Source organism: Zingiber officinale, chromosome 4B (assembly GCF_018446385.1).
Source record: "Zingiber officinale cultivar Zhangliang chromosome 4B, Zo_v1.1, whole genome shotgun sequence".
Classification (NCBI taxonomy): Eukaryota; Viridiplantae; Streptophyta; class Magnoliopsida; order Zingiberales; family Zingiberaceae; genus Zingiber; species Zingiber officinale.
Genome location: NC_055993.1, coordinates 96,882,954 through 96,955,042, shown reverse-complemented (window position 1 = coordinate 96,955,042; position 72,089 = coordinate 96,882,954). Strand labels below are relative to the sequence as shown.

General features: G+C 39.0%; 3 protein-coding genes across 5 annotated transcripts; 2 read left to right on the top strand and 1 right to left on the bottom strand.

The window, feature by feature from the left end:
* Nucleotides 1-19,588: 19,588 nt before the first annotated feature.
* LOC121975631 (histidinol dehydrogenase, chloroplastic) lies at nucleotides 19,589-27,112 on the top strand. Of its 3 annotated transcripts, XM_042527389.1 has the most exons (17): nucleotides 19,589-20,086; nucleotides 20,175-20,364; nucleotides 21,280-21,414; nucleotides 21,698-21,819; nucleotides 21,903-21,955; nucleotides 22,059-22,131; nucleotides 22,715-22,816; nucleotides 22,898-22,999; nucleotides 23,107-23,178; nucleotides 23,267-23,329; nucleotides 23,413-23,454; nucleotides 24,731-24,790; nucleotides 25,740-25,850; nucleotides 26,072-26,242; nucleotides 26,403-26,493; nucleotides 26,662-26,743; nucleotides 26,805-26,948. In XM_042527389.1, the coding sequence occupies exons 3-17, from the start codon at nucleotides 21,294-21,296 to the stop codon at nucleotides 26,809-26,811; spliced, it is 1,272 nt and encodes a 423-aa protein (XP_042383323.1). In that variant the 5' UTR covers nucleotides 19,589-20,086; nucleotides 20,175-20,364; nucleotides 21,280-21,293; the 3' UTR covers nucleotides 26,812-26,948. The 3 variants fall into 3 exon arrangements, with proteins under 3 accessions (XP_042383323.1, XP_042383322.1, XP_042383324.1); XM_042527388.1 differs by having other exon boundaries at nucleotides 26,662-27,112; XM_042527390.1 differs by lacking the exon at nucleotides 19,589-20,086 and having other exon boundaries at nucleotides 20,215-20,364; nucleotides 21,323-21,414; nucleotides 26,662-27,112.
* A 148-nt stretch (nucleotides 27,113-27,260) lies between these two features.
* LOC121975629 (protein HOTHEAD-like) lies at nucleotides 27,261-30,346 on the bottom strand. The gene is made up of 6 exons (XM_042527387.1): nucleotides 30,202-30,346; nucleotides 29,752-30,118; nucleotides 28,897-29,207; nucleotides 28,428-28,819; nucleotides 27,776-28,347; nucleotides 27,261-27,494 (listed from the first exon to the last, which is right to left on the bottom strand). Exons 1-6 carry the CDS (start codon nucleotides 30,257-30,259, stop codon nucleotides 27,440-27,442), a joined length of 1,755 nt encoding a protein of 584 aa, XP_042383321.1. The 5' UTR covers nucleotides 30,260-30,346; the 3' UTR covers nucleotides 27,261-27,439.
* Nucleotides 30,347-33,032: 2,686 nt separating this feature from the next.
* On the top strand, nucleotides 33,033-47,496 carry LOC121975632 (WD-40 repeat-containing protein MSI4-like). The gene is made up of 15 exons (XM_042527393.1): nucleotides 33,033-33,238; nucleotides 34,019-34,082; nucleotides 35,377-35,463; nucleotides 35,856-35,918; nucleotides 36,545-36,610; nucleotides 36,687-36,761; nucleotides 36,856-36,931; nucleotides 43,428-43,638; nucleotides 43,924-44,005; nucleotides 45,645-45,718; nucleotides 45,846-45,957; nucleotides 46,080-46,154; nucleotides 46,479-46,558; nucleotides 46,944-47,043; nucleotides 47,151-47,496. Exons 1-15 carry the CDS (start codon nucleotides 33,117-33,119, stop codon nucleotides 47,250-47,252), a joined length of 1,389 nt encoding a protein of 462 aa, XP_042383327.1. The 5' UTR covers nucleotides 33,033-33,116; the 3' UTR covers nucleotides 47,253-47,496.
* The last annotated feature ends 24,593 nt before the right edge of the window (nucleotides 47,497-72,089 follow it).

Below are 72,089 nucleotides of genomic sequence, written 5' to 3'. Positions count from 1 at the left end.
AGGCATTTTAAAAAAAACTTGAAGAAGAAATTTTCAATTTCATTATAACCTTTAACTAAAGACATCTTCTGAGAATTTTTCTAAGTGTTAAAGAGAATTTTCAAAAAATTTCTAAGTAAAAAAAATTGAAAAAAATGTTTGAAAACTTTGAAAGCATTAATTAATTCTAATTCTAATACTTTGACAGAAAGTTAATTAAACATTTATTTCAATATTTTGGCTTCCAGGTCATGGCTGTTAGGATCGATGATCGCGGCTAGAGAGGGAGGTGTGAATAGCCGACCCCAAATCTTCGCGTTTCTTTCTACAAACTAGGGTTAGCGCAGCGGAAATAAAAACAAGAAATGAAGACAAGAAATCAAACCTCAATACGCGTCGATGTAACGAGGTTCGGAGATGAAACTCCTACTCCTCGGCGTGTCCGTAAGGTGGACGAAGCCTATCAATCCGTCGGTGGATGAGTCCATGGAGAACCGGCTAATATATACTCCTTGTGGGTGGAGAAACCTCGCCACAATAACTCTTGCAACAGCAAGATAGAAGTACACAAAATACAAAGAAGCACAAGACAATATGAATGTAAAACAAACACGCTTGCCTTCTCGTCGACTGGTTGAAGCAGCAACTTCACGAGACGCCTACAACAGCAGGAACTCAGTCGAAGAAGCTCACACGAAGCTTCGGAACTCAACAAAGCTCAAAAGCACAGCAGCAGCTCAGTAGGAAGAAGAGCAAGAAGAAGAGATAGATGTCGCACTGTAGAAGCCCTCAGCTCTCTTATACCTGCATCCACCTGCGAAGAAGAAGCCAGAAGCCAGAAGACCGTTGGCTCACAACGGATAGTTCTGGACCGATCAGGCTTCAGCCTGATCGGTCCAGGCTACCTCTGATCGGTCCTGGGGACCGATCAGAGCTTCCTCTGATCGGTCCAGGGACCGATCAGCATGCATTCCCTTCCTTTTCTCCCGAACTTTTGCCTTCTGATCGTTGTTTCCTGATCGGTCTGCAGACCGATCAGATAACACTCAGTAGGCTACTGTTTGGTTACTGATCGGTCACCAGACCGATCCAGATACCCAGTGTATCACTGGATCGATCCACTGATCGATCCAGAGCTTGGTTTTTGCCCAAACCAAGTCCCAAACCTTCCAAACCAACATCCGGTCAACCTTGATCTGTTGGTACATCATGCTTAGCATCCGGTCACTCCCTTGACCTGCTAAGACTCCCCACCAAGTGTCCGGTCAATCCCTTTGACCCACTTGGACTTTTCTCTTCGTGCCAAGTATCCGGTCACTCCCTTGACATACTTGACCTTCTCAACACCAGATGTCCGATCACCCTTGATCCATCTGGATTTTCCCTTGCCCGGCTTCACTCACCAGGACTTTCACCTAGCTTCACTCACTAGGGTTTTCCACATCCGGTCCAGAGAACGAGCTCCCGAGCCCTCTCTGACCTCAGTCCGGAGAACGAGCTACCGAGCCCTCTCCGATTTCCATCCGGTCCAGAGAACGAACTCCCGAGCCCTCTCTCACCACAGTCCGGAGAACGAGATACCGAGCCCTCTCCGACTTCCATCCGGTCCAGAGACCGAGCTCTCGAGCCCTCTCTGACCACAGTCCGGAGAACGAGCTACCGAGCCCTCTCCGACTTCCCATGTGCCAAGCTTCCATATTTGGACTTCTCCGTGCCAAGTCTCCATACTTGGACTTTTCCCGTGCCAAGCTCCCTGCTTGGACTTTTCCGAGTCAGGTCACCTCACCTCGGGTCAACCAGGTCAACCTTGACCAAGGGTTGCACCCACAACCTCCCAAGTTTCTGTTCTTGTCAAACATCAAGATACAATTTGAGTCAGGTCAACTCGAGTCAGGTCAACCAGGTCAACCTTGACCTAAGGTTGCACCAATAATCTCCCATAAAAATACAACTCTTCTGTTATTGTCAAACATCAAAATACAACTCGAGTCAGGTCAACTCGAGTCGGGTCAACCAGGTCAACCTTGACCTAAAGTTGCACCAACAATGGCGAGGCACTAGACCTTCTTGGTTATTGGAGCAACAACCACTTCCTTAGACAAAGCCTCATAAAGAAATTCATTGTTTAATTTTTCTTACTGAAAGCGCTAACTTTTATTTAGATTAAGCAAGATTTAAGAACCTAATAAAGGTTCCAGCCTACTGAGTTGATTAAAAATTTCTTAGGGACATATTTTCTAGAGATATTCCTAATTTGTCCCTGGTGATATCTATAATACCAATTTAAATTATTAAATCTTCTAACATTGGTTTTAGATGAACATGCATAGTTTTTCAAGTTATCTACTTGAATTTTCAAATCATCATTTTCAAGTTTCAATTTTTCATTTGCTAATTTTAATTTATCTAATTCTTCTAAGGGATAAGACTTAGCTAGAATTACTTTTAAATTTTTATTTTCACTTTCTAATTTGCATCAATCTTTTGTTAAAAGTTTAACGAACTTAAACATTTTATCGGGAGGAAGAGATCGTACCTGACTTACTTTGTCGATCTCGTTATCTGTTTCTCCCCCTGAGTGCTGCTTTCTTCCGACGAAGCTCCCCCTTCATCGATGCTTTTGATGCTCATCTCGGAGGAACTTGAATCGCAATCGTCATCTTGATGACTCGCCATCAGCGCGAGTCCAGAGAATGCTTCGACTTCCTATTCGGACGATGTATCGTCCCACGTCGCTTTTAGGGCTTTGCGCTTTTGAACAGACTTTTTTCCTTTATCTTTATCCTTGTTCTTTAGCTTGGGGCAGTTGTCCTTGACGTGCCCTTTTTCGTCACAATGGTAGCAGCGGATCGTTCTTTTCTTTCTACCCTGTGGATGGTTAGTTTTTCTAGAATTGTATAACTTCTTAAATCGTCTTACCATCATTACCATTTCCTCATCGTCGAGAGAAGATTCTGACTCAGGCTCGTCTCTCGATGCTTTGAGGGCGATGTTGTTCTTGGGCTCCTTCGAACCTGTACATCTTGATTCGTGCACTTCAAATGTCGAAAAAAATTCTTCTAAAGAAACTTTTTCTAGGTCTTTTGAAATATAAAAGGCATCTACTAGTGATGCCCATTTTGAATTTCTCGGAAAGGAATTTAAAGCGTACCTGAGCGAATCTCGGTTACTTACCTCTTCTCCGAGATTCGAAAGTCCGGTGATGAGCTCTTGTATCCTTGAGTGTAGATGTGCAATTGTTTCACCTTCTTCAAGACGGAGGTTGGTGAGCTGGTTGCGAATTAAGTCCCGTCTCGCAAGCTTGTCTTCGGATGTTCCTTCGTGTAGTTCAAGGAACTTCTCTCAAAGCTCCTTTGCCGAGTTGTAAGTGCCGACGCGGTTGACTTCTTATGGCGGAAGTACGCTTAGCAGATGGAATTCTGCTTTCTTGTTTGCCACGTACTCGGCCTGCTCTTTCTTTGTCCATGAATTTTTCGCTTTGTCCTCGGGAGCTTCAAAACCGAGTTCCATTGTAAGTAATAAATCGAAATCAGTACCCAAAAATACCTCCATGTGTTTCTTCCAGCTTGCAAAGTCCCCCTAGAATTTTGGCGGGTGGATGTTAGATCCGGCCATCTTGTTGCTTCGTTCGGCGGTTAGTCCTCCTGAAGCGTCTCGGCTCTGATACCACTTGTAGGACCGTTGAGGCCGGCTAGAAGGGGGGTTGGATATCCTGTAAAATCAAAAACAAAACAACCCTTCTCGAACTCTTAAACTAACACTTGCATAAAATTAACTTAAACAAGAAAAAGCAAGAAAAGGAAGAGGCACTGGATTTGACTTGGTTACAACCGGGGTGGTTGTTAATCCAAGAAAGATGATCGCACTATCAATCTCCTTCAGGCAGAGAAGCCTCTTACACCAGTGAAAGCACAAAAGACAGAAGCTAAACTAGAACAGAAGTGCACAAGTGTTTGGAATGTAAATTTCTGAGTTAATTCAAAGCTTCTGGATCAAGGCTATATTTATAGCCTTGGTCGGGGCGCTTGGAAGGGTTCCAGGCGCCCTGGGGGGATAAATTTTATCCCCCAACGTTCAGATCGAGTCAAAGCTCGATCTGGTCAAAAACTGACTTTCGGGCGCCCGGAAGGGTTCCGGGCGCCCCGGGCTGGTCCGAGCGCCCCGGATGCTGAGTCAACTCTGGTTGACTTTCGTCTGGATTCTCTGCTCTGGATCCGCTTGATTTGGTGATCTCTGCTATCCGGAATAGGGCTCACCCGAACCCAAGTTCCGGTCTTCTCGAGCCGGCTTCCCTCCGGCTTCTCGTCCCTCGAAATCACTGCGTGTTCCCTTCTCGTCCGTCGGCGTACTCATCCGCAGTCTTCGTCCCTTGGACGCACCACGTGTCATCCTTCTCACTAGCTGCGTCTCTTGCTCCCCGAGCAATCTTCCACTCCGGCTTTCGTCCCTCGGAACCACCGCACGCCTCCTTCTCGTCCGCCGGTGTACTCTTCCGCAGCACCTCATCCCTCGGACTGTCGTCCTTCTCGCTAGTTACGTCTTCCGCTCGACTACCTGTGCTCCTAAGCTCCTGCACACTTAGACACAAGATTAGAAACACACAGGACCTAACTTAACTTGTTGATCACACCAAAACAACCTTGGGGTTCCAACATATATATCTAGTCCTAAAGTTTTTGCATTTGTTAGTTGCTAGTTGCTAAGATTATGTTAAGATTATATTCTGTTAGTTGCATGTGTTATTTGCTAGTTGCTAAGATTATATTCTGTTAGTTGCATGTGCTAGTTGCTAGTTGCTAGTTTAGGGTTTTCCTATATTTGGTCCTAAATATATATTCTGTTAAGATTATGAAACGTACACGACCTTCCATTTCATGTGTTAGTTGCTAGTGTGATTATATTATCTATATTCATTGATGCCCCAGAGTTTCAAGTAATTATCATGGAGGGTGAATCTACGAGTTGTTGTCATTTGAATTTTAACGAAAATGAAGCTAGTCGGGAAGGAGACTTTGATGTTATTGATGAAGGTAATAAGATTCATATTGGGAATGTATGGAGTTTCAATATATCAAATTTTACTGGATAAATTCATTTTTCTTTGTTTGTTTGATTTTATAGGCTTAAACATTGAAACAGATTTGGATATACCACAAATGGGGTTGGAATTTGATATAGAAGAAGATGAATATCAATTTTATTTGTCATATGCTAAAAAAGTGGGATTTGGAATAAGGAGAGGTAAAATCCACAATGATAAATCGGGTAAATTACTTGATAGAGTTTTTTATTGTTGTGCCCAAGGCAAAAGAGGAAAAGACAAACGAGATATTTATGTCAAAGCAAGTCGTGATGAAACTAGATTTGGTTGTGAGGCTAAAATGAAGATTAGTAATAGGAGAAAAAGCAAGTTTACTGTGGTGCAATTTGTTAAAGAGCATAATCATTATCTCTCAAGTCCAAACAAAACTCATCTCTATAGAAGTCATAGAAATATATCTTTTTCTACAGCAAAACAGATTGAATTTACAAGTGATGTGGGAATCCCCCCAAAAGCATCTCATGATCTTATGGTGAGACAAGTAGGTGGGAGGGAGAATTTAGGATTTATTCCTGAGGATTACAAAATCTACTTGCGATCCAAAAGAACAATAAATATGAGAGTTGGGGATACAGGAGGTGTATTGGAGTATTTACAGAAAATGCAATTTGATGATCCTAATTTTTTTTATGCTATTCAAGTTGATGATGATGATTTGATTACTAATATTTTTTGGTCTGATGCTAAGATGAGAGCTGATTATGCTAATTTTGGAGATGTTGTTTGCTTTGATACAACCTACAGAAAAAACAATGAAGGTCGACCAATTGCGTTGTTTGTGGGTGTTAATCATCATAAACAATCAATACTTTTTGGTGTTGCTTTATTATACGATAAAACTAGTTTGACTTTTGAGTGGTTGTTTAATACATTAACTAAAACTATGGATGAGAAAAAACCAACTACTATTCTTACATATCAAGATGCAACAATGGTAAAGACATTAGCTTCTAGATGGCCTGAAACACATCATCGTTTGTGCATTTGGCACATTTATCAAAATACCGCCATACATTTGAGTGGAGTTTTTTCTCAGTTTAGAGACTTTGCTAAAGATTTTGTCTCATGTGTATATGATTTTGATGAAGAGGAAGATTTTATTTCAGCATGGAACATGATGTTGGCCAAGTATGCACTTGAAGACAATAATTGGTTGAGGCGCATGTACAACATAAAAGAAAAGTGGGCTTTAGTATATGGACGACAAATGTTTTGTGCAGATATGACTACAACTCAAAGAAGTGAGAGCATGAATAGTATTGTGAAAAAATATGTCACTTATAAACACAAGTTTTTAGACTTCTTCAATCACTTCCAAAGACTCCTTGATGATCATCGATATGAGGAATTAAAAGTTGATTTCAGATCAAGTACAATTGTTCCATATTTAATATTTCCAATTGAGATTTTAAAGCATGCTAGTGAAATTTATACTCCTGAGGTATACAAGTGTTTTCAATAAGAATGATGTTTATCTCATGATTCTAGTCTTGAAATTTGTAAGGATGCTGATACATTTACAAAATATAAAGTTACTCCTCACAAAAAGAGACACCATCATATAGTTACACTTGATAAGAAGTCTGAAAAAATTGAGTGTAGTTGCAAAAAATATGAATTTGTTGGAATTTTATGTTCTCATATTCTGAAAATATTTACGTGGAATAATATCATGAAGATCCCAAGTCAGTATGTACTGAAAGGTGGACAAGAAAAGCAAAAATTGGATTTTTTTTGGAGTTAATGATTCAATGACCAACAATGCTAGTTTGGATCCAAAAGTACTTCAAAACATGCGATACAAAGATTTGTGTGGGTTGAATGTTCAGTTGGTTACCAAGGCAGCAGAAAGAGATGACACTTACAAGGTTGTTAAAGATGTTATGTTGAGCTTGTGTAAGATGGTGGATGATAAGTTACAAGTTAATGAATCTAATATCCAACAATCAAAAGTGAGCCAAGAATCTTGGGAATTTGATTATGGTGAAGGAAACTCTACTGGAGTGAAAGGAATTAAAACCAAGAAGAAAACAGTCTCAGGTAAAAGGTTGAAAGGTGGGTTAGAGAGGACTTCAAGGAAAAAAAAAGCATCGAGCAAAACAAATCAAGCTTCAACGATTGTAATGGTTTTTACTCCATAACTTCCAAATTTTTATTTATTTGGTATTATTTGTTGTTAAATTTGAACAACTTAAATTAATTTTTCTTTTCTATACGCAGGGTGTAGATCAAATTATTTCCAGCATGGCCATCGTACAATGTGACCGGAACAATCAACAAGTTAGTATTTGTTTGACTTATGTTAATCTAAGAAAATTTATGTTATAACTTTCTAAAACTGTATTTTATTTTTTTGTTGTAGTCTATTAATTTCTCATCAATTGATAGCTCCGTTGATAATGTTAGTATGACCGAGACTCAATTCCCACCATTATTAGCATCACAACTTTCTCAGGTATTCATTCCTCCTACTTGCAACTTGAATTGCTTTCACTGATGTTGTAGTTAGTAGCATTTGCCATTGCTGCACTGATTGCAAGTTGTAAGCTTCAAGTGATTGATCTTGATCATGTGAATCTTTTCCTGTCAGTCAGCTCTGTTTAATTTAATGTCATCAATAACACCAACAGAAGCATTTAATAATTAACATGTACAAGCCTAAAAAAATATTAAGCTACCAATGGAGAGAGACCTGGAAGATCAATAATTTACTTCTTTATCAAACTTTCTTCTATGCTTGTTATTTAAATCTGGATAAGTTCTCAGATTAATCCTTTCATAAATTAATCTTTGGTTATTGGTATTTCATAAACAATTCCACATAGATCATGCAAATGCCTTTTGACAATATGGATCATGCAATCACCTAAAATTTAACATTGTTAAAATGACAAGACAAACAAAATGCCAGAAGCAATTATGGTTCTTAATTCCAATTAGTGGGATCAGACACAATTTTCTAAAGATTCAGGCTTGCGGGAGAATAACAGAAAATATGTCAAGGAAAATACCTAAATTAACTTCTTTTCCTAATGTTCAAAGCGTACAAAAATCAGGCTTGCTCCTAATCTTAGCAACTAGCAACTAGCACATGCAACTAACAGAATATAATCTTAACATAATCTTAGCAACTAGCAACTAGCACATGCAAAAACTTTAGGGCCAGATATATATTTATCCTTGCAACGTAATGTAAACGTTTCATAATCTTAACAGACAAATACTTGAAACTTAGAAAACGATTCTTCCATGATAAAAAAGGGATCTTTGAAGAAGGTTTTCTGAGATGAACAGAGACTTCATGAACAATAGGAAAAGCTGAACTCTTTGAACGCCAAAATGCAAAAGGCAACAACGCCAACTGATCATTTTGCTAAAGGCAGACGAGACATTACAAATTCTAAAAGACAAGGATTTCAGTCGAGGGAAAAACAATCGGCGAATTTTCAGAAGCAAACAGAGAAATTCAGGCTTGATGGAGAATACCTAAACAAAACAGGAGGTCGCGCTAGAGGTCGGCAGGAGGTGGAGGACGAGAGTTCGTAGGCGATGAGGGCGGCGCTGGAGGTCACTGACGCTGGGAGGAGGCGGCGGTGGAGGTCGGAGGGAGGGAGGCGGCGTTGGTCGTCGAGAGGGTAGGGCCTTTGTGCGGAGATGACGTTGGAGGGAGGTCGCGGGAGGGATGCCGCTTCGGAGGGAGGTCGTAGGCGACGAAGGCTTTGGCTGCGGAGGAGGTGACGCTGGGAGGAGGCGACGCTGGGAGGAGGCGATGCTGGAGAAGAAATCGCGAGAAGGAAATCGCGAGGCTAGGGCAGGGCGTCTGGCTTTTGGGCGCTGGAGCTTGGCTTGTGTTTGGCACGTGGGAGAGTTTTATAGCACTTGTGCGGACCAGGGAGGGACCAGGGATTTTGGGGCCAGAAGATCCGTGGCCCTTTTCTCTCGTGCCCGTGACTTCCCCTCTTCCTCTTCCCACCTTTTCTCACCCTCAGACTAGTCTTCGCCGACCATGCTACTGCCGCGACCGTTGCTGCCCTTGTTGTCTCTACGTACTGTTGTTGTCGCACTTCGTCGACGCGGCTAATATGCCATCGCTGCTCTACTGCTATTGCTCGGCGCCACTCGTCTGTGAGTGCTAGTGTCGCTGTTGTTGCGTCGTCGGTGCTCCACAGCGAAGACCCTTCAGTTTGAGGTGGAGTTTTATTCCTACACTTATCTTGTGCATGATTTAAAGTATATGACATGGAACATAGAATTAATTCAAATCTTATTTCTACTCCTGTTTGATTATTCCTTAGGATGTTGCTTGTCCTTTTATTCTTAGTTAATTTCTATCTTATTTGTTTTTATTTGAGATAAATTGGATTACATAATTAATTATGTTAATTAATAAAGAAACTAGTTATATCAATAGTTTAGCTTCTAAAGTTACTCTAGTATTAATTAATAAAATAGTAGATACAATAATTATATTTAGGGGGCGTTTGGTTTAAACGTAGGAATGGGAATGAGAATGAGTTTGATAGTAAACTGGAATGGGTATGAGTTTAGCCATTCCAATACTGTTGTTTGATTTATAAATTTTGATTAGGTATGATTACCAATACTGCTGTTTGGTTTGTCAAAGGTTTGGGAATGCAAATATAATAAATATAATATTTACCCTTAAAATAAATATAGTATTCCTAATAAAATTAAAAAAATATTAATTATAGGGTCATTAGTTGTCATCATGCCATGGAAAATATTATTAAAATAGAATTAGAAAAAAAAAATAAATAGGAACTATATATAAACGAGATGATTTGGAAGCAAATACTGCCGTTGTGCGTGTTTTGGTATTCATGGTGGAAATTTCCTAGTTTTTTTTTGTTGATCATTTACAGATTCAACGAACCTTTTTTTTTTTTTAAATTTTACTTTGAATTCGATTTCGCTTTGATCGGTAGTGATTTGGCTTGATCCCTACTTTCTTGTGTGCGCACTGGCGGATATAGCGTTTGTGCACAAATGTTTATTGAGCACGCAGAGTATGAAGGACTTCAATTTGTTTTTAGACATGCTTTATCTTTTACAACTGTATTCCCAGAAGCATGCGTTGTTGGGAATTTTGATCAAACAGATTGGGCCAATTGTGGAATTTTTTATTTTTCAATGGTTGTAAAATTTGTTATGATTGTCTTGAGGTGAAGTCATTGACTGTGGCAGCGATAGATCTATTCTATTTTTTGTCACAACCAACAACAATCTCAATCAGCTATACAAGGCATACAAAAAGATAATTGTGATGTGAAGTGAGCCCATCGAGCAGGGAACAACGCAGGACGATCAGGATCATAACCAGTCGATATCTTCATTTACTACTTGCTATCCATTCCAAGTTGTCTTTCTATTCCATGTCGCACTGGCAAGTAAACGAAGGAAAAAAATAATGTGAGAAATAAGTAATGAAATGAAATTATATTAACAACTAAATAAAAGAATGAGGAGCAATTATGTTTACAAATGTTATTATAGAATTTATGGAAGAATTCTACTATAACTCACATATAAACTTTCCAATCTTGCTACTACAACTCACCCATGTCAAGAAATAGAATAACTTTAACTGAACAATCAAGAAAAATAATTGTGTTACAGTAGCATCCACTTTTTAATCCCACACAATTTCATATTCATATATTTAGCAGGGAACAAAAATGATCAATTGTCTCCAAAACACCCAAAAAAAACTTGTTTCCACAAAATCCAGCAATGTTATCACAAAACTCAACATATCAGTCATGAAACCCAAGTAGTTTCCACAAAATTCAGCAATGTTATCACAAAACTCAGCATAACAGTCATGAAACTCAAGTAGTTGCCACAAAATTCAGCATCACTATCTACATACTTGGGGAGGGAATGAGCAGGCTAACTACATAGTTCCTTCGCAACTCTGAAGGAAGATTGAATAACACATCAATCTTGTCCTTATCTGCAGTGAATATATTAGCTGCTTTGAATACATCACCACTAGGAAGACCAAGGTTCATTAGCTCAGCAATCACATCTTTCATTCTTTCTGAAGCCATTTTTTCTCGCAAATTTTCTTCTACCATGACATTTGCAATGGTCGCAAAATTTGCATTAAAACCATCCACAAAAGTGCGAAATCCATTGTTCATGTCTTGTAGTTGTGTCACAATATCCAAGTGTGCTGTTGGTTTTTTTTTTCTTGCAACTTTATCTCGAGCTGTTAATGGTTGTTTTCATTTTGTCGCTAACTTTGTCACATCAATGTTTTGTGAACCAGTGGGGGTTGATTCTGATTCAAAATACACATTATTGTCTTCTTCATACTCATTTGAAAAAGGATAGAATGCACCCAGATTTTCACCTCCACTTTCATCATTTTGATCAACTTCCAAATTGTAAATAGCATCTACATATCCTTGAACAATAGCACCAATAGCTCTATCTCTTCCATAAACTAATTCAAGTTGATTCAAATATGGAAATTTGAAATCCCACATTCCTTTTGCCTCTTTGTGAGTCTACAAAATATAAAATACATATGATTAAAAAAAGTTTAAGGAAATATGAAATGAAAGATTTGAGAGAGCAAAAAATTTCGGTGATAGATTTATAAAATTACCTGACAGTAGCTATCAAACCATTGCTTTTCACATGCTATTTTTTTCTCCACATCATTCCATTGACATCCACTTTGCCTACACATGTCATTAATAATATGAAATCTTGTCTTTAACCACTTGATTTTGGATTCAAGATGAGGTGTAACTTGTTTTGTAAAAGTAGGGATCTTGCTTAGCATTCTCTTATGTACTTCAGTCATGTAATTGCTTTTAAAACCACCATCTGTCTTCCATGAAGGATCACAAGCCATATCTTGAAGAGTTGCAACTAATACTTGAACCTCATTTTCTGTCCAGAAACATTTATTTCTCCCACGTCCTCGAACTATTTGATCTTGCTCCATCCTAACATATAATAATGTTATACCAAATTTGCAAGTAAAATCATTAAAAGTAATGAGTAAAAAAAACAATGGTTATAAGAAACTAAAACATGTTATACAAAATTTATCAGGAAACCAAATGTATTCGATGATAAATAATATATAAACCAAAATAAAATAATTACTGGATTAAATAAATAACAGTTACGTCTACAGAACAGACACCTTCTTAAACATGACAATCAAGTTGAAACATTCATGAAAATACAATAACAAAATCTTTAACATATCCCCTTGCCCATAAAAGGTCAAGGATGCAATCTTTCACTCCAATGATTAAACATTTCAAGTGCCAATGAATTTCTAAAGTTGGTCCATTCTTCTGTTGGGGTGATACTTGTCACATATTCATCATCTTCGAAGTGTTCATCTTCCATGTCATCTTCTTCAAATGGTTCCAACTCTTGTGGATCAAAACTCATGTACTTTCGAATCAGATTGTGTAAAAGGCAACACGCTAAAATAATGCGCACTTGAGTTTCAATTGGAAAAAATGACGGGGAAGCTAATATTTTCCATCGCCCTTTAAGCAACCCAAAGCATCTCTCAATCACATTTCTGGCCTTTGAATGTTTCATATTAAAATACTCTTCGGCTGTATGTGGTCGGTGACCATGAAACTCATTTAGGTGGTACCGTTGCCCTCGAAAAGGAGCTAAAAATCCATCTGCATTACAATATCTATAATCCACCAAATAATAACAACCTTCAAGGACACAAAAAAATATTTCACATTAATTATGAGTTTGAATGAAGTTTTATATTGAAAAGCTAACTAGCTAGTGCAATACCAATTGTACCTTGAGGAACTTTAAGACCGTTAGACCTAATCATAGCATCTCTAAGCACACGACCATCATGTGCAGAACCCTCCCATCCAGGTAAAACATATATAAATTGCATGTTTGGACAGCAAACACCCAATACATTTGAAGCTATATTTGCTTTTCTAGTGCGATATCGAGGTTTTTGATCAGAAGGAGGTGTGACTTTGATTAATGTACCATCCAAAGCACCTAAACAACCCTGTCATTTAAATATTTAGAAAAAGTAATAAATAAGATGGTTTTTTATTTCCAATAAGTTATAATTTTAATAAATACAAATACAAAGTACCTTGAAACACCGCCAACGATCATCTTGACAATCTTTAGTAATAGGAACTGTTTTTTAAGCAAAATGGAATGCAATTTCAAGATTGCTAGAAGGCAACTATTAAAATGACGACTGATAGTTTCTCCACTTCGTAAAAATAATAGACTCATTGTCCTATTTTTTTTGTGGTGAGCCAAAACATACACAAAAATAGCAACTACTTCTTGTAGAGACATATTTTTGGTGTCTTTTAAATCTCCAATATCTCTTACCATGTCACATAATATTCCAAAAGTGCGTCTATCCATTCGAAGCTCGCTAATACAAGCAGTATCAGAGTCTTGAGTGAGTCTAAACACCCAATTCATTCTCTCAAGTGTTTTCTCTTTTTTGGTTTTAAGTGGAGGCCTCATAATATGCAAATGTAGCAACAACAATCGGTACCACATAACATACACAACACTGAACACGTTCATCATTGATGCTATAATCCGAATATTTCGAATGATTTTGCGTCTTCTACTAGCAGTAGGAATACGAGTCATTATCTTCTACATAGCAATAAAGAGAAATTAATAGTTACATACAAAATAAGAAAACTCACTTAATTCTAATCTTACTCATCTTGAGTAACGAATCATAGGTAATGAATCAAGAATTCAAAAAAAATCCAAGGACACTTTCTGGGAAGATTTAGCCCTAAGAAAAACCAATGCTTAAATCCAAGGACATGATCTAATCCACTTATGCAAGGACAGATCAAGGTTGGTTAACAAGGTTGGTTAAAACCAATGCTTAAATCCATGATCAAGGTTGGTTAAACCCAATGCTTAAATCCAAGGACATGATCTAATCCAAGGACAGAAAAATCCATTGATTCCCATCCTCTAGAAAGAAACTTATGGATATTTTTCCAAAAAAAAAAAGAAGGTTAAGTGGATAACAGAACTCCTTCATGGCCTTGCCTATGATGACACTTATGATCACAATGCAATTACAATTGATAGAACCCAAGGTGTTGGGTCATTCAAAATGTGCATCTGTCACAAATCAAGTCAATGGCAAATAGACTTCTTCAGACCACATGAAGATATGTTTTTGCAAAATTAGTGATATCAATCAAATGCAATATCATTCCTAGGGCCATAATTAACCAAATCCAATCCAATCCAATTTCTTTGTTACTTCTCTATTTTTGTTCAAATAGAAGGATCCAACAAAATTCTTGATAAACAATACAAATGTTGTCATAATGGGACCAAGAGATGCATGAGAAATAATACAAGGATCCCAACCCTTTTTACCCAAGTTGACTTCTCATTTCTTAAAAGTTGACTCATGCACACATACCCACAGTTGAACAGGATATGCTAGACCAGTAGGCCAAAGAGTCAGATAATGCAGCCTTCTAAGAATATAGACTTTCAAAATGAACCAATTAGTCCGGTTTGGACTTTGGATGCCCATGCAAATGGCCAATGACATTGCATTATAAAATCATTGTGCGAAGAAAATCTCAAAATCATATAGCCAAGAAGAATGATATAGTTTTATTTTGTCATGATCACATCTATTGTGAGAAGTGAGAAGAAACACATGGCTAAGCGGAAGTATTATTCCATTGCATTTATTATTACAACGTTTCTTTCTTGTTAGATAACAAGAACTTACTGCTATCAACCCACAGTAGATAGGTATAAAGAATCAAGAATTAAAAAAAATAGCAAAACAAGCATCAAACGATTCATCAGAGGGTTTAGGGTTCCAATGGTTACCTGCTTGCTGTGGAGGGCGGTGGCAAGGGAGAAAAATGATGTTGGAGTCGAAGAGGAGGTGGCGGCGGACACAGTCGAAGAGCCTACGATGAGTTACGCCGGAGAGGACGCTCTTGTCGCACGAAGTCAGGGGGCGCTGTTGTCGCGGGGTTCAGTTGTCGCACGAGGTTGGGGATGGAGTTGTCGCAGAACTCAGGTTAGGGCAAAAAAAAATGAAAGGAAAAAAAACTAGCGAAACAAACAGCAAGCGATTAGGATTAAAGATTACCTGCTTGTTGTGGCGTGCGGAGGCAAGGGAGGAAGATGAAGTATCAGAGTCTTGAGGAGGTGGCGGCGGAGGCACTCGAAGAGCCTACGATGAGTTATGCCGGAGAGGAAGATGTTGTCGCACGGAGTAGGGGGCGCTTTGTTGCGGGGTTCTGTTGTCGCACGAGGTCGCGCAGATGGCGCACGAAGTCAGGTTAGGGCAAAAAAAACGAAAGAGAAAAAATGTAAAAAATATTTTATCGAGAACAAAAAGTCATCTAAACGGGAATGAATTCTAAACCCACCTACTTAATTGGGTTTTGTTCATTCCTAATTATTTAGGAATGATTCCTAAATTTTTATTCCCATACCCATTAACCAAACACCATATATTTCTATTATTCCATTCCCCTATTCCTAAACCCTCCAACCAAACGCCCCCTTAGAGTTTTGGACTTCTTTGAAAGAGACGCATTATGTTGACATTAAATTGTTTCTTTGAAAGAAACGCATTATCGTTGACATTAAATTGTTAAAATAATAAATGCACCACTTGCATTTGAACCTCTAAAAAGAGCTCTATGATTTTTTATAGTCTTAAACTTCGGTTCAATGCTTAGTTATCTTAAACTTAGGTTCAATGCTCAGGACATCTAATGATTAAATTTTTCAATAATTTTTTTTTTGTAATTTTTAATATGTCACATCATAAATATAAAAATTTCTTAAGACATCTCTAATAGTTAAATCTTTCAATAATTTTTTTTTTGTAATTTCTAATATGTCACATCACAAATATAAAAAATTACTATTCTCTTCCCAATCAAAAACCTCCATATAATTTTTGTGTGTGTCTTACATTATAAATTATATATTTTTATTTATTATTTTTTCATTTAATATCTCTATATAATTTTCATTTGATATTTTAATTCATGATCTTTAATTATAATTTTTAATTAATTAATTTATGTTTTTTAATTTAATTTAATTTATAATTTTTATTTAATATTTAATTTACTTATACATTTAATTTAATTATAGTCATTTGTATATTTTTTTAACTTATCTCAAATATATTATTTTTCAAAAGAAAAAAGTTTCATTTAAATTATTACTAACTATTTATGAAATAAAATATTATAACTAAATGTTTTATAAAATAATTTATTTTTTAATTATTTAGAAATGATCAATTATGCACATTAATTACTAGTTCTACCTTCAAGAGAAAAATAAATTTGAAAATACAAATATGCTCATGAATTAAAACCCTCAAACCTCTCATACATAATCATAACAACTTTTTTTTTTTTTTAAAGATTTTTCAATTTTATAAACATTTGACAAAGCTTGCATTGGAGACTCTCTCATACAAAATATACAACTTCTTGAGTAAATTAATAATGAAACGAATGGAACCTTTGTTTTATAGAACTTTGGTTTTAAAGAGATGAATTATTTACGATAGATGAATAATTAAAGTAACTTCGTATAAATATAGAGCATTTGCTCCGCACTTTAAATGTGACTTTTAAGTCTTTTCGTGTGTTCATGGGCTTCGAACAAATTGAGATGATTTTCCTCACTGGATGGATTACGTATCGTTCACCCCGATTCCTACGTGAGGCACCTCACAGGATAGATTTGGGTTCATCCTATTTTTATGTGAGATATTTTTTGGGTGGATTGCGAGTCGTTCACCATATATATGCACAGTATTGTAAATAACGGCAGGCGGTAGCAGCGCGGTCAATGACCGCCTAGGCGGTTGAATATTTTTTATTTTTTTATATATAATATTATAAATAATCATTATTCTTTATAATATTTACTTTTAGTATAATGTATTAATTAAAAATTAAATATTTAATCTAAATTTTTTAAAATAAAAAAATACAATTATATATAATATAATATAATATAATATAATATAATAATAGGATAATTTTATTAGGTTTTAATTAAGTTTATTTAAATTACCTCAATCGTAGTTAGAAGTTGATTTAAATTGTAAACATAAAGTAATTTAATTAAACCCTAATTTACAACTTACTCGCATACTCTTTTCAGTCAGGCGACTAGTTTGACATATCGTCGGGACCGCACGATGAGTTCGGATGCGTCACTGGCCTGAGCATCATGTTGAGGCTATTGTTGGGCTCGAGCGACGCTTCTGGGCCCATCGCCAGCTCAGGCGACGTGCCCGGGCTTGCATGACACGTTCGAACGCGTCACAGGACTAGACGCCAAGTCCAACCTCACGCAACGCATCCTAACTCAGCATCGGGCCCAAGTCATGCATTCGAACGTGTCGTGGTGGTGAAACGGCAGCAGTGGCGACTCCAGACGTGACGGTGGCAAAAGAAGGTAAGTTACCGCCTAAAGCACCGCCTCAACCTAAGGCGGTGCGGTTGATGCTTGCCTCTCGCCTAGGTGACCGCATCAACCGCCATTTAGAACACTGTATATACATGATATATTTCGTATTGGGTGAATTACGAATCATTCATCCCTGGTATATACGATACATCTCCTCAGATGAATTGTTAGTCATTCACCTGATTTATGTATATATAGATGTCTACATATAATGTATTTCATTAGGAGTGGATTCGGATCGTTCACTCTTATATAAGATCGATGCATCATACTCAAGTGGGCTGCAGATCGTTCATATGTATATTTATATTTGATATGTCCGTATTAAATGGATTACGAGTCATCAGTCTCTACTCATACGACACATCTTTAATGGGTGTACTTGCTTGTTGTTCGCTTTCCAAATAAGGTATATTAAGTTGTTGGATAAAATGAGACTATGCAAAATGTTGAACACATGCAATAAGGAGAACAAGAAATAAGTGGTTAAGAAAAGGATAAAAGATTGAGGACGAGAAAGAAGTATGATAGAATGGTGCTAAATAAATATATGAAGAATGAAGATATAAATTATCTGAGAGTGACGCTAGCGTCGTGGCAAGCCTAGCTCGCATGACGCATATGACATTACTAATATCGCTAGTGGTTGCTAGCTACCTACCTACCTCTAAGACTAGAGGTGCATTGATGCGTATTGAATATATCTCACTGGCTAGATTGTTCGATCTGTTTGATTCATTTCAATTTGTATGACCCTTTCAATCAGCTGCCCCACTAACCCCACAAAGTAGTGTTACACACTCAATAAAACTATTTATTTGCTATGAGGAGGCGCGTAGTTTAGTACTGCATAAGCATTGTATTGTGTTGTGGTCCTTGTGGAAGCAGTGTGTTGAGTTGTGGGAGAGTGATCCGCGTATTACACAAAATGAACAAAAAATTACGATTTTTTTATAAACAAATAAATGTTGTCCATAGAGATGAGAAAGTGGAAAGCTGTTCTGTTTTGGCTGTGGGTTCCTATAGACCGGGGTGCAAATCAATCGAGTTCGTGAGTTTTTTTAGCTTAGTCAAAATTATTTATAGTTTTTTAGCTTTGAGTATAATTCAAATATTATATATATTTTTTGAGATCCAACTGGAACTCAAATATTAATATTATTTAACACCCCTACCTTACACAATAACCTAAAAGTTGACAATAAGATGACAAATAAAAGTGAGTGTAATAAAATTTGTGTGGAGATCTCCTTTCATTGAATTAAACATTAAATTAAAAACCAACCTGTTAAAATTAACTAAGAACCGGAAATCTGTGTAGATAATTAATATCATATATATTTATCTACTATTGGTGATCACAGGCGACACCATGCCGATCGAGGAAGGATTAAGTTGAAGTTTGATGATGGATTGATGGGTGACCTTGTTGGACAATCGTGACCTTGTTCAATTTAACTAAAAAGTTTCTATAAATATATAAATATATTATGCTTAAAGATCAAATATTTAAATAACAGTCTGAGTATCTTATCGTGACATTATAATTTCGATTTCAGAGACTCAAACCAAATTAGTTAGACAAGTTTCTTTAAATAATCTATCAAAAACCTCTCAGATGGTACAGTTATTGAGATATGATATTGTCATATGAAACTTTGATGTTAAATTTAGTACATTTGAACATATCTCTTTTCATACTTTGATCACGTATATTATCTCTTTTATATTCATCTAGAAATAAATCGATGAGGAATTGAAACGAATGAATCACTGTTTTACTATATTTAAACAATCTATCCGAAATTGAGAATTGGTTTGGTCCATAGTTAGTCGTGGCAGTCACTTTGATCAGATTAAATTAACCTAGTGAGACAAACACACGAGACAAGCCAAATGCACAATTATAATAATTTCGCTAATTGCATTATTTGAACATTTTTATTCCAGGGTCTATTGATTGGCTTAAAACCGCCTTCTATCCTTGTTTTCTCGCACTCTTCTTATCCCCACAGAACTTGGCCCGGACTTAACCCTCACTGCCGCACACCGCAAGCACTAAGCCAGTAAACCTTCGTCTTCCCTGCGACGAACTCAGACCGGCACGCGCACGGAACCCTCCTGGTCTGACCGCTGCCTCCTTCCCGTGGCCCGTGGGTTGTGATCTCAGCCTTCAAAACCTTCAGTTCTATCACTCCTTTTCCTGTGAATTGCGATCTCTGCCTCCCTTTTATCGTCCGCTCGGTCGCCCCGTCTCCCCGAAACCCTAGCCTTCCTAGGCTCCTCTGCTAGGCGTCTATCCTTTTGTGATCTCAAACCAGCAAAGTTTCCGATATATCTCAAGTTCTCCCCGGACTCCCCTCTTTTGCACCGCACCCTCTCAAATTTTGTTTAGGTATCCGGAGCCTGCTGCGCTACCAGTCCCTACCTCAAATTCAGCTGGAGAAGATCACAGAACGCCTACATTACCTCCTCCTCGCGTATATATGGGTTGATCAATGCTTTTTTCTCAATTGTTTCATTGACTCGGTTTGCATCATCCATTTTTTATAATTATGAGCTCATCTGAAATATGCAGGTGCTGGGATAATTGCTTAGATGATATTCCTTCATTGACCTCTACGCGAGACTAGAATATTTATACTAATATTCAATTCAAAACTTGAACTTCCTATCTTTCACCCTCTCAAATTTTCTTTATATATATCTGGAGCCCGCTGTGCTACCACTCCCCACCTCAAATTCATCTCGAAAAGATCACGAATTAGGTACATTGCTTCCTTGTCGCATATATATTAGTTGGTTAATGCTTGTTTCTCAAATGATTCATTGACTCGGCTTGCACCATCCATTTTTTTTACTGGGATGATTACATGGATGTTATTCCTTCATTGACCTCTAAGTGAGACTATACTATTTATACTAATATTCAATTCGAAATTTGAACCTCTAGACTTGCCAGGTTAAATTCAACTGATTTAAATCTTTTTATAAGTTTAAATGTGTTTTTATTTTAAATTTTAAATTTATTTATTGTGTGCGTGTTTTTTAATATTTTTCAATAGGCATAGCCCGTGCTGTACCCAACCCACACCATGTCGACTTGGGTGGCCAAGCCACTGCTTCCAGACCAACCTGCAAACCAAGCTGAGCCTGATATGGTCATCAGGCTGTGCCAGACATGGACCAAACTAGGCCCGGTCCTGGATGGCCTGGTCTGATTGTCACCTCTAGTTCACGTCTGATGCCTAGATTCTTGAGGTGTTTGTGCCTAAGTTTCTATAGCCCTTCAACACTTAAAAAACTAAATTTCTGATTCCTGCCTCACATATCTTCAAACAATCAGATCCCCGCTTCCCTCTTCCTGTCCTGCATCAATATGTTTACAAAAACATGTTAAATATGCTCACCTCAGTCTGCATAACACAGACAGCACTCATGGCCATTTTGATGTCAAAGAACACAAAGGCTGTTCTCTATTCTCAACTAAGAAAATTGAGCAAACAGTTTCAATTTTGTATTCTTCATATCTTCTGTTAATTGACTGTTTATATATCCAACTAGAGTTGTAGTTTGTAACTACAACTAATATAATTAAGGTTCACGTTCGCATAAAATTACACTGACTTTCAGAGTTTAGCTGTACAGTTATATTCTATATTGTTATTGATCTTCATTTGCAGGACAAAGGTGTCTAATGGAGAGTAAAATTTTATCTTTGTCAAGGAATAATCAATTTCTTGGAACTCCTATCCTTCACCAGTTCCTGCAACCTTCTCTTAGCTACTTGAAGTATAACCTTTGCTCTTTGCCAAAAGGTATTCGCCTCCTGTTTAGTCAAGCTCATTATTAGCACAAGAATTCACTTGGCATCTGGGAGTTCATAATTTAATCTACATATTGGGGCATCCATATTTCTCGTGTTTTATAAAATATGTTTGAATGCTTCAAATCTTGTTTGGAACATAGATGATTTAACTTTTTCCTGATTTCGGTGAATAAAGTGAAAGCTTAAATAGGTATGCTTATAATGCATTGTCTTATCTGTGTAAAAGTTGTGCAGTGCGGTCTGATATTTGAAAGACCATGATTATCATGCAGGATTTAAAGCTACAATTACTAAGTGTGCGATGAAATCTTATAAGCTTTCTGATCTTGCACACAATGAGGTTAAATCTCTCAAAGCTCGTCCGCGTATTGATTTTTCATCGATTTTCAGCGTAGTAAGTTTGGCATTCTATCAATTGACAATTTTCTTTGCAGTGAGTGCCTGATTAGTTTGCTATATTTTGATCTTTATGTTTAGGTTGAACCAATTGTGGATGATGTACGATGCAGAGGAGATGCTTCTGTAATAGAGTCAGTAACTTACCAACCTGCTCTTTATCTGTTATATTTCTGCCTCAAATAATATTGATATCACAAATATAATGTTAAAGGTTCCATGACATTTTTTATCCAGTTATACTGCAAGATTCGACAAAGTTGTACTTGATAAAGTTGTTGAGCTTGTTTCTGATCTTCCAGATCCCGAGGTAGGCTGTTTTGAGTATTTGTTTATTTCTGATATAATTTTCCCTAAAAACTCTAGGTCCAATTCTGTCCTCTTTAGTGTTGATATAACAATCAACGATTTAATTTCATCATGATTAAATTTTCAAATGAATAATTTTACCTCAGACATAAATTGTTAAATATGTAATTCTACCTAAGTGTGCACTTGACATTCTTGGTTAAGTGTCCATTATTAATATGTATTCTTCCCTAAGCTTAAATTGTTAAATATGCAATTCTAAGTGTGCACTTGACATTCTTTAAGACAGGTAATCTCTCATTTAATTCTCCTGTACCACACTGCTTTTTTCAATCCAATTCTGGATTGTAATTCTTATTTTGCACCAGAGTTTTAGGCTTTTAGAGTCCTTAACATAATTTTTCTCTGTAATTATTTGTCTATATTCTATCAAGTATCTAAATGTGTCATCAGGAATCATGCCCTCCAGAGATTTTTTATGCAGTTCAGTAATTTTGATCATTCACACAACTTGTATTCTTTGGAAAAAAAATACCTCTCTTTCAATCAATTGTATAAAAGTTTATTTTTCTGTCATTGTTAAGCTTGATCCTGCAGTAAGAGAAGCGTTTGATGTGGCCTATGACAATATTTACGCATTTCATGCTGCTCAAAAGATTCCTGAGAAGGAGATTGAGAATATGAAAGTAAGAATAAGGCACTACCCTTCTTTCTCTCGTTTATTTTTCTCGTACTTATGACTGAATTCATAGAATGAACATGCATAGGGGGTGAGGTGCAAAAGAATAACACGGTGCATTGCATCTGTTGGCCTTTATGTTCCAGGGGGTACTGCAGTCTTACCCTCAACTGCTTTGATGCTCTCAGTGGTATAGCATCCCTGTTTACAATATCCAATGTTGTAGTTATAGTGAATTTTGACACATCTAGGCAAAAGGGTCTGATTTAACTTTCAATTTATTCATGTATGCACCAGCCTGCACAGATTGCTGGGTGCAAAACCATTGTTCTGGCAACTCCGCCTGGTCGTGATGGTAGTATTTGCAAGGTAGCCTTTAAAAATAATCTGTCATCACTATACCTACACTGGATCTCCCTGTGAAGACATAGGTTTTAACATGGTTATGTGACAACAGGAAGTATTATATTGTGCAAAGAAAGCTGGCGTCACCCACATTCTAAAAGCTGGGGGAGCTCAGGTTAGTGGATTTCTAACACCTTTCATATATTTTTTCCCCCAGGAAGTATTTTCTCATAATGGTATCTATGCATTCTTTCTCAGGCGATCTCAGCAATGGCTTGGGGAACATCATCTTGCCCAAAGGTAATCCTTAGAAGCATCAAATATGTTGATTGCAAACCCTCACCAGTGAACTACTACAATTGCTGACAATCAACTTTTATTCCCAATCAAGATGTTAGATAGTTTCCAGCATCTCTTGTTGTTTGGCAGTAGTTTCAAGTTTCTTCTGTCTGTGCTTTATCTGGATTGTAATTTTGTGCTTTGTATATGTAGCTTGATTTTGAGGTGGTATCTCTTTATCATTTTGGGAAACCTTATAGTGATAGGTGGACGTCTTGGCTAGAAAGAGTAGGAATTAGGAACAATAGCACTAACGCAGCTTCTAGTTTTACGAAGTTTCTTACAGGAGAGTTGTCTTGCATACAAAATCACCATTTTTGCAATCTTGACCACAAACTATTATTCTCATGCTTCAATTATATATATATATATATATATATATATATATATATATATATATATATATATATATATGAGCATTGTTTCATGAATAATACTATGTTATGGTGGATTTTGTTGCCTGAGCATTGTGTACAAATTTCTCCTCTGCATTCTATATTTGAATCTCTCATTTAGTTAAAAAAAGGGCAGCCCGGTGCACGAAGCTCCCGCCATGCGGGGTCCCGGGCAAAGATTCATTGTACGCAGCCTTATCTTGCTTTTTGCAAGAGGCTGTTTCCATGATTCGAACCCATGACCTTTTGGTCACATGGCAACAACTTTACCGTTGCGCCAAGGCTCCCCTTCCGAATCTCTCATTTAGTTAGTACAAAAATATTTGGAATGTAGGGGTTCTGAACCAACAGAGTTAACGATGCTTATTTATTTCCGTTATAAAAAAAAAAAAGGCAGCCCGGTGCATGAAGCTCCCGCCATGCGAGGTCTCCGGGAAGGATCCATTGTACGCAGCCTTACCCTGTTTTTTGCAAGAGACTGTTTCCAAGATTCGAACTCGTGACCTTTTGGTCACATGATAACAACTTTACCGTTGCGTCAAGGCTCCCCTTCCGTTGAACAACTAAAATTTAATTAAGCTTTGCCCTCAAGATTTTGATTTGTATATTTCAGATGTTGGCTATTCACCACCCCCTTTTCTAGCCATTGTGTCTATCCTACATATCATACATGAACAAATATAACACCTATATAAGATTTTCTCTTGTGGTGCAGGGTCTTCCTGCTAACTTAATCTTGTTTTCTGTCAAGCTTTTAATTGATACTCTTCTTCATTTGATCGAGCATTATGTAATATTGATTGGACTTGCTTTTATGTCCATGTTTTAATTGCTTTTTTCAGGTTGAAAAAATTTTTGGGCCAGGAAATCAATATGTTACTGCTGCAAAAATGATTCTTCAAGTATGATTCAAATTTTGTAGTGTCACATTCCTCTGAACATATTGCTCTTATCATTTGATCACATTTACTTACCTTGTTTTAGTCCTATGCACTAATGATTTTTTCCTTGTCATGAGGCACTGGAAATGTAGTGATCAAATCAAAGCTGTAGATGGCTAGTTTTTTTAATTATTATTAGTATTAGTTAGCTTATTTTGTGGTGATTTTTGGAAGAAGATAATATGTCGATTAAGAAGATAAAAATGTAACAGATAATATGGTCATTCCATTTTGGATCTTTCACGAATGAAATGACATATTAGTTGGGTCTTCTGTAAACAAGTAGCTCTTTTCCCTTTGCAGTGAATCAGAAACCTGAAGCTATAGGTCAGATAAGATTCACTAGGAACAATCATCCAGCTAAATCCCTTTCTTAAGAATAAAATTGAATCCTGTATCTCAGGTACTGTTATTTCCTGGAAAAGTGATTAACAGAAATACGGTAACCTAATTTTATCAAGAAAGTTTCATAGCCAGTGGGAACTATAATAATGTTTATTTTCTTAACTTAAAAAGTTGTGACATTGATAGCCTCTAAATAGTGAATGCAAATATCATTTTTGAGCTGTTAAAACTTGACCGAGGATTGGAGTGGAAACAACTACATTGCCCAAGTAATACACAAATCATCTACCATCAATTTTCTGACACTTAAAAAGATAAATCTGCTTTGACCTATCAACTTGTGTGTTATTTATTTGTTTCTCTCTCCCTAATTCCGATAACCCTTGCCAGTATCGCGGCTTCATTTTTTATTCCCAGTAAGGTGTTCGCTTATGGATATCCTCTCATAGATATTGTAAAAGAGATATGTTTCTACAGTAGTTAAATTTCTGTTCAATCCTCATAGCTGTTCAGTTGTTGATCACGAAGAGAATGATCCTTGGTGAATACTTTGGCTGATATGCAGAATAGTGAAGCCATGGTTTCCATTGATATGCCTGCTGGCCCTTCAGAGGTGCTGGTCATCGCCGACAGGCATGCCAATCCAGTTCATATAGCTGCAGATCTACTCTCTCAGGTCATTTTTTTATTCATTATAAATGCATATCAATCAGCTTTTTTGGAGTCTTCAGTTCTATTCTGTCTGTGTTATTAATGTTTTTTGTTGTAATTTTCAATAGCTGGAATTTATTACCTGAAGACTTGATAAAAATCCACGATGAAACTTTTCAAATTGCTATAAATATAGTTGTTCCATGGGTTTGGTGCGCTTATTTTATAAACTCACTAATTTTACAGGCAGAACATGGTCCTGACAGTCAGGTAGTTCTTGTCATTGCTGGAGATGGTGTCAATGTTGATGCAATTTTAGCTGAAGTGAGCAAACAATGTGATAGCCTTCCTAGGGGAGAATTTGCTTCAAAAGCACTTAGTCATAGTTTTGTTGTATTTGCCAGAGACATGGTTGAGGTTGGTTATTGATTGATACTTGTAATTTGCTCAAGCAACCCTTAATACTTTGGAAACTAAATTTATTTCTTATCGACATCAAAATTTACCTTCTGCATTGTTTCGGTTGCATCTGGGCCTAATTTCAGTACAATTGAAGTTTAGGATGTTATTTTGGCAGGCAATTTCCTTCTCAAACATGTATGCTCCTGAGCATTTGATCATCAACGTTGAGGATGCCGAAAGGTGGGAGGGCTTGATTGAGAATGCAGGTAAATAGTTGGGTTCTTATTATTGTTACAGCATGAAATTGTTCTTTCTCCCATCATCACCTCATTCTTCCATATCGTTAAGAATTCCTCTTGTTAAAGAGATCGATTTACTCTCGGTTATGCCCAACACGATAAATTTACACTTTACGTTCTTGTGGGCCATTACAGGTTCAGTCTTTTTAGGACAGTGGACACCCGAAAGTGTTGGCGACTATGCAAGCGGAACCAACCATGTCCTTCCAACTTATGGGTATGCAAGAATGTACAGTGGTGTATCGTTAAACTCATTTCTCAAATACATAACTGTGCAGTCCCTGACTGAGGAAGGACTCAGAAAGCTTGGACCCTATGTAGCCACTATGGCAGAAGTTGAAGGACTAGAGGCTCACAAGAGGGCCGTCACCCTTAGGCTTCAGGACATTGAAGCCCCTTTGCCTGCTTAGCTCAAACAGTGTCAGTTCGAATGTTTCAGAAACTGTTTAACTTCTTTTTTTTTTCCTTTCCATTTGAGTAGCTTGAGTTTGCTACATAATAATCAGATAAGTTATTTGCCCATGATAATATGATATTGGAAAACAAAGTGTGTATTTTTGAAACTTTCACCTGGCATCTTTCGTACTGTGTTGGATCAGTGAATTATGGTTTGGGTTTGTTACCAAAAAATCACTATGATGTTTGGATAATAATGTTAGTGTAAATCCTTGCTTAAAACTCAATAAAGAGGATTGATAATGAGGATGAGGATGCTGATCGTATACAAGAAGAAATAGGACAAACTTTTAGATTCATTGAATTGAGTAACACAAATAGTTAACATATATTTCTTAATAAACTCTTTCTAGATATTTTTTTTCTTTATAAAGTTTCTCACAGCAATCCCAATTCCCAAAATATAATCACCAAATCAACGTTCTTCTCAACCAGGTACACACTGAACGGCAATCACTCAGACACCTGCTGCTCTTCCCAGTCTCTTCCTCAGTATCTTCACTCCCATGTATCTGCACAAGCACACAGTAAGCACAAATTCTACAAAGTTCTCTGATCTAACTAGATTTCTTCTCAGCCATTTTGTTTTTCTGGAATCATGCGACTGACAAGGAATACTCAAAAGTGTAGAAGATGATCCCCTTTGAAAAATCGTAGAATCTGATGGAATTTAATCTCTATGTAATTTTCACCCAGCAATCATTGCAAGTCTCTTTCAGTTTATTATTATTATTATTATTATTTCCCAATAAATATTATTTTCTTGTTAGAGTGAATTATTAGATTTCCTCACCTTCCCATCATCATGACGGTGGCCTGTGGGTTCGTCCCGGGCGACTTGTTAAACGTGGAACCGTCCACCACCCGGAGCCTAGCGGCACCAATCACCCTGTACTCTCCGTCGACCACCTTCCCGATGTGACAACCGCCGTGGTAGTGCCAAATGGTGGTGACGGTATCCCTGCAGAACTGCTCCACGGAGGCGGTGTCGTTGGTGTGCTTGGGGATCAGGTTCACGTTCGCCTGCACGCTCATGTTCAGCAGCGCCTCCATCGTGTAGGCGTCGTTGACGGTGAGGTCGGCGAAGCGCTTGGTTTGCACCACCCGCTCGATGCTGCGCACCCCGTACACGCACCGCTGGAGGTCCTCCGGATGGCTGAAGTAGTTGAAGGTTACGACCGGGGGCGTGTGGACGTCGCCGTTGACGAGGCGAAGGCCGCCATGAGAAAGCGGCCCGCTGATCTTCTCCAGTATGAAGCCGCCCTGAAACGCCTCCTTCGGCAGGTTTTTCTTTATCTCTCTCTTGTACTTTTGCACCGCCTCGAGGCTCCTCTGTCCTGGTGGAATCGTCGAGAGCTGCCCAATCTACATATATATACACATTGCCATCAAGGAATTGACTGAAATCGCGGAATGAAGGGATAATGAGGCCGGAGACGGACTACCTCAGCCGACATGATGCCGTGGTGGCACTTGATGCTGTTCGGCGACTGGCTGAAGCCGCTGCTGGCCTCGATGAAGACGCCGGGGTGGGTGATGCCGACAGTCTGGATCAGCGACTGCCGCACTGGCTTCTTCGTCGGCATGAAGATAGAGTTGAGCGGGTTGTCAGCCATCCCCTTCCCGACGTGCAGGTTGTCGATCACTACCGGAATACCGAGCTTCTTGAGTTCCTTCCTCGGCCCGACCCCGCTCAGCTGCAACAACTGCGGGCTGCCGATGGCCCCCGCCGACAGAATGACCTCGCTCTGTCTCCCTCCGTTGAGGAGAGCCCGGTGGCGCTTGCCGGAATTGTCCTTGAACTCGACGCCCACCGCCGTCGGCCGCCGCCGCCGCCCTTAGGGTAATAATAAACAGTACTCCATTGTCACAAGATTCTTATACTAATAAAGTTGAGACAGTATACATTGTTACCCCTTCGTTCGAAGATGATCCTCTCGACGGTGGCGTGGAGGAGGACCTTGAGGTTGTCGTTGTTCCCGGCGGCGAGGAGGTCGGCAGCGGTGTGGCGGAAACCGTCCTTGTCGAAGATGATGCCGCCGATCTTGGTGCCGTAGAGGTGGTTGTAGGTGTAGCCATTGAATGGCGCAACGCCGGCCTCGAGCAGGCCGTCTCGGAGCGCCGCCTGCCACGGCGCGACCTCCGGCCAGTGGACGATCCTCTGCTCCACCCACGGGTACGACTCGTTCACCAGCTTCGCGTCCCACCCCACTGTCTTCACGTAGCTGCACAATCATTTCAAAAAAGACAAAACATAGCAACATGTTAAGTAGCGATCTCAGGTCGACTTAGTCATCAAACAATTATATTAAAAAGGTTTAATTAGTTTTAAATTTTAAAATTACTTTTAATTAATATGTCATAATTTAAATTATCACCCAACTACCTCACTCTCACAGTCTCACTCCCTCAGTCTAGTTTCTTTTGACTTAAGATCTCGTTTATAAAACCCAAGATTTTGACCAAGTCATGGCCAGTGAACTGAGGGATCTTGATGTATTTTGCTAACCGATTGAACTGGCCTGCCAATCAGTCAAGACCCAATGTCCACTATCACTGAGAATTAGCAAAACAAAAAGGGATGAAACTAACGTGAATGGTCCACCTTTATTGGGCATCATATGAAACAAAAATATGCGAATCCTAGGAAGAGCTTTTTCTCAAGAGTTTATCCCCTTTAATGGTCCAATTGAAGTTTAATTGCGATCTTTCATGGTCACACTTTTCAGCGAACCATTATGGAAGAGACAAAACTAACGACAGAATTACCGTTGACTGGCTCTGGTGTAGAAGCCGGCGTTGATGCAGGTGCCGCCGCCCAGCACCCGCGCCCGAGTGTTGATAACGCCGTCGGTGGAAATGAAGGGCTGAGACGGAGCAGAAGGGGAGGTGTCCGAGAGGCCGATGTGGAAGTTCTGCATGTGAGAGATGTTGGGGTTGCCGTACGGGGAACCGCCCCGCTCCAGCACCAGCACGCTGTAGTTCCTCGAGAGGGTGGCCGCCAAGGGGCACCCGCTGGTTCCGCCGCCAACAATTATGTAGTCGAATCCCTCCTCTTCTGCCTGCGAGAAGCTGCTCGCTTCGTGCAGGTAAGGGTAACCATGTCCGTGCTTCACTTCGTTGCAGGAATCACTTCCTGCAGTGAGTAAATTCTCCACTGAGATATTTCACCGATCTGCAATGAGAAAAAAAATAAAAAAAAAGGAAGAAAAACCATACCTTGTGTTGTTTTCAGGGCAGTGAGAAAGAGCAACAACAACTTGATCAAGAGCTCCATCAAGAATACTGTGAAGTCTTCTTCTCCACTCGAAGAAGATGCAGTAGTTTCTGTAAAAACGGGTCCGATGCATTTAAGAGGGGCAAAAGCAAATACTAGTCCGATGCATTTAAGAAGGACAATAGATTGCACAGTAGTACATTAAATAAAAAACTACGGACTCTGAGCTGGAGGATCATCCATGCTATAAATTTCAAAGAAGAGGCCAGAAGTAGCATCCATGAAACAACGCAATTAAGAAAAATAATGACATAGGAAGGTTTGGGATCTTTCCCGACATAGATGCCTCAGATTTTACCGTAAGATTTCACATCCAGTAATAAGATTGCTGCTCGTCATGCAATATGGAGATCCAACGACTTGTTGCTATTTAGAACGGTGAATAGATCTTGTCACTGTGGGTTTAGGCCTCGGGCCTATATGAAATGTAAGGTGTCAACCAGGGGACAGGTGAGGAGACGAGAGAGTTTAGTTTATCCGGGTGGAAATTGGTAGCAAAGAGATCCTTGCCATTGAGCCATTTTGAACCAAAATTGTCACTCAATTTGACACTTAATTATCGAGTATGCATTGCCGTCTTTGCAAGCGTGGCAGTGGCATCCATGAGGGCTACCAGTCACTCTAGCCATTTTGACAGTTGATTATAAATTAATCGTATAATTTATTTATTTATTTGTATAATTTAAAGACAGACGGCAAACAACATCTAAAACGAATATAATCATAAGTCTACTGAGAGAATAGAATGAGATGTGTGATTAAGAAAAGGTGGAAAGAGGAATTTTCACGGTATTCTTTGGTCCTTATCTGGTCTTCCTTTTTTTTCACGGTATTCTTTTCCCCCTTTCCTCTCCTCTCCTCGCAGGTTGCAATAATCAAGCTTTGATTCTACTTTGGTCGATTTAACTAAAAAAAGAGAAAAAGAAACTAAGGTGAAATTTAATGCCGCTTTCAAAACAATGACAGACGAAAGGAGTTAGTAAACCTCACAGACACTTTAATTTCTCCATTCTCTTTTCTTTTCCTTTCCAGCCTGATAAAAACCGAGGCACCGCAGCGGCACATGCTGCAGCAGGCCTGCCTTCAATTGCATTACCGCGTCTCCAACTACCAAAGCAAACATTAAATTGACCACCCTTCCGTTAAGTAGATTTAAACATTAATCTTTTGCCGTTTTATCAATGATTTATAAATGATGTGGGAACTAACAAAGACGCTCAATTTCAATGCCAACGTGGAGCAGAACACTTCGAGTGTTGTAAATGCTTCCTCGTGAGGTAGGGTTAATTCGCATCGTCTACTTTAATTATGGCCGGGTGTTTTCTAATATATATTTAATGCCTTTTCCATTGATCTGATATTTCCAGCAATTTTTGATTATTTGGATAAATGAATTGTCAATGTTTCTGTTCCGGACAGGATGACTTGAACGTGTTCAATTTCCATTTCTGACGTGATGAGGACGTTTGTTTGTATCTTGTTGTCTGCAAGAAATATAGCAACAACTTTCTCACGAGTTAGAGCATCTCCCATACAAATTTTGTGAATGATTTATAAAATTTAAAATAGTAAATTTTGTTGGGTTAGTTAAAATGAATTATAATGCATACATAATTAATATATAAATATGATATTATTAAAATATTTTTGTATATATATATATATATATATATGTATTCTAATTGATCATATTCTATCATTTAGTACTATCTAATTAAAAAATCTTACTAAAAAAGTTTTTATGATTGTGTAAGTGAGGTTTGAGATTTTTAATTCAAGAACATGTTTAAATTTTTAAATCTGTTTTTTTTCTTGAAATGAAGTCAGATAATTAATATAATTAATGTGCATGATTGATCATTTCTAAATAATTAAAAATAAATTATTTGTTGTAATATAATATTTTATTTCATAAATAGTTAATAATGATTAAAGTAATATTTTTTTTGAAAATAAATATATTTGAGATAAATTAAAAAATATAGAAATGATTATAATTAAATTAAAATCATAAATTAATTAATTTATTAATTTAATATTATAAATTTAATTAAATTAAAATCATAAATTTAGTAATTAAAAATTATAAATAAATTAAATCAAAATCATAAATTAATTAAAATATTAAATAAAAATTATATAAATATATTAAATAAAAAATTAATAAATAAACATATGATTTATAATGTAGGATAAAAAAAAAATTGTATAGAGATAATAAGTAGATGTTTACACTTATGATGTGGTATGATGTGACATATTTAAAATTATAAAAAAAATTTATTGAGGGTTTAACCATTAGAGATGTTTTAAGAGCTTTTTATACTTGTGATGTGACATATTGGAAATTGTAAAAAAAAATTTATCAATAAATTTTGTTGGTCAAAATTTGATCAATTAGAAATTTCTATCTTTTAATTATAATGCATCCATGTACATACATATAATTAATATATACATATGATATTACTAAAATGATCATGCATATATATATACATATATATATTTAGCCGGTCAAATTTTATCATTTAATATTATCTAAAATTTATTGAAAGATTTAACGATTGAAGATGTCCTTTTTGCCACATAAATAGATACACACTTAAAAATGAATGACCTGGACGCTAATGTCCATGAATTGGGTGAAAGCTGGTTCATTGTAATCGCGTTGAGCTTGGATTGAGTCAGGCTAAGGCGGTTTCGCCTACTTGACTAGGCCCAAGCTCGAAGCATTTCAATAAAATAGTAGCGTGGACCCGCTGCCCAGCCCAAAAGAGAAACAAGTGGGAGAGTGATTTCTCACTCAGCGCCAGCATTTGGTTTCGCGAAAGAGGCGGAAGCAGCGGAGCTGAGGAGGATGAAAGAGCGAGACGGGAAGGCGACGGTGGACGAGAGGTACACGCAGTGGAAGTCCCTCGTCCCCGTCCTCTACGACTGGTTCGCCAACCACAACCTTGTCTGGCCCTCCCTCTCATGCCGGTAGGGTAACTCTCTCTCTCTCTCTCTCTCTCTCGATTTCTTTGGGCTCGGGCCATTTATAGTGTATGCGGAAGAATCTTGTCCGATGGTTTTGCTTTTTGATTTCGGTTTTAGATTTTTGTGTTTTCTTTTTCGATTTCTTTGGTTCCAGACCATATCTAGGGTTTTGCTGGAAGAGTCTTGTCCCTCGCTTTGGCTTATCACAACTTGTCTGGCCATCCCTCTCATGCTGGTACGGTAACCTCTTTCTCTCTCTCTCTCTCTCTCTCTCTCTCTCTCTCTCTCTCTCCTAGACCGAGTTCTTTGGGTTCGAGCCATTTCTAGAGCTACGGAGGAATCTTGTCCGATGCTTTATCTTTTTTATTTTGGTTTTAGATTTTTTTTATTACCCTTTCGATTCTTTGGATGCGGACCATTTCTAGGGTTCTGCTGGAACTTGCCCGTTGATTTAGCTTATCTTTGTTTAATAGATCGTGTCGAGTGACTGGGAAATAACATATGAAAATGGAAAACATTCATAGAGCGACGTCCGGTTTCGCTTCTGTCTCTCCATTCAAATATTTTCTGTTTGGAGATATGATGATCCAATAATACGTGGAGCTTATGCCTACTTTAGTCTCTCTTCTAACCTTGTGGTGTCTGTTGTTCGAATCTGTTCTGTATGGAGATGCGATGATTCAGGAATACTTATATCTTGTGCTACATTGGCCTGGTGAACTAGTCACTCTGTCAAACTTGTGCTGTCTGTTGTCTTACAATTGATTTTGATCTTGTTTGTAGATGGGGGCCTCAACTCGAACAAGCAACCTACAAGAATCGCCAACGCCTTTACCTCTCTGAACAGGCAAGTGACTTGGAATCGTTTGTATACTCTGGCTTGCCAAGTAATGCTCAAGCTGTGTTTGATGAATATTCAAATATTCCTTTTGCCTTCATAGTTTACGTCGTGTTTTTGTTTGTGCAAGCATGCATTATTTTCAGTCAGCCAGGCAATGCCCTTGCTTCCTTACATATTTGAATTTATCTCGATCATGACAAGGGATATCTGTGATAACAAATCTACATTCTCATATTTCCTAGTTAGTAGTCAAATGTTGTGATATTGAATTGCAATGTCGAGTTACAGTTTTGACTACCAGATTATTCTATTTTGCATGTCTAACACTTCTTGTACAAATAATTCATGCAATATTATCGGATTAAACAAATATTTGGGTCTATCAAGCAATCTAAAGCCTCATCTGAGGTCTAAATCAAACAAATATTCTCATCAATCTCTTAAATAGCATATGTAGGTGGTATCAGTTGACCGGTTGAATAGACCATATGCAGTATGAGTGCATATGCTTACCTTTGTTAGAGGAGCCAACAACTCATATAAATATCTAGCTCGGTCAACTAAAAAGTCATTTCCCCTGGTGATCTTGATACAAACTATTTAACTAATGGTGTCAAACTAGAGCATATCAATATCTTAAATAGCATATGCAAGTGGTATCAGTTGACTAGTTGCATAGACCATACTCAGTATGCAAGTGCATATGCTTACCTTTGTTAGATGAGCCAACAACCGATACAAATGTCTAGCACAGTCCACTAAAAAGTTATCTTCCCTATATGATCTTGATACAAACTATTTAACTGCTGGTGTCAAAGTAGAACATAATAGAAAAAACCTTTTACAGATGAGTCAACAATGCATATAGATATCTAGCTCAGTCAACTAGATAACTACTTTTGAAAGCAAAAATGGAGCAAGGATGTTGGACATTTATCAGGTAGGATGACAAAGGCTCAATGTTTATGGCATATATGGGCCACATAGATAACCTGATCCTGCCTGTTGAAATCAAGCAAATGTGATTGCATGTCCTATATGCAATGTGGTTCTCTGTCATATATGTTGGTGCTGTATAGCAACCATTTTGCCTGATTTTTACAATACATCTATTCATAAAATAACCTTAGTTGCTAAACTAAATTACTTTTGGTTTCCATCTTGTTCCCATTTTTTTTTGAATTCAGCTGTTGGTTATTGCAAATGCCAGTTGCAATTTTGTGAATTTTGCTCATTAGCATGCACTCTGTTGTCGTACTGGAATCTCATAATTCATAACTTAGTACCTGTTATGTTGCAGACTGATGGTTCTGTACCAAATACTCTTGTCATAGCAAATTGTGAGGTTGTCAAGCCAAGGGTAGCTGCTGCTGAGCATATCTCCCAGGTCTCTATATTAAATAGATTATTTTTATCCTATGCTTGGTTTGTAGAAAGCTTATTCTTCCAAATATTGTGAGACTATTGCAAGAAGCTTGCATTTTATAGTTCAAACCTATTGATGTATATGTACATGTGGTATTACCAGTTTTAATTTCAGTATTAGGTTTTCTTTAGCCAGGTCAGGTTCCATGACAAAACTAATGATCTTGAAAAAAGTACAGATTTGGCTTGTCCATGAAAATTGGACTTTGCAATTTTTTTTTATATCTAACTATTTGCCGATGTGATTTATTCGTGCTAGACAAAATATGAAAACAAATATTCTTGCTTTTTTTTTTTGCATGTTAAATGAGGTTTTACGGGCTTTGTTGCTGAATGTGATGCTCATGCTTGTAGTTCAATGAGGAAGCCCGTTCCCCGTTTGTGAAGAAATACAAAACAATTATACATCCAGGGGAGGTATGCAAAATAGTCTCTCTTTTTTATCTTCATTCTACCTTGGCCACTGTACATTTCCAATGAAATATTTACTAAACTTAATTTCATGGAGCTTGAATATGAGTTTTAGTAAAGCAAGTTTTCTGAAAGTGAATCTTGATCTGTCATCTACAATCTGAAAGAATGAGATCTCCTGGTTGTCGTGTGAAAGGAGCCTTAAGGCCACACTACCAAAAAAAATGGTATTTCACTATATGGTGACAATTATTATCTACTGGCGTCTTAAAAAACCAACTGTTAGGTTATACTAAGAGAACCTGTCTTGATTGCTGCCTAGCTTAGAGCAATAACATTATAGCTTGAGTTATTTACTGTGGTTTTCAAAGCATGTCAAAGTATGTATTGATTGTTCCCTAGCTTAGTGCAATAGCATTACCGCTTCAACTTTTTAGTGTGGTTTCGAAAGCATGTCAAATTATATGCTTTGTCGTGGCAAATGAGGTAAAGAAAGTTGTTGGCCTCAACCATATAACTGCCTTGATGCTTTTTGCTGATTATTTATGCACAATATACATGCTCAATACTCAATGTGCCAATATTTGTGATTGATGTTGTAGCTCTTTATCAGTCATTAGCGTTTCCTGCAGGTAAACAGAATTAGAGAGCTTCCTCAGAACAGCAAAATAGTTGCTACACATACTGACAGCCCTGACGTAAGGAAAATTTGTGATTCGAATACAAGGAAAATTCACTTTGTGCCCTATCTTATTTCTGATATCTTTTTTGAAGGTTCTAATTTGGGATGTTGAAACGCAACCAAATCGCCATCCCATGTTAGGAGCTGCTGAATCTCGTCCAGATTTGGTCAGTCAATAAACAGAAGAAGTGCTTGTTCATACTGCTAATATTGTTGATTTTCCTTTTGTCATGGTTGATTAATCAAGGTCTCATGCCGCAGGTATTGACAGGACATCAACAAAATGCAGAATTTGCCCTGGCTATGTGTCCCACCGAACCATTTGTGCTTTCTGGAGGTCTTCACTCATTCTTTTCGTACCACATTTACACGATCCTAGTCTTTACTCATGCATTTCATTTGGAATGAGTTTCAAAGGTAGATCCGCTACCTTAGCGGCCCCCCTAGTGCCGGCCTCACGGATATGGAGGGAGGTTTATGCAGGTACACAGGCTATAGGCGCATGGTGGGGTAAATCCAGGTTGTCAGTTCTTGAGAATCGACCCCTGTCCATTACGCTAGAGATACCATGCGCCCATCGTTTGCGCTACGCCTTGGGGGCATGAGTTTCAAGATTCTAACTCGGAGTGCAAACGAACCGAATCAAGTCGAATAATATGAAAATATTGATATTTGAGTTTGAGCTCTAAAAATATATATGATATTTGAAGCTCAATTCGAAATTTGAAAATACAAATAATTTTAGCTCGAGTTTGATTCTAAATAAAATTCAAACTTGAATTCGATTCAAATGGTTTGAACCTTGATTCGAGTATATTCGAACTATAATTCGAAATGATTTAAATTCGAATTTAATTTGAGTTATTTGAATTTTAATTTGAATATATTTAAGTTAAAATTATGTAAAACTAATTAGAATTAGATTTGAGTTCAGATCTCGAGCGGCTCGTGAACAATTGAACAAAATAGTATAGATTTGAATTCGGCTCGAAAAAATATTTGAACATATTTGAGTTTTGCTCGAATTTGATAATATTGAATACGAATCTAATTGTCTCAATTAGTTTGCACCCCTAACTCGAACGGCTATTTTCACATGCAATAGCATTTTAATCACTCAGTAGATTCTTTAGATATTTATCGTTTTGTCCACTTAAAACCCTTGGTGTGCTTATTATGGTTTACCTTTTCTACCCATTGTTTTACCTTTTCTTAGGCCTTAGTCATTGTTAATTGTTATATGAGTGTTAGAATATATGAGTTTAGTCCCCACACGGGACAGTATGTCTATGTTAGATATTTATATATACTTTTTTAATTTAATAATACATTCCTCCCTCTCAACTTAATTTCATAGCATGCTCTTAGAGAAGGAAGGGAAGGAAGTAGGATAAAAAGGAAGTAGTTCAGATTAAGGGAAAAGAAAAAATGAGTCATAGCATCTTACTTTCACCATATTCTATCTATCTGTTTAACTGGGCAGAATTAAAGGAAGGAAATAATATTTATTTTATATTTATTAGAAGCTTAATTTCCTCTCCCTCCACTTTGGTCCATATGGACAAAAATAAAGTGGAGAAAATTGAATGAAATATAATCTCTTACTCTTCAATTCAAAAGAAATTGAATTTTTTTTCCACGTAAACATAGTCTCTAGAGTCTGGATTTTTTTTCTTCTTTTTGTAAGGGGACGTTGGGGGGTTTCAGTTGACACAACCTACCCTATTTCACAATGTGCTCTTTCTTACTCGATTGCCCCTTCTACAACAATCTCTCTTTGCATTGCCACCTTATCTTGGTTTGCTTTTGTTCTCCATCTGTTTCTCCTCCCCCTTATCCCTTCTATATGTTCTCATGTCAAAGCCTCATAGCACGGGGTCATGGTGCTTGCCCATGATGTGGTTTTGGTAATTCCAATCAAAGCCATTGCAGTTTATATTTGCTACAGCTGTCAATGGCGATTTGTCACCTCGTTGGGTGACATGTATAGTTGCAGAAAGACTCTTAGCTTATCAATGCTATCATACAAGAAGAAGACTCCCATGAATTGAATTAGAATCTTCATCCCAAGCTTTGATGATAGATTATGCAATATGCAAAGAATGGTTGATGTCCTTGTAGATTGGTTTCCCCTTTATTATTCTCTTTATCTTCATCCTCTATCTAGGATTGCACTACTCACTTCTTCTGTAACATAGATACATAAATGGTAACTTAGGGAACTTCTTGTTACAATCGGCTTGAATGAAAGAAGTAACTCCATTGACTTGTGAGGCCCAACAACTGGCTCAAAATGCTTAAGTTGGGGTTAATAGTAGCCCATTCATTTAATGCTATAAAGTTTCTTTATTGACCAAAATCCTAATGGAGCCCAATGGTGGCTATATCATCATGCATACAACCCTTTCCAACACTTCACCATATCCCGTATTGATCCGCTCTAGTACTTATTGTTATGACCCTACTTGGATGGGAGAATTCCTTCATTAAGTCACTCTGATATTAATTTGTTACAATTCACTTAGATAAACATTTAATCATTTATTCTCAACAAGTGACCCAAAATCCTAAACCCAAGTGAACATTAGCTCCTCAATTAAGCTTATAAAACACCTCTATTAACCAACCCACAATGTGAAACTAAATAGTGGTGTCACAATCTCCCTCATTTAAGGCCTCCATTGATATCTGAACTCTGAAATTTCCTAAATTAGCAACATGTGAGGCCCAATGGTGGCTATGCCATCATGCCAACAACCCTTTTGAGCATCTCACCATGCCTAGTATTGTGTCCACTCTAATATCAATTCTTACACCTCACTTGCATGAGAGAATTGACCCATTAACTTGTTAAGCCCATCAATTGGTCCAAAATAAGTAAGCCCAAGTTTGTGTCTATAGATAGGGGATGTATGGGTGAACATTACAGATTTGCAGGTGGTTAATTTGTTTAGCCGAGTGTCCTAACATATGGTGATCGTGTTGCAATAAAGATGCATGTATGTCACTTGGTTATGCTTGTGTCGAGTAGAACTCTTGCGATGGTAAACTGAGTACACGTTCCATGATTCCTCTCTTTCTTGGATCTGGGACGGGTTGATCGGGGCGCTGGGGATGAGCATAGTCGCCTTTTGCCACCATAATGTCTATTCACATTAGCTCTGCCATTAAAAAAAATCCCAAAAAATAAGTAATATAAAATAAAAGGGGCATCTTTTGAGGCCAAAAAAAAAGAGAAGGCAACAACAACAACAACCAAGTCTTTTTCCACTAGGTGAGATCGGCTGTATGAATCCTTTTACGCCATTGAGCTCTATCTCTTACTATATCATCATCTATATTTAAATAAATTTTATCTTCTTTTATTGTTGCTAACTAAGCCTTTTTTGGTCTTCCTCTTCTTCATTTGATATGCATGTTTATCATAGTTTCACATCGCCTAACTAGAGCATTTATTTGTCGTTTAAGTATATGTTCGTACTATCTTAAACGTGTCTCTCAGGGTTTTTCCTCAATAGATGCAACTCTGACTTTCTCTCTAATGCACTTATTTCTTATTTTGTCCATACTCGTATGCCCACACATCCACCTTAACATCCTCATCTCTGCAACTCTCATCTTCTACTCATGTGCTCGAGTCATAGCCCAACATTCAGCTTCATATAATATAGCAGGTCTAACTGCGGTCACACAAAACACTCGATGCTTCCCTCCATTTCACCCATCTTGCTTGTATTGTATGTAAGATATCTCTCTCAATCCCTCCATCATTTTTGCAAAAATGATCCTAAATATTTATATCTCTCGGTTTCGGGTAACTCATCCTCTCCTATCTTAACAATTGTTTCATTACTTCTAATATTGCTAAATTTAAATTTTATATATTCCGTCTTTAATCTACTAAGCTTAAAACCTTTCCCTTCTAGCTTTTCCCGCCAAGATTCTAGTTTAGCATTTATACCTTCACGTGTTTCAACATGCACCACAATATTGTGTTTTGAATGTGCACAGTGAGCTTGTCCATAATTAGTGTAAAAAGATAGGGACTTAGAGCTGATCCTTGATGTAACCCTATCTTTATTGGAAATGCTTTAGTTACTCCGCTCTTTATTCTGGTCGTTACATCCTCGTACATTTCCTTAATTAGGTCAATATATGTTACGCTAACACCTCTCTTTTTTAAAATTCTCCATATAATTTCTCTTAGGACACTATTATAAGCTTTTTTTAAGTCAATGAAATACCATGTGTATATCTTGTTTTTGTTCTCGATATTTTTCAATTAATTGTCTAAGAAGATGTATAGCTTCTATTGTCGACCTTTCAGGCACGACCCAAATTGATTTTCGATCATTGTGGTCTCCTTCTTTAATCATTTTTCGATAACTTTTTTCCAAAGTTTCATAGTATGACTCATTAATTTAATATCCCATTTTATACGTCTCTCTTGTTCTTATATAAGGGAACTAAGTACTTATCCTTATTGATCATGCATTTTTTTCGTTTTCAATATTATGTTAAATAATTTTGTAAGTCATTCAATACCTTATTTCCCTAGACACTTCCATATCTCTATCGGAATATTATTTGATCCAATAACTTTTCCATTGTGCATCTTATTTAAAGTTTGTTTTACTTCTGAAGTTTGAATTCTACGATAAGTTGTTTTACTTCTAAAGTTTGAATTTCTATGCTCATTTGACCTACTTAAATTATCTAAGTTAAGTTGGTCACCTAAATCTTCATTAAAAAGTTGATAAAAATACCTCTTCCACCGCTCTTTTATTTTTCCATTGTTTACTAATACTTTATTACTTTTATCTTTTATACATTTTATTTGGCTAAGATCTCTTGTTTTCCTTTCTCCCACTTTAGTTATTCTATAAATGTCTCTTTCCCGTTCTTTTGTATCCAATTTTTGATATAATCGTTTAAAAGTTTTATTTTTTGCTTCACTCACTACTTTCATAGTTTTTTTTTTTAGCTATTGTATATTTTTTTAAGTTTTCTTCATTTTTACAAATATATAATTCCTTATAAGCTATTCGTTTTTTCTTCACTTTCTCTTGTACTTTCTCATTCCATCACCAAGATTTCTTACTTAGTGGTGCATGTCCCTTTGACTTATCGAGTACACTCTTAGCTATTATTTTCAACTTTGATATCATCTTATCTTATGTTGTATTAGAGTCATCGTATATTTCACCTAATGCCTGTATTTCTACCTTCTCCTTAAATATATTTTGCTTTCCATCCTTAAACTTCCACCATTTAATTCTAGGAATCATATATATTTTCTTTTTATTGATACTATGTTTGAGGCGTATATCTAGCACTACTAACCTATGTTGGGTAGTTAAGTTTTCTCCAGCAATGACTTTGCAATTTTTATAAATCTTTCTATCCTTCTTCCTAACCATAAGAGTCAATTTGTGATTTATTATTCCCACTTTTGAATGTGACTAAGTGTTCTTCTCTTTTTTAAAAAACGTATTAGCTTAATATAAGGTCATATGCTATTACAAAATTTAATATAGTTTTTCCTTTCTCATTTCTCGTTCCAAACCCAGTACCCTCTCATATTCCTCAATTTTCACTCCGACATGCACATTTAGATCACCTCCTATTAAAATCATTTCATTTGGTGGAATATTTTGTAATATTTCATCTAAATCCTTCCAAAACCTTTATTTGGTAGCTTTATCTAATCCTACTTGTGGTGCATATACGTTAATTATGTTCATAGTTTCTTTCGCCACTATTATCTTAAGAGCTATAATTCTATCTCCTTTTTTAACTATTCTTATAACTTTATCCTTTAACAAACTATCTACAATAATACCAACTCCATTTCTTGTTTTACTCTTTCTATTGTACCATAACTTAAAATCCGAGTTCTCTATCATCTTTGCCTTCTGACCTATTCATTTTGTCTCTTGTACTGTCGTATACACAAAATATTAATTCTTCTTCTAATCATCATATCTACTATATCCATTGATTTATTGATGAGAGTTCTTATATTCCATGTTCCAAATCTTAGATAATTAGTTTTCCTATCATATTTATTCTTATCCAACCTATGGTGTGAGAACTCTTGCCTATTTAACATTGCACCCAAGTTCTCATGGAGATGTAGCGGTCCTTGTTGAGACGTTACAGTCGGACCTTGTAACGCGAACTCTTGCATATTTAGTACTATACTCGAGTTTTGGAAATGTAGCGATCCTTGCCGAGACGTTACAGTCGGATCCTGTAACGCGTTCTTTCCGGGGAACAACCTAGCATTAGTACAATAGTTTAATGGATCCGTTCATTGAATATGTGTCATAGTTTTGACACTAGCTGACAATCTAATGCAATCCTCCTTATCCGGCTTCATACCGTAGTGCCATTTATCTTTGTCAAAGCATTCTATCAATCTTTTTAACTTTCACAAAATAGACCTGCTACATCTGGGCCAAAATGATTTAATTCCACTGATATATGAAATTCATGGATACTGATAAAACTTCTTTTTATTATTTTTTAAACATGTGTGATTCATGTTTAATTTGTTATTGAATTTTAGCAGATAACAATTACCGGCATCATTTGAAAAAGGCTGCCTTTAATGCATCTGATTCATGAATTATTCTAATTTTACAAATTCTTTATTTGATAGTTTTTTTTTTTGTATATTCTTAGAAATTGATTGTTGCATCGAATATTCTCAATATTGTTATCTCATTGTTCTTTACTGAATCTGTTTAGCTTCATACTTTTGGTCATCGCTGATAGTCTTCATGTTTTACTAGCATGAGTTTTGAAATATATATATATATATATTTTAGGGAAGGACAAATCAGTGGTCTTGTGGAGCATACAGGACCACATTTCTTCTCTTGCAGAATCATCTTCCAAATCGCCTGTCTCATCGACACCAAATTCTGGCGGTAAGTCATCCATTAAATCTGGTGAGAAAAACCCAGAAAGTCTTGGACCAAGAGGTGTGTACCAAGGTCATGGAGATACTGTTGAAGATGTCCAGTTCTGTCCATCTAGGTAATCCTGTTATTAGTTGTTTTTTTTTAATTTTGTGATGATTGATTCTTGTATGTTTTTTTTTAGTTTCTGTCCAGTTCTGTCCATCTAGGTAATCATTTGTAGTTTCTGTCTCTCCCTTTCTTGCTCTTTGCATGTATGTGTGGGTGTCTGTCTCTCTTTTTATGTGTGCATACACCTTACTTGATTAGACATTTCACCCTTTCGTGGAAAAACATATAAAAGTTGTTTCTGTGTATTGCATTGTTCTTGCACTGACAATGTCTTATTTTAAATATGTTGAAGTGCACAGGAATTCTGTAGTGTAGGCGATGATTCTTGCCTCATTCTATGGGATGCTCGAGTTGGTACTAGTCCAGTTGTCAAGGTAATAATTTATTCTCTTTCTCAAGAATCTTGATTGGTTAATGTTCTGGTAGACTTGCTCTTTCAAATAGATGAATTGAAACATAGATGCAATTATATAGCTTAGAATTAGATTACATTGCCTTTTTAATTCTTAATGCATGTTTGTGCGAGGCTAATAACTAAAACTGTTCCTTTTTAAGTTCTTTAATGTAGGACTTACACTTAACATGTAAATTCTCTTACTGTCATACCTTGTGGTTGATTTGTTGAACCATATACATCACTCAGATATGCATAATCTTAATATATTTGGTTGGATTTGATTTGTTATGACCTTCTCTAAGCACATAATCAATTCAAATCTGGGCGTCAGTCTCAATTGATCCATCTGGTCTCTATCCCACACCTAATCTTTATTGGCCTTACAGTTTACTCACATTCTCCCTCCTTGATCTCAACTCTAACAAGCCCTTCATGACATTTAGGTGTGACTTCCACAACCATCTAACGAGCCAATGCACATAACACCTATCATGACTTCACGAGTTACTCAAACTTGACATATATATTTGGTTAGATTTGATTTGTTATGACCTACTCTAAGCACATAATCAATTCAAACCTGGACGTCAGTCTCAATTGATCCATCTGGACTGCTATCCCACACCTAATCTTTATTGGCCTTACCCTCCTTGATCTCAACTCTTTCAAGCCCTTCTATATTTTACTCAACCATCTAACGAGCCAATGCACATGACACCTAGGTGTGACTTCCAACCATCTAACGAGCCAATGCACATAATACCTATCATGACTTCACGAGTCACTCGAACTTGACATCATGGCATCTAAAATACATTTTAAATCACAAGATTGCCCTGCAGCATAAAACATTAAAGCATCTTTATACTCATTGGCTTCCATGTTAACTAACTCATCATAGCTCGATCAACCAACACACTAGACCCTATACTAATATCAATATATCAATCATCCTCTCTTGTTGATGTGATCGACATCTACTTTACCAGATAATCAACCGCTAGATAGGATAAACTGCCCATATAGTCTTCAACTATCAACCCGATGAAAAAGGGGGTAGGATCCTACCTTGTAGGCACTGCCTAGCCAAGAATTGCCGAATATGATAGATCAAGTTGCAGATGCTTAATTGCTATGATTGATCATGAGAGGTGGTAAGTGACTTCAGCAGAGAGAGGAATGGCGGTAGTTTGAGCAATAAGGAGGGGTGGTGGGAGAGTCGGGTGTTATTAGGTCTCTGATGGAGGGAAAAGGCTGTTGGCTGGTCTAAGGACGGTGGAAGAGACATTGGCAGCAATTAGGTTGACAGAATGAACTAATAAAAAACTTTCCCATATATGGTATTAATAACCTAGTATCAAACTCTACGTTAAATTATGCAGTAATTAAACTGTTGATCCTATATTTTTGTCTAGTTCAGTGATAGGCTTCAATGTGAGTTCGAACTGTTGCTGCCCAAGCCTCATCCAATTAATATTTAAAGGGAATCCAGCTCTCTCCCTCATTGGATTAACTAATTAGTCATGTCATATTAGTTGATTAGAGGGTTGGGCAAACACTTGCAGACATTTATTTTCCTCTGTTGACTGTATACTTATGTTCGTCTTATGTGCCAGGTTGAGAAAGCTCATGATGCTGATCTTCATTGTGTGGATTGGAATCCCCATGATCAGAATCTTATTTTGACTGGGTATATGTTTAACATTTTTTTAACCTTATTTGGTATTTGTGGCCTTTTCTTATAGACATGATACTTCTTCTGTGAGTCGGTGATTAATATTTGTGCTTGCTATTATGTACAATAATACTTCATCCAGATCTGCTGATAATTCAGTTCGAATGTTTGATCGCCGTAACCTTACATCTGGAGGTGTTGGGTCACCCATCCACAAATTTGAAGGTCACAAAGCTGCTGTTCTTTGTGTTCAGGCATGCTCTTTTGTCCTACAATGTTCATTTTAAAATTCTTATTGAACTTCTGAACAATTTCATAATGCAATGCCATATATTGTCCTTTAATTTTTGTTTTTTCCTTAAAAAAATTATTTCAGTGGTCTCCTGATAGAGCATCAGTTTTTGGAAGTGCTGCAGAAGATGGCTTTCTCAATATCTGGGACTATGAGAAGGTATTTGTTTATTGCCTGAAAATTCCACTTTGAAGAAAGACTTCATGCATATTTTGGATGATTTTGGCAATAATGATCGGAACCCCTTTTTTTCTGATGTGTTTATTTGTTCTCCACTAATGCATAGCATCTGATGGGGGTAAAGAGGAAAAACTACTGTTAATTTGTTCTCCATTTTTTCTGATGTGTTTTCCCGTTGTTATCTGTGAACATTTAACTTTTAAGTGCTTTCTATGAATGTAATCTTTTCTCAACAAGTGTGTATTCAAGGTTTTTGCTGAAATGATGTTAATTCTTCACATTACCCTTGGTTTCCTGATTTAGATTGGTAAGCAGAAAGAACATTCTGGAGTAAAAACACCCAACTCACCTCCGGGTTTATTCTTTCAACACGCGGGGCATAGGTATGTGCATTACTTATGAATTCAATTTTAAAGCTTCTGCTCTTATAAAAGGCTGTATAGTAGCTTTTAGCTTTTCACTTTTTATGCATAGATGTATAGCACGTGGTTGGGAAATACACCTTAGATTTCTGACCCATATGGTTGTATTATGAAAAAAACAGTTTACTAGGATAGAATCACTGAAATCTTTTTGTCTACTGTAACATTTTTTAGCATTTCATTTAAACGCAATGATGTGGGGCAACTGACTCAGGACCCATCCAAGCAAAGTTTCTTATGTTTATTTTTTTGTGTAGTGTAGTTGAGCAAACACATTTTTTACTATATATATATATAATCTTGTTACTGTATTGACAATTCTGTATCATTTTCCGGAGCACTTCAGAGATAAAGTGGTGGATTTTCATTGGAATGCATCTGATCCATGGACTATTGTTAGTGTTTCTGATGACTGCGGAAGTACTGGCGGGGGTGGTACATTGCAGGTAAATGCTGAAGACCTTTGTTCTAGGCAAATTTATATTACTTTCGTCTTAATTGAGGATCATTTTCTCCCCCGTTTTATATATTGTATGGGAACGATTACATGCAGATTTGGCGTATGAGTGATTTGATATACAGGCCAGAAGATGATGTTTTGGCAGAGCTGGAGAAATTCAAAACCCACATACTGACATGCTCACCAAAGGCCTAGATCTTCCCTAAGGCCTAGATCTTCGCTATATTAATTGTATCAGGATTGGAAGACTAGTGAAGTAGATGAAACTGCCTTGTTATTTTCTCGCACTCCTGCTGCTATATTAATTGTATCAGGATTGGAAGACTAGTGAAGTAGATGAAACTGCCTTGTTATTTTCTTGCACTCCTGCTGCTATATTAATTGTATCAGGATTGGAAGACTAGTGAAGTAGATGAAACTGCCTTGTTATTTTCTTGCACTCCTGCTGCTTTCTAAATACTGTATGATGTTAGATGGAACTGCCTTGTTATTTTCTAGTACTCTGTGGCTTTCTAAATACTGTAGGATGTTAGATGGAACTGCCTTGTTATTTTTGCGCACTTTGCGGCTTTCTAAATACTTTAGGATGTTAGATGGAACTGCCTTTTGAATATTTGCTTTGCATGACAAGTATTTTAGATCTGGAGCTGAGAGGTTTACTTTGCCTTGCTGCTCTTCCTTAAAATCTGCTTTTCTTGACTATTAGGAAAGTTTTTGCAGCCCGTTCAAGCATGAATCTGTTACAAATAGTCAAATATTAGCACTACATTATTGAAAGAGGAATAAGCATTACATAGCACCATAGTGGCCTTCCATGTAGCCATACAGACTGCATGACAGATCTTCAAACACATTGGTTGAACTTGACAGTTTCCTTGCCTAAAGTACTATTGGGATTGCACAGCTCGATTGTAGCTGACACAACTCATTAACTGGAGTACTTGATATCCAAAGCAATCTAAACTCTAGCCGGTCGACGTCCAAAAGTGTTGATGTAGCCTGTCCAATCTACACCTTGCCAGAGCCCATCGCCGAGCTGTCATTGACCAGAATGCCTTTAAGACTTGGAACTGCGTATTCTGTATTTCTGTTGACGGTTGAGCCGGAGTTATTTTTAGTTAGATTGAAACTAAATCTTAGTTGTGATTTAATGGTCTTGTGGGCATAGCGTTTTTGTCAACTCATCCCAGGATCAACACGGAGGAGGTAAATCATGAATGGTTATTAGCCTTTGGAATAGTGATTAATACATAAGGGAGATATTTATCTCGACTTTGTCGATATTCGAACTCTAGATCTCATAATGAAAACATCTCATATGTTAGTCATTAGATCCATCCGAAGAGATAGATTAAAGGACATTTAGCATCTTAAACAGGAAGTTGAATATCACAAAATTCTGTAATAGATTGAATTATTTTTAAATAATGACAAAGTGTTATTCCACATAGTCTACTTAAGCTTTGCAAACCAATTAGTATAGATGACCAATTTCACCTTAAATTTATTACAGTATAGCACATAAATATCACAAATGGATAGCATTTGATATCTGTTCATTAGTAATACTATACCCTTTTGTGAAATCTTCAACTAATTATTAAAAACTTTAAATTGAGTGGTACCTAACCCATATTTTGAGCGATCACTACAAGGGTTGTAATGCAATTGCCTAATGGGCTTAAATTCAACTAAGATGTAACATCAAGTCTAATTTGTAATGTAATAGCTATAACCTGTTGGCCTTGTATGCACAAACTATGGGTAAACAATAATGAATCAAAATTATGAACTATAACATATAATATTACTATTAGGTCGAATACAGGGTTTTGATGGACGATTAATAATAATTAATAAAAAGCATGAATTATAACATTCAACTAATAAATGTCATAAATAGGTTAGCCTTCCACTTTATTAGGCCTAACTACAAATCTAATCAATCAAAATAAGCAGGCAGCATATTTGAATAGCAGCATGAAGGCGCTATTTGGACACGGTCTTCTTAGGACACAGACCTATAAAATCCATTTAGTGTCTTAAATGGATTGGAACATTACTAAATTCATTGTTCACATCTAATTCAATAATTTTAATTCACACACCTACTAAGTCAGATGTGTTGGTGCTTTAACTCCCTAGTGGTAGTGCAACTAGGGTTTTGTTTTTTTGATAAGAAGGATAGCAAAGAGAGTTGACAGATTACATGGACGATAAATTTGATGGAAATAGTATACAAGCGAATTAAGAAGGATGATACGGGAAAGGAATCACTTCAAAATGTCTCTTTTTATAAATTTTACGTTTTGTAGAAAATACAGACTCAATTTCAATATCATATGCTATTTTTTGCATCAATCATAATAGAAGTAAAATCATTTTTTCTATATTTTTCAAAAAAAGAAAATAAAATCAGATAATTATTTTACAGCAACATAAAGACGCATATTCTCTGACTGTATTTTTTTGCTAAGTTAATTTTATGCAAAATATCATACCAAATAACAAGATTTTATAATTCAAAACTTGAAAGTTCACCGGATGTTAAAGTTTCAACATCTCTACTTAATTTTCTACCTTCACTAATTTCTACTAATTTGAACAAAGCTTATCTGATTTGAGAAACTTGAGATAGTATTGCTTTGACTGTTTCAATATGATTTTCCCATTTTGTAGTTGACAATGATTTTACAATTAATCCATCAATATATTCAAGCAAAAGATTTCATCTTTTTGTTGAATTAGATAGCACGATGTACATCCATTGACATGCTCCAAAAAATAATTTTACTTTAGCACAATAATTTGCCATGTCACAAACAACTAAGTTAAGAGAATGAGAACCACATGACATGTAAAATGTTCTAGAATTAATGTCAAGTAATCTTCTTTGCACACCTTAATTTTTTTGCCTTTCATATCAGATCCATTATCATAACCTTGCCCTATCACATTATCAATATCAAGCTCTAAAGATTGTAAAATAACTTGCAATTTATTGAAAAGACCTAATCAGTTTGTATCTTCTATATTTACAAATTCTAAGAAATACTTTTCTATTTTAATTGGTCTCTAAAACATATACACACCTTAATATGAGAGTCATTTGTTCTTTGTGACTTGTATCCAATGTACAATTAAGAATTACAGAAAAATATTTTTATCTTTTTTACTTTTTTTAATTAATACATTCCTGACTTTGGAGTCTAAAATATATATTAACTCATTTTGAATTTTATGATTAAGATAATGAATCATTTTATCTTGAATAAGTCAAAAATGCTCTTGCGTTATTGGATCAAAATCTGTAATAATTTCAAGTAGACCCAAAAAATTACTATTGCCATCTTCATAAATTTTGTCATGTGTACCACGAAATGCCAAATTATGCAGAGCAAGAGATTTGATAATAGTAACTATTCTTAGCATAATGTGTTTCCAATGTTTTGTGTCCTTTTTAATTTGTTCTTATATTTCTTTATCAATTGTCAATGTTTTCTTTAATCTCATTTGTAGTTCAACAAAAGCTCTCAAATTAGTGAGATGTTCAACATTATTTTCATGTTATTTAAGTTTGTCACATAAATGTGTCCAATCATTAACTCCTTCTCATGCTATATTACTTTTGGTGTGTATTACAAACAACTTACAACGAATACAAAATACTTTGTCGAACTCCTTCTCATGCTATGCTTTGATCGAAATAGAAGAGCAAAGCTGATGACCTTTTAGGGTTTGCAGAAGCATGAAGTAACGACGCAATCCAGCCGGACAAAGGGCATCTTTGAGAGAGGGCACGTAGTCATTGCAGCGAGGGAGGGAAGGCGCGGAGAGGGCTTCGACGAGGAGAATCACAAGGGCGCCTTTGATAGAGGGCCTGCAGTCATTGCAGCGATGGAGGGAAGGTGTGGCGAGGAGAATCACGAGGGCGCTTCGGCGATGGCTTATATATATATATATATATATATATATATATATATATATATTGATGCGGTGATGAGGGGCCCACCCTACGGAGGGTCACGACCACGGTGTAGGTCAAAGTCAAGGTTGACCAACGCCCTATATCTTCGGCCGTTCGGGCAGCCCACTCGCCCGACTGGGATAAAGAAGACCCGATCCAATATTAGTACAACTCGGTAACACATCGAGCATCCGACGCTCCGAGAAGCAAGTATCAAGTATCCTCAAAGGCGCGCTGAGCGGCAACCCCATTCGGCCTTACATCAATCCTCGAAATCAGCAGAGCAGAGTGACTACCGAGTGGACTACATTCAGACACATCAATATTATGGCCGAGTAGCTTCTCGACTCGGCCAGGGAGCAGATCCATCAGCCAAGCACTAATTCTGTTCGGCACATCAGCGGAACAAAGGATAGTGGAATGTCGGTCGAGCGTCTATCCCGCTCGGCCCAGCGACAGACAGTGTTCGGACAAGATGAAAGTCGACCGAGCGGCTCTTCCGCTCATCCCAATAACAGACAAAAGGAGTATCTGTCGGTATCCTTTTGGGAGCCGGTGCTGCTGACAGACGACATGGTCGGCGGCATGTTCAGGCAAAGAATCGTACGGCGAAAGCTTCTACTATCACGTCAGAGATATGCTCGGCTCGTTAAGGTATTGTGTCAGAGACACTTTCCTGACACGTCTTTTCATGGAAATCATGGAGAAGTGCACACATCTTGGGAAGCGTGCATGCGCACTACAGGAGCCCTATATAAAGAGAGGTCCAAGCTTTTAACCCACTATTGCTGCTACTATTTGTTACTTTGCTTCCACACATCGCCGGTGACTGACTTGAGCATCGGAGGGAAAACACCGGGGACCCCTTCCCTGGCTCGGCACTGATGTAGTTGTGGTTGCAGGGCCGCGCGGAGTCAACACACGATCAGCCGGAGCGCCACATCCCCAACTTCCGTTGCCTCGACTATCGGACATGATCATATTTGACGTCGTCTGTGGGAACACAACCTGCATCCGAGTCGAGAGGATGGAAGGCGCTGGACAACTTTACACAGTGACGCTCATCCAAGAAGAGCTCGACCTGCTCGTGCAAGCCCGAGCACAGAAAATAGTCGAACAGTAACAATAGAAGGCCCTAGTCGATCGGCAAGCGCAACAAGCAATGTCTGCAGCAAGAGCCCGAGAAACACAGGAGGACCACCCGGATCAATTCTCTATCTAGGGGTAGAATAGATTGCCAACCGACACGCATGGGGAGGTGCCGCCCTCGCCCATACCTTTTCATCGGGCACTATTCCAAACACCCTTGAAGATAGCTCAAGAAAACCAAGAGTGGGGATCTTTTTCGGACGAAGCGCCCGTTCGGGACGCACGAAAGGGCAAGGCGCCTCGAGGCAATACATCTCCCGAGCGGATCGACCGCCAATTCTCCGAAGACATATTGCGAGATCCTCTCCCTGGGCACTACACCTCACTGGCGATCGGGCCATACAATGGGTCAACCGATCCAGATGATAATCTGGATAGGTTCGATAATGAAGTCACACTCCACCAGTACACGAATGGAGTGAAATGTCAAGTTTTCCTCATCACATTTTTTGGCTACGCGCAAGCTGGTTCAGAAGGCTGCCGGATGGCCCAATACGTAGCTTCAAGGACTTCCGAACGACTTTTCTGCACCACTTTGCCAATAGTCGGCGCTACCAAAAGACAAGCGTTAGCCTTTTTCCCCTTGAAGCAAGGATCCAAGGAGACACTCAGAGCCTACATTCAGCGTTTCAATCAGATAGCCATGGATATCCCTTCGGTCTCATCTGAGACCATGATGAATGCCTTCGCACAGGGGCTCGTTGAGGGGGACTTCTTCCGATCGCTCATCAGGAAGCTGCCCCAGAACAATGACCACATGCTCAAAAAAGCCAACGAGTACATCAATGTGGAGGAAGTACAGGCGACCAGAAGAAAGGAGACGTTGACCGAGCCCTCTGACCCGACTGAGCGACGACCATTAGGCAACCACCAGCCACCTAGGATGCCAAGGGCTGAAGGAGAGGGACCGCACTCGGAAACCAGAACGTACGCCATCTAGCATGTGACATCCGGACGGCCGAAGGCGTCAAAAGGAAGGTATGGACACCTATGTTCGACTCTTTCCACCAGTCGATGTCGCACAATACGTGTGACTGTCGCGGCCTAACACCGATCGCTAGTCGACCGGCTCCCAGGGGTATCGCCGTCGAACCCCCTCTCCCGATTGACGGCATAGACACCAGCCCACCGGTCGTCAAGGAGACGCAAGAAGGTCGCTGGAGCGATACCAGCATCAACAACAAAGGGAGAGTGCCAATTCTTCTCGAGGCTCGAGCGATCGAAATCAACCCTCCGCTCGGGAGGAAGAAAACAGAAGCAATGCCGTCCGAGGAGAAATAAGCATCATCATCGACGGACCAACTAGCGGCAACTCCAATTGAGCCCAGAAGTTGTACACACGACGACTAGAGATCCATGTAGTAGGATGCAGCCGGGAGAAGGCGAGCGGGCTCGAGATCAACTTTGGACCCGGGACTTGGAGGGAGTCGAGATCCCTCATAACAACGCCTTGATCATCCGAGCGGTGATCGCTAATTATACCATTCACCGTATCTTTGTTGACACAGGAAGCTCAGTGAACATAATTTTCAAGGAGGCATTCGATCAGCTGCAGATCTACCGGGGCGAGCTGCTACCTATGATGACCCCGCTGTATGATTCACCGACAATGAAGTTCTACCGATCGGCCAAATAAGATTGGTCATTTCACTTGGAGAGGAGCCGCTCAGGAGGACCAGGACCATGAACTTTATCGTGGTGGACGCCCCCTTAGCCTACAACGTCAACCTAGGGCGACCGACCCTCAATGAGTTCAGGGCAGTAGTCTCTACCTATCGCCAGAAAAATTAAGTTCCCGGTAGATGACCGGGTTGGAGAAGTCAAGGGTAACCAACTTACCGCTCGGCGCTGCTACATCGAGATGGTTAAGACCGAGGCAAAAGCCGCTCAGACGAATCCACGACTCGAGGTAAACACTATTACTGAAAATCCTCCTACCTTCGTGTACGAAGAAAAAGAGGAAGTCCATATCCATCCTTGCCGAGTGGAGGCCACTACTTTCGTGGTTGCCGACTTAGAGGCCAAGCAGAAGACAAAGTTGGTCGTTTGCCTCCAGTGGAACCATGACGTGTTTGCATGGTCAACACATGAGCTGCCCGGCATCTCCCCAAGCGTAGCTCAGCATGAGCTACATGTCCAACCAGACGCTCGTCTGGTAAAGCAACGCAAAAGGGATTTCAGCACCAAGCAGAACCTGATCATCCGGGCGGAGATAGAAAAGCTATTGCAAGCCGGACACGTGAGGGAAGTTCAGTTCCCAAGTTGGCTCACCAACGTTGTCCTCGTCTCCAAACCGAGCAACAAGTGGCGAGTCTGCATCGACTTCCGTGACCCGAACAAGGCATGCCCGAAGAACTTCTACCTGTTGCCTCGGATCGACCAGATGGTGGACTCCACTGCAGGATGTGAGCTGATCTGCATGCTAGATGTCTACCAGGGTTATCATCAAGTGTCGCTCGCCTGCGAAGATCAAGAAAAGGTCAGCTTCATTATGACCGACGGTATGTACTGCTACAATGTCATATCGTTCGGACTCAAAAATGTCGGAGCCACTTATCAAAAATTGATGAACAAAGTGTTCTGACGACAGATCAACCATAACATGGAGGTATACGTAGATGATATCCTGATAAAATCCCTCTGAGCAGCTGACCTATGTGTATATATTGAGGAGACCTATCGGACACTCAGGACTTATGGGATAATGCTGAACCCAAGCAAGTGTCTGTTCGGCGCAAAAAGTGGGCGCTTCCTCAACTACATCGTAATCGAGCAGGGCATCGAGGCAAACCCAGTCAAAGTAAAAGCGTTGCAAGACATGCCCCCGCCCCGCAACCTGAAGGAAGCTCAGCGATTGACCGAGCGGATCATAGCGCTATCCAGATTCATCTCAAAGTCATCAGATCGGAGCTTGCCATTCTTCAAAAAATTATGTCGGGCGATAAAATTTCAATGGGATGAGGAGTGCGACAAGACATTCGAAGAGCTCAAAAAATACCTCAACTCCCTGCTTGTCCTAGTCAAGCCGTGTGTTGGCGAGACGCTCGAGATCTACTTGTCATCTACAGAGCATGTAGTCGGTTCAGCATTAGTTAGGCAGAGCAGCGAGAAACAACCAGTGTACTTTTTAAGCACATATTAAAAGATGTTGAGTCTCGCTATACAAGTCTTGAGAAGCTGACTTATGCTTTAGTGTTCGCCGTTCGGAGGCTTCGCCCGTACTTCCTCGCGCACTCTATAATCATGATGACCAACAGTCCCTTGGGGAGAGTACTTCTCAATCCCGAGGCGTCCGGATGACTGATCAAATAGACAATAGAGCTCAGTGAATTCGACACCCAGTATCAACCCTAAACTACCATCAAAGCACAGTCCTTGATGGATTTCGTCACCGAGGTACAGAGCCCAGAGCCAGAGGCTGTTTGGAGGATATATGTGGATGGTTCGTCCACTCGACAGGGGAGCGACGTGGGCATACTACTCATCTTCCCGCAAGAAGATTGAATGCAGTTAGCCGTTCGGCTAGACTACAGGGCCACCATCAATGAGGCCGAGTACAAGGCGCTAATAGCCGGCTTACAAGCCGCTCGGCATGTCGGAGCAGTCAAAGTCTTGATCCATTCAGATTCTCAGTTGGCTGATCAACAACTGTCCGGAATGTTCGAGATAAGCAACGTTTGACTCATGCTCTATCCAGAGGCCTTTGAAAAATTGAGGTCCAACTTTCAAGAGGTCGTCATACAGAAGATCCCCCGATCGAAAAATCAGGCTACAGATGAATTGGCCAAGTTAGCTAGTTTGCTGTCGCCGATTGTCATGACGCAGTTGATCGAGAAAACCTTTTTGGTGGCACACATCGATTGAATGGAAGGGCTCACTTTCCTGAACGATTGGAGGACAACGATGATAGAATTCTTGGGATCGAGAGCTACCCCGTCAGATCAGGAGGAGACTTGGTTATTAAGAAAAAGAGTCGGGCGATTTACTCTGATTGGAGATCAACTGTATAAGAAAGTCTTCTCTTGACCTTTGCTCAAGTGTGTTGGGTCAGAAGACGCTGACTACATACTACAAGAAGTGCACCAGGGATCCTACGGAGGATATCTGGGCGGTCAATCATTGACAAGGATGATACTACTGATCGGATATTTTTGGCCAATCCTCCAGCAGGATACCGCTCGGATAATGGCCACGTGCCTGTCTTGTCAAAAGTATCACAACATCTCGCACCGACCCACCGAGGAGATGAAGGTGTCCATAGTCTCTTGTCCGTTCGACCAATGGGGCATGGACATCGTTGGGCCTTTCCTTATGGCAACCGGTCAGCGGAAGTTCCAGCTCGTCGCGGTGGACTACTTCTCCAAATGGGTCGAAGCTGAGCCCCTAGCCAAGATAACTAAGTAGATGGTCATGAAGTTCATATGGCAGAACATCATCTGCTGGTTCGGCGTCCCTCGTTGGCTTGTCTCAAATAATGGAGGACAATTCGCCAGTCAGAGGCTTAGGGAGTGGTGTGAAAGATATGGTATCCAACAGGCCTTCACTTCCGTGTACTATCCGCAGAGCAACGGGAAAGCAGAAGTCACTAATCGAGAAGTCCTCTGAGTCTTGCGCGCTCGGCTCGACCATATGGGAGACAGTTGAGTCGATGAGCTCCCGAACGTGTTGTGGGCCCTCCACACGACGTCGAAGGAGGGGACCGGTCTGACCCCGTTCCACCTAGTGTATGGCGGCGAAGCCGTCGTCCCCGTCGAGGTCAGATTAGAGTCCGATCGGGTGCAGCATTATGATGAAGGCAACGTCGAGCGGAGACTTTTGGAGCTGAACTTGGTGGATGAAGCGCACACTAAAGCAGTCGTTTGGCTGATGGCGTATTGACGGCAAATGAAGCAAACCTACAATCGGAGGGTGATCCCGAGGTCCTTCCAGGTCGGCGATCTCATTTGGAAGAAAGTCAAGGTAGTCGGGGACGTCACCAAGCTCGAAGCTCCCTGGGAAAGGCCTTTCAAGGTCGTGAAAAAGCTTCGCTCGGGTGCTTATTATCTGGAGGAAAAGAGAGGAAGGTGACTCGAACAACCATGGAGCGCAAACCATCTCCAACCCTATCGGGCCGGATGAGAGGTGCGCAAGTGTAAGAGTGTATTTATACATTTTTGTACGTCCCCTCTGAATGCAGGGTCAAAATAAAAGATTTCTAAGCTATATGTCGAACGACATATCAAATTGTCGAGCGACGACGTTAAACACATGTCTCCACCAACGGTCGAGCAGCGACCTTAAATCCGAGTCTTCACCAAATCGTTGAGCCGCGATGTTAAACATGTGTCTCTACCAACGGTCGAGTGGCGAACTTAAACTCGAGTCTTCATCAAATCATCGAGTGGCGACGTTAAATGCATGTCTCCACCAACAGTCGAGCGGCGACCTTAAATTCGAGTCTTCACGAAATCGTCAACTGGTGACGTTAAACGTGTGTCTCCACCAACGGTCGAGCGACGACTTTAAACCCGAGTCTTCACCAAATTGTCGAGAGACAACGTTAAACGCATGTCTCCACCAACGGTCAAGCGGCGACCTTAAACCCGAGTCTTCACCAAATCATCAAGCGGCGACGTTAAACGCGTGTCTTCACCAACGGTCGAACAACGACCTTAAACCCAAGTCTTCACTAAATCGTCGAGCGGTGATGTTAAACGCACATCCTCACCAACGGTCGAGTGACAACCTTAAACCCGAGCTTGCTCTTACCGTCAAGCGACTAGTCGCAGGTACGAGATCATAGGCATTTTCAGTCCAAGGCAAGAAACGTTGTGAAGGGAAATGCTTCGCCGAACGGGCGCACATATATTAAGACCTCAGAATTTTCAAAATTGCAGTTGTAAGCTAAAGATAAGAGCTTCGCCGAACGGGCGAGGTTACATTAAGACTTCAAAAAATTTTCGACACTCAACCTCACTCAAGGTAATCCAGAGCATCATCGGGTAGTGACTCGGTCATCTTATCCCGACTGATAATGTTGTCCTTCAAGGTCGCGAGAAGGTGGCCGCTTGCCATGAGCTGGTTGATCGTCTCGTCTATCGCGAGGTTGCAGAGCCGAAGATAACGGGCGATGACTTTATCATTGAATACGTCCGAGCGGATGCAATTCTGTTTCACCGCTGCAAATCGACTTGGCTAGGCGTCCTAATAAATTTTCAACGTTGTTCGAGAGCCTTCCAGCTCAGCCTTCACTTTCCCTAGCTCATCCTGGGTCAGCTTCAGTGCTACGTCCTTATCGGAGAGCTGGCCCTGAAGCACAGTTTCTCGCGCCGATCGGCTCGCTCACTCGGTCACCATTAAATCTTTAACCTCCTTGAGCTTGCTGGCTAGGTCTCGAGCCTCCTTGTTTTTCAGCTCCAGGTCCTCGATGGCCCGGTTCTTCCTAGCGGTGGCTGACTCGATCTTTTTGTCAAAGGTGCTGATCTGCTTCTTGAGTCGGCCCAGCATCTCCTCCTGGCCAGAGGTTTTAGCCCGTTCGGCCTCAAGGTGAAGGCGCTGGAATTCCGTTCTGTTTCAATTTCCCTGTACAAAAAATTGTATAAGAACAGAACTTTTCATAGCAACCCGCATGTTCGATCAATCATGTGTTTAATCAATCAAGCAAGTTCTTGACAGATCAAAGCACACCTTGATCGAAGTATAAGATCGCTGGCCTCTTGTGTTGGTATTCCAAAAAATGATACAAAGAAAGCTAACTAATTACGCAGCGGAATTAAGAACTAGTTGTACCTTTTCTTTGTAATTGAAGACCTCTTGATCTTCTGTCATATTTCTCTCATCTTCTTGGACGTCGTGTGTGCGACGATCGACCAAGACAACACCACCCTTGTTCTCTTCTCGGTTTCCAAACCACCGGCTACAAAAGGAGGTTCTAGGATGGGGCACCTTCTAATCTTCTTCCTTCTCTTCTTCTTCCTCTTCTTCAAGCCACTGCCCACCAAGGGAGAAGGGGCGCCGGCCTTAAGCAAGGAGGAGGGGAGGGGCGCCGACCCTAGGTGGAGAAGGGGCGCCGACCACAAGCAAGGAGGAAGAGAGGGGCGCCGACCCTAGGTAGAGAAGGGGCGCCGACCACAAGGAGAGAAGGGGCTTATGGAAAATTAGGTTTTAGAGGCCACCACCTACTCTTTTTTATAGGCTTACTGTCGATTACAAAGAAAGAAAAATAGTATAATTCTATTAAGAAAAAATCTCTCTTTCTATAACCAAGTTAAACCAAACCAAGTTATGGATAGGTGGATGCAAGGCTTTATATAAAGAGTACAACAGGGACCTAGAGGAGGAATTTATTTAGGCCTCCTAATTGACTTGGGCTTCCTGTGTTCGACCCGAACACTTAACCCAAGTCCATCAATAATAACTCATACAACTAAAAGGTTATTATTGAACTACTGCACCAATCCCATATTACAATATGTGCTCCTTCTTATAATGAGTGCGTTAATCTCCCTGTGTTTAAGATATCGTATATCCGTTAATTAATTGAGTTACTAACAACCCAATTAATTAACATCTGATTCCAAGAGCAGTACCACTCAACTTTATTATCATGTCAGACTAAGTCCATCTGTAGGGTTTACATGATAATCCTTATGAGCTCCTTAGGGGGGCATCATCAACATAAATAATTAGGACATAGTTTCCTTCTATAATCATCAACACACCATATAAATAATACTATCTCCCAACTCATCGGGCCTATTGATTTAATGAATAAATCTCACCCATTGATAAGTTAAAGAAATAAATATTAAGTATACGTGCTTCTTATTATATAGGGATTAAGAGGACGCACATTCATAATAATAGAGGTTCTGTTCTTTTATGTAGTCAGTACAAATCGAACAACCTCAAATAGTCCTGTTCAATACACACATAGTGTACTAGTGTAATTTTATAGTCAAGACAGACTAATACCAAATTATACTACAACCGTTCCAATGGTTTGTCCCAATCCATTTTAGTTGTAAGCTACTATTTATAATTTATAAGGAACCGATAACATGATCTTCTGTGTGACACAACACACCATGTTATCTACAATACAAATTAAATGGACAATTACATTGACATATATATAAATATAAAATGCAGACATTTGACCAAAGTGATTCTCATTTCAAAATATTTCAAAACAGATGTTCATACAAAAGTTAGGCTTATGGTATACATCCCAACACAAGGAACTTGGTCGTCTTCTCCAAGTCGGCCTTCAACTTGGCCACCTCCTTCGGATCGACGACGGGTTGGTTGCTTGAGGCTCTCAGCTTCTTTAGCTCGTCCTCCAAATATGTGAGCCTGTGGCACATGGCCAGACTCTCTACCCAATGCTATAAGCAGTAACAGGTGTAGAGCCGATCGGAGGAAAGATAATTACAATAAGAGCTTACCTTAGTTGTCATTTGGGTATGGCTGTTGGTGAGCGCGCCCGGAGGCATCACCGTCGCTCGGGCTCGGGCTTCTTCCCAGACTTGGGCGAGTGGGCCCCGTATGATGATTTGATGCTCAGGAGTGCGCGACTAGACGCTCGGCTCGTTGTACTCCTCTATTGGCAAATGGAGGATTGTCGTGACTGATCGTCGGCCGCTCGAGGCCGATGTGGGCCAAGGTTGCTGGACCGGCAGGCCGGGACGCTGACTCCAAGAGGATGGTCGATCACAGAACCCTCGATGGCTACAAGGTTGGCGGCATAGAGGCTAGGGGCTTTGCGGCAATAGGCCCCTATGGTAGCTCGGCCACCGAAGGAGTCCGATCGGAGGATATCTCGGGCGTGGTATCAGGAACTGCGGAGGGATTCGAGGTGCCGACCTCGACCCTTTCGGTGGATCCCACCGCCGAAGCAGCAGAGCGCGAAGATTTTTCTTGGCACCTCTTGCGCCTTAACAGCGGCTCGCCAGAAGAGTCTGAACTCTCCACTCGGGCGGCAGGCACCCGCTCGGATGGTTGCTTCGAGCCGCTAGCAACCTCGACATTGGGTGCTCCGCTAGCTGCCCCTCCACTAGCTGGGGTGGGAGTCACTGCGCTCTCATCTTGAGAGCCGACCGGTTGTAGGCCGTGACTCGCCAATTCTCAGTAGTAACCGCCTCAATCACGGTGTCCTGAAGCTTTGCAAAGCCGGTCATCCAAGCATGCAACGTGTCTTCGGCTGCAAAAGAAGCATAAAAATTAGTTAGAATAAAAGGAAAAATATACATGTAACCTCTTACCTAAGCTGGTCGGGAATCCAGCGCGGATCGGACTCAGGCCAAAGATGTACAACACACCCTCAAGCAGCAACTTGTGGATGTCATACTTCTGGTCGGCCAGCATGGATGCGACATGGAGGTAGTCCGAGCGACTCTTGTATTTCTTCAGATCGGATTGAGATGGTAGGCCGACTTGCCAACGGGTCCGGAAGCTTGGCCATTCAGGAAGACGCATAAAAAAGAAGTATTCCTTCCAATGTTTATTGGAAGTCGACATTTTGTCAAAAAAAAAATCAACCCGCCCCAAGACTAAAACAGATAAGTCCCCAGTTTGGATTGTTTGGGGGTAGTAGAAGTAGTGGAAAACTCAAGGAGTCAAAGGGATGTCGTGTAGTTGAAACAACACGATGACGCCGCATAGAAAGTGAAAGGAGTTCGGCACGAGTTGCGGAAGGGGAACGCAGAAATAATTACAGACTTCAACAATGAAGGGATGAATAGGGAAGCGGAGACCGACCACAAAATAATCCTTGAATAAATAGATGGTGCTGGTCGACGGATCATTTGGCCGATCGGAAGGAGAAGCTAAAACGAGCTCGTGATCGGGGGGAATCTCAAAAGCGTTCTTGAGACTCTCAACATCGCCCTCATCGAACCTGATCTCTATGGTGGTGTACCAGAGCCCGGGGGAGACGTCCGACAATTGCAGGGAGCTCACCATTGTCAAAACAGACGGAGAAGTTCGAAGAAAAGAAGGGCGAACGAAAAGCACCCACTATTGGAAGACCGGGAGCGAAAAGAAAGGCCAAGGATCGAGGATGAACAAGAAAGGAAGGAAAGCTTACTGGAGAAGAAGTCACCGGAAAGGGGGCGCAGAAAGTCACCGGAAGGTTGCACTGGAATAGATCGCCAACAGCTCTTGAGGAAGACGCTAATGTGGAGGAGAAGTTGGCGCCGTAAGGTTATAAACCTATGGCTCAGCCGATGAAGACCGTCCGATCTAGGGCGCTGGATCCGATGACAAGATTGAACCGTTGATTTTGAACCGTCAAAGCGTCAAATCGTCATCTGTCGCGTCAGGCGTGCGACAAGCAGGGGCGCTACACGTGGCGCTGTATCATAGGTTAGCATTTAATGGAGGTATGGGAAAGTACTTGGCCTAAATGCACCAGGATCTGCACGATTCCTGAGACATTTGGATGACGTCATCCCCAACCGCATTCGTCCACAGAAATCAGGAAAAATTCATTCCAAGTCCAAATGCTCATCTTGCCGATCGGCCCAAAAGGTCAAACCTACGGTCGGTCGACAGTCTTCAATAGACCGGTCGGCAAGGAGTGACCGCATAGCAGGCCGAAGTCAGGGGAGGATCTACACCCGAGCTGAAGAACCATTTCAGAGACAAACTGCCTAGTCAGTCGGACTTGCAGCCTCCTTCGACTAGACTTGAGAGGGAGGCATGTGATGCGGTGATGAGGGGCCCACCCCGCGGAGGGTCACAACCACGGTGTAGGTCAAAGTCAAGGTTGACCAACGCCCTATATCCTCGGCCGTTCGGGCAACCCACTCGCCTGATTGGGATAAAGAAGACTCGATCCAACATTAGTACAGCTCGGTAACACACCGAGCATCCGACGCTCTGAAAAGCAAGTATCAAGTATCCTCAAAGGCGCGCCGAGCAGCAACCCCGTTCGGCCTTACATCAATCCTCGAAATCAACAGAGCAGAGTGACTACCAAACGGACTAAATTCATATTATGGCCAAGCAGCTTCCCGACTCGGCCAGGGAGCAGATCCATCAGCCAAGCACTAATCCTGTTCGACACATCAGCGGAACAAAGGATAGTGGAATGCCGACCGAGCGTCTATCCCACTCGGCCCAGTGGCAGGCAGTGTTCGGACAAGATGAAGGTCGACCGAGTGGCTCTTTCGGTCGGCCCAATAACAGACAAAAGGAGTATATGTCGATATCCTTTTGGGAGTCGGTGCTGCCGACAGAAGGTATGGTCGGTGGCATGGTCAGGCAGAGGATTGTACGACGGAAGCTTCTATTGTTACGTCAGAGATATTCTCGTCTCATTAAGATATTGTGTCAGAGACACTTTTTTGACACGTCTTTTCATGACAATCATGGAGAAGTGCGCACGCGCGCTACAGAAACCCTATATAAAGGGAGGTCCAAGCTTCAGCGGAGGTGTGCGATAATCCACTGTTGCTGCTATTGTTCGTTACTTTGCTTTGCTTCCACACATCGCCGGTGACTGACTTGAATGTCGGAGGGCCAACACCGGGGACCCCTTCCCTGGCTCAGCACTGATGTAGTTGTGGTTGCAGGGTCGCGCGGAGTCAACACACGGTCAGCCGGAGCGCCACATCCTCAGCTTCCATCGCAGGATCACACACACACACACACACGTGAGGGGCGCCTAGGAGTGTATAGGATAAGAGTGTGCGGGCAAATATATATATAGTTTTACTCCGCTGCAGAACAAAACTTGTGGACCACCCTCGTGGCAAGTATGAGGCACACTTTTTTTTCCTCAAACCAAAATCTTCTAGCCACAAAATGCCCAAATCATTTCTCCCTTCTCGCCGAAGACCTGGCTCACAATTCTCCTCGCCACAATAGCCCTCACTCACAATTCTCCTCGCTACGCCCTCCCTCACCTCGCTCTAATAGCTGTCCTCACTCCCGATTCTCTCTAGCACGCCCTCCCTCGCCATGACAAGATCTTATAAGCGTCATCGAAGCTAGGGTTTGTAGCAGTTCGCATAATTGCCTCACCCTCTCTTGCCATAGGATCTCACAGTCGTCCTCGTGGCAGACCCTCCCTTGTCGTACCTCCCTCGCCGCAACAAACTCTCACAGGTGTTGTCGAAGTTAGGGTTCACAGTTGCCCGCAAAATCTCCTCACCCTCTCTTACCGTAGAATCTCAGTCGTCCTCGTGGCAGGCCCTCCCTCGCACTTCCCATACTGGTCTCGCTGAATCAAGGATTTCCCGCGCCTCTTTCACTCGCTGCGACGAAGCTAGCTTGACCCTCGCCTAGGCAAAAGCTCATTTTTAGAAATTGATTTATGATGCCTTCTTGTCTAAGTATCCTTTATGTATGGTTACTGGAATAAGTATGCAAATCACAAGGCACAACTCTGCACTTTGCATGAGGTCGAGAAAACCTATGAAAAGGATGTCCTAGCAGTACCATATTCCGTTGATATATGGGTAAACTACTGTAGCTTCGGTGTCTTAACATATGAGGATCCTATGGACATTCAGAGATACAAATTTTTATTAGAATGTTGTTGCTGATTCATGCCAAATTGGACAAAATTTAGAGAATTTCTAATCAAACATTAGAAATTATTTGAGTAGGAGGCAAATAATTTAGCTTGCATTACTTTTTTTAAAATTAATGTCTTCAAATTCATATGCTATGAATGGTCGTATATAATCTTTGAAACTTAATTTGCCAATCATTTTTGTAAAATTCTATAAATCATATTTAAATGCCCTAAATTATTGATCAATGTGAATTCAATATTGATGTCCATCTACTAGTTATTTTACAAAAGAAGGCTTGATAGTGAACTTCGTAGTTGTTGTAAAACATAAGTTCCTAATTTTGGTCAATGTAATGTTTTCATCTTGATTTCTGTTTTGCATGGCCTGATCAAGTGCACCAAATGTGATTTGAAATTTTAAAACGTGATTTGAATCTATTGTTTTGCTTTTGTGTTATATCGTAACTAAGATGGTTTAATTTTTATGAATGGATCTCAATTTTATGAACAAGTTCATTAGTGGGAAATCCACTTTATTGTGTATCAATTAGGTTACTTGTAGTTTTTATTTATTTATTTAATCATCTATTGTCAATTATATATATTATCAATTATGTTGTTCATATAGGCTGTTTTTTTTAAGGAAACTTACAAAACAATGTTTCCTTTTATCAAAGAATGATAAATTATTTTATTTTAAATTCTAATATTTTATTTATATAAAATTTTGAATGTTGTTTTAAAGTAGAGGAAAATCTATGTTGTGTTGTTGGATATAATCCTGATATTTATGAAACATGGATAGAAATATCAAATTAAATTATTGACTTTAAGGGTGTTATACATCAATCATTCAAAAGTAAAGAGGAAGCACAAAAAGCTTTTCAAACGCACTTAGATAAAAATTTTACACCAACTTTCATTTCATCATATGCAACTTTAATTTCAACTTCGAGATCAAATTCAAATTCAAAAAAAAAAAAACTTTCAAAGTCTGAAAAAAAACTAAATTGAAAAAAAATAGAACAGCTTTTTGATTTTTTTTAGGAATTAGTAATAGTGATTAGGCATGTTATGTTATTTCATGTTGTTTGAGTTGAAATTCAAATACAAACATTATATGAATTTAAGTTAAAACAAAAGTGTTGCAAGTGGTGTATGAAATTTGAAATATTTGTTATCTTAATATATTGTGAAACATTTGTTATGTTTGCAATTGGGTTATCTTGTTAATGTTGTGTTTATGATATCTTTTAATTTTCACCGTATAAATAAAGGTCTATTTGACATATGTTATTCCATGTGGCATAATACATGCATACGTGACGCCACCAAAAGGATATGCACAAAATGCATGTGTACCATTCCACATGAAGAAGGAAAGAATTGCAAGTGTACTTAAATCGTCTGCGTCGTTCATCCAACTCGAATTATACTTAGTATTGCACTTGTTGTTGCTGCTTTGCCATGGATGAGAAGCAGATCCTTTGTTTTCTAACACTCTTCAGACTCTGGTTTTTCCTCAACATCAGCCAGCTCTTGAGGCATGGGAATATGTTCCTCCACCTGCTTCATGTGCCAACTGTTCTATATGTGAAACTTGTCACAATGCTTCTCCACCTGCTTACATACAGTTTGTCGCACCTCCGCCGTTGCTGTCATCACCACTGCCACCTCTTGTAGCACCTCAGGAAGAGTGTCCACCTGCTACAGTTGTTCAGTGCTGCCACGCTCCTCCTCTACCGCCTTCAGTTTCTTATGCCCCATATTTTAATTTCTCAACCTCGCCCCCTTGCAATTGCCTGCCAAAATATTTATTGCTTCAGTTGTACTGAGTTTTGTTTTCTTGACCTTCAATTGATGGAATATATCAATCAGTGACCTGGTTTAAGTTTTGTACCGCAATGAAGCCCTTTTCCTAAAAAAAAAGGAAAAAACTAAAATTTGGAAATCAAGTTCTTGGCTTGCTGAAGGGTTGTAAGAGTGTGCAATCCCATGTTTTATTGCGAATCTGCCTTCTTTCTGGTATGTGAAATCAGTCATTCTTTTTGGAAAATTATAGACTCCTAACACCTCTGATCAATAAACTATTGCAACCATTCAAAATACATTTCCAACAAACACATTATGAAGGTAATTGTAGCATTTGACAAAGGAAACTGCTAACACATGGGAGCTAGGTGATTGGCATGATGGGATTGGATGAGAGTGTTGCTCTAAAACAAGGAAAAAAGTTCCAAGTAGGAAAAAAAGGTGGTATTTTGCTGGAAGACATTCAGTTCAAGAATGGATGCATTTATTTTCCAAAATCCTTCACATCTTTGTTAGAACAAATGAAAAAAATAGCCATATTCAAAATATAGAACAGACTATAATGGCCAAAGGTCATAATTTAGATTCTCTGTTGTAGCAACAATGCATCAAAAAATAACAATTTATAATATTCTCTGTTGACACTTTATAATAGCCAATCATATTCTTTGTGATAATTTTGTGCCCACACTTCCTGAGGTACATAAACTCAGATTTTGACAAGGTGAAAGTTACTCTTAAAGGGTCAATGAAACTGCTGGTAAATATAAAACTAAAATACACAATTCAAACATGTGAGAATTATGTGCATGATGCTTTGAGAAAAAAAAATAATGAGAAAATAGTGATGAGACAAAATCAAAATATTGAAAATCCACTTGTTCATTTTCTAGGTTATAGATTGAATTACCACACGTTGACACCAAACAATGAACAATCACTAACATAAACATTACTCTCAAATAGTTTCCGAATCTGAAAATTCAAAATTATCAAGAGAAACAAATACGCCATGAAGTCTTCAGTATGAAGCTACAAGCTCCACGCAAGCATGACATGGAAGTAAAGATCCAATGAAAACTAAGACAAGATCAAGCTCATTGCTTCTTCGAGACATCAACAATTTTTCCCCTCTTTCTAGTAGTTTTTGTGTACCGATCTCAAACTCGGAGGTCCAGTAGTATCGAAGTCCTCTGTGATTTCTCAAAAAAAAGATTTCCACACAATGAAAAAATTGAAACGAGATGTCGAGATTAAGTTGCAGTAGACAATGGTACTTGTGATATTCATTATTAGATATAAAGAGAGATGTTCGATATCCATTTACTCAGTGCCAAGTTAAACTAGTAATGATTGCACCAATGGAGAAAAATATATACTCAGATATTTTTGAAGTTTACACTAAAAAGTAGAGAATCAACCAACACCGCTTTACACTTCCATAAATTTAATACAACAAAAAAGACTTCTTCCCTCTTAAAATTTTAAACCTAGACATCATGCTTCAGTGACATTAAATCACATGTAGATTGATCATTGCTCACTATAAATCACATGTAGATTAAGCATTGTTCACTAAATCAAATTTATATCAACAAGCACCACATCATACTCAAAATTACTAGCCCTATTTTATCGAACAAATCAAATGACATTCCCTCAAAATAGTTCTCATAATTCACCTTGGTCTCAAAAATTCGATAGTATAGAATATGAATGTGATAACTGTAAGACCGTTAGATTCGATAGAGGGGGGGGGGTGAATATCGATTCGAAAATCTCGAGTTAAAACGCAGCGGAAAAGTAAAGAAGTAAAGAGATGACACTGTTGATTTTTACTTCGTTCGGAGCCTGTGACGACTCCTACTCGAAGGCCCGTACTCCTTGAGTACTTTCGTTGGGCAATTCACTAGCAATTCGGATAATTACAATTTACGTACAAATATTGCTAATGAAAAAGAAAGAAAACAAAGCTAACCGACAAACAATGAATTAAAAAGAGAGCCGGAGTGAGTCGTCGGAGCTTTGTGAACGTTGTTGGAGCGCAGAGCAGCAGAGTGATTGGACTCAGAGTTCTCAGAAGACTTGTGTATTGAAGCTCCTGCCTGGGGCTTCTTTTATATGCTGCTCCGGGCGCCTGGATCCCCTCCGGGCGCCTGGATCCCCTCCGGGCGCCTGGAATGTGACGTAGCACTCCCAACCAGCATGCTCCAAGTGTCAACGTCGTCCTGGGGATAAAATTTGCCTCCGGGCGCCCGGAGCCATTCCGGGCGCCCGGACCCCCACTGTTTCCTACCTGCAAAACAGTGTTAGTCCGAGGCAAATAAACCCTGCAGCACAGTATGTTAGCACATTTTTACAGGTATGTTCAGTAATAAAAATTAACATCCAGAGTATGACTTAGATTCCGTCTTTCCGAGACCGGAATCTAGTCACGATCTCGACTTAGATATCCGAAATGGATCTAAGCCGGATCGACGCCTAATGTTCCCTTCCCGGGAACGCGTCCTCACAGTCACTCCCCTCCAGTGACTTACCTCACTTACCTGCCAGAAGTCCGGTCAGCCCGTCGACCCGTCTGGACTTCTTGCCAAGCGTCCGGTCCGCCCGTCGACCCGCTTGGACTTCTCGCCAGCTATCCGGTCAGCCCGTCGACCTAGCTGGACTTCTCGCCAAGCGTCCGGTCAGCCCGTCGACCCGCTTGGACTTCTCACCAGCTATCCGGTCAGCCCGTCGACCTAGCTGGACTTTTCCTGCACACTTGATAAAAGTGTCAGACAACAACACAACTAACTTAACCCATTTGTCATTCATCAAAACCTGGGTTAGACCGTTAGTGCTACCCGCACCAACAATAACTACTGAAACAGTAGGAGTTGAAGCAGTATTAAACAAAAACATGACTGCCACATGAAACTAAAATTACCACCAAATAACAGGAAGCATATTGTATGCAAACACCTCAATACAATAAATGCACTAAACCAACAAACATACAAACAAAAGAAATAGATGAATATCAACCATAGATAATTACAAGCATCCAAGTGCATGCTGTTAGAACCTAGAACAATAAAGACATTATTAACTTCATTTTCTCAATGAACCATTATAATTTAACATATTAAAACTTTGATAGTACTAGCTATAGATGTCAAATCTAGTTTATATGTGTCATCAACAATGTTATGATTATTATCTTCAATTGATCTGATAATTAACACATTGTCATATTTACAAATGTAATAAAATAAACTTTTGTTTGTAAGTAAAATTTTAATAGAAATGCATAATTAATCGACACATACCCTTTGCTACAAATTTGGACAATTACGCTTGTCATGTGACACTCTTTGATGTCCACATCCACACAATATAGCTTGGAATTTGAAGTTGATTTCTCCTTTGATAATTTCAATCTCTTCTCATATCCCTTTGTTCTTATTGAAGAAGGATCAATAATACCAAAGCCCTCATCCATAGATTTATTCTTTTGACTTCTATCATTGCATATTCTACTAAGAAAAATGATATGCTCAAGGAAAAAAACTCAAGGAAAAGCTCAAGGATAGACACATAAAGTGATGGGGCCCACAAAAAATGAAATGGTGGGCCATGATTTTATGTGTCTATCCTTGAGCTTTTCCTTGAGTTTTTTTCCTTGAGCATATAATTTCTCTTCTACTAATATTCATCTCTTGAATTTTGTTGTAAATACAATCGAATTGTTCATCCAAGAGGATTGTAGCCTCTTAGTCAAAGATGCATCATCAATTAATATTAAAGCTTTATAAGATAACCTCAAGTGTCTCGACATCAAACACCTTTCTGGATTTGGATCATCGATGAAATTTTGCTCCTCCAAAGCATATATTGCTCTAACTTTTACATCTCATGTCGATCATTTGAGTATATATGTATCAGGCAAATGAAACACTTGATTGATAAAAAAAAACATATATCTGCATGGAATGCCCTCAAACTCAAATTTCGTGCAGCTACATAATATGTAGTCTCTTTGTTTGTCATGTGTGAGCACCCTTAGTTTGGAGGAAGATGAACTTTGAAATTTCATCACATGGTAATTAAATCACTGAGTCAACTCCTGTAAATGCTTGTTGCACATAATAATCATGACTTTAAAATTCCAGCCATTTCTTTTTTATGTATAGTTTAATCATTTGAGTTTCCATTGGCCAGTGATAACCTTGGGGTGCTCATTTATATCAACATGGTCCGCAACTAACTTATTGTGTCTTTGGTGTCTCAATGCTCTATTAAAATGGGTGATAAAATCCATCAATAAGTTCTTATTTGTGACATCTCTTGAAAAATGCATGTGAGCCTTCAGATGTTTGACTACTTGATATTCCAGCACAAAATACATGGCTAAAATATATTGACACTTATCCGTATTGTAATTCATACATCAAGGACAACCAATCATTATTCTCAAAGTTAGCACACTTGATAGCCTCTTCCCATGACTTTTCAAAATCATTAGGTGTTGTAAAATTTGCAATGACATTCTTTATGTTTTAATAGTGGTTTCGAAAAGTCAAAAGGTTTAATTTTTCTAGGACTTTGTTCAGTATGTGTCATAAACAATATCGATGCACTATTTGAGAGAAAACTTTTGCAATGACTTGTTATACAGTGATCCTGATCAGTGATGATAACATTTAGTGGACCTTTAGACATGACTTTTATGAACTTCTTAAAAAACCAAACAAAATACTTATTTTTATCATTACTTAGAAACCCGCAACCAAAAATAATTGTGTGATGATGATTATTAACTCCTACAAAAGATATCAAAATCAAGCCATAGTTGTTGGTATTATATGTTGTATCAAATACAACTACATCACTAAATATACTGTATGTCCTCATAGATACATGATCAGTCCACCTACCTACTAAATCTGTTATCTGAATCAATCTCATAATTAAAAAAAAAGTTGAATGCTTCTCTTGTTGAGATGTAAATAACTCGATCAGTGTTTCAGCATCAATACCCTTTTGTCCATCCCTTAGATTTCTCTAAATTTCTAATATCTTTTTCTGTGCAACCTACCCCTCAGACCCTCTATACTCTATTTCCAATAATCGCATTTGTTGACAAGTTGATAGATTGACCTCTAAAAACTGTTTTGTCAATGTTTTCTTTACTGTCGAAATATTATGATGTGAACATAGCAAATGCACCTTTGATGGAGTCGAGAGTGGATGATTCTGGATTTCTATAAAATTATTGACAACCCAATTAGGTCCCATTTATTTCTTGACAAATGCAATATTTGATTTACAATCCGTTCTAACTACGCCACGTGCTTTTTCTCTCATCAGTTGATCAGCTTTTGCATGTTTATTCCACCGCATTAGATTAGTATGCCCTTCTTTAAAGCATATAATTTATTTCCACGTTACTTCATTTGTTATCTTATTTTTCTTGCACGTGTACATCCTTGAACTAAATCTAGCTTCTTGAGTATATTGGTTATAAAACGAATATGCCTCCTTTAGTGATGGGAATTTCATTCCAATTTTTTGCTTTCGATCATCTGCAACTTAGGGAATGTATTCCTGATCATCAACTCTA

Excerpts from the sequence above, each read along its gene's own strand:
- LOC121975631 (XM_042527388.1), top strand. The coding sequence starts at position 21,294 with ATGGAGAGTAAAATTTTATCTTTGTCAAGGAATAATCAATTTCTTGGA. Across the intron at positions 22,817-22,897 it reads AGGAGATTGAGAATATGAAA|GGGGTGAGGTGCAAAAGAAT; the intron begins GTAAGAATAAGG and ends GAACATGCATAG. Across the intron at positions 24,791-25,739 it reads CTGCAAAAATGATTCTTCAA|AATAGTGAAGCCATGGTTTC; the intron begins GTATGATTCAAA and ends GCTGATATGCAG.
- LOC121975629 (XM_042527387.1), bottom strand. The coding sequence starts at position 30,259 with ATGGAGCTCTTGATCAAGTTGTTGTTGCTCTTTCTCACTGCCCTGAAA. Across the intron at positions 30,119-30,201 it reads TGCCCTGAAAACAACACAAG|GAAGTGATTCCTGCAACGAA; the intron begins GTATGGTTTTTC and ends TACTCACTGCAG. Across the intron at positions 29,208-29,751 it reads TACACCAGAGCCAGTCAACG|CTACGTGAAGACAGTGGGGT; the intron begins GTAATTCTGTCG and ends ATGATTGTGCAG.
- LOC121975632 (XM_042527393.1), top strand. The coding sequence starts at position 33,117 with ATGAAAGAGCGAGACGGGAAGGCGACGGTGGACGAGAGGTACACGCAG. Across the intron at positions 36,762-36,855 it reads CTGAATCTCGTCCAGATTTG|GTATTGACAGGACATCAACA; the intron begins GTCAGTCAATAA and ends CTCATGCCGCAG. Across the intron at positions 46,155-46,478 it reads ATATCTGGGACTATGAGAAG|ATTGGTAAGCAGAAAGAACA; the intron begins GTATTTGTTTAT and ends TTCCTGATTTAG.